Source organism: Tenrec ecaudatus, chromosome 2 (genome assembly GCF_050624435.1).
Source record: "Tenrec ecaudatus isolate mTenEca1 chromosome 2, mTenEca1.hap1, whole genome shotgun sequence".
NCBI classification, from domain to species: domain Eukaryota; kingdom Metazoa; phylum Chordata; class Mammalia; order Afrosoricida; family Tenrecidae; genus Tenrec; species Tenrec ecaudatus.
The window spans coordinates 96,043,982-96,116,070 of NC_134531.1; the positions used below are offsets into that span (position 1 = coordinate 96,043,982).

The 72,089-nt window shown below is 43.7% G+C and overlaps 1 protein-coding gene across 1 annotated transcript; it reads right to left on the reverse strand.

Annotated features, from left to right (window-relative positions):
- Positions 1-3,615: 3,615 nt before the first annotated feature.
- On the reverse strand, positions 3,616-56,246 carry PCSK1 (proprotein convertase subtilisin/kexin type 1). Its single transcript, XM_075541300.1, has 14 exons — positions 55,651-56,246; positions 52,433-52,537; positions 48,174-48,284; positions 42,795-42,941; positions 41,328-41,404; positions 35,287-35,375; positions 31,683-31,855; positions 28,981-29,193; positions 24,727-24,827; positions 14,811-15,044; positions 12,945-13,102; positions 10,801-10,934; positions 8,947-9,108; positions 3,616-6,990 (listed from the first exon to the last, which is right to left on the reverse strand). The coding sequence occupies exons 1-14, from the start codon at positions 55,828-55,830 to the stop codon at positions 6,613-6,615; spliced, it is 2,262 nt and encodes a 753-aa protein (XP_075397415.1). The 5' UTR covers positions 55,831-56,246; the 3' UTR covers positions 3,616-6,612.
- Between the last annotated feature and the right edge of the window lie 15,843 nt (positions 56,247-72,089).

Genomic DNA, 72,089 nt, shown 5'->3' on the forward strand with positions numbered 1-72,089 from the left:
CCCCTCGCAGACCCATAGCTCTACAGAGGACAACACCAGAGACACAGTGTGAGAACTGCACCCCATCTGATCCCGCCACACCAAGGCAAAGCACTAACAGCAGGGGTTTGGAGCAACAAGGTCCCCAAGGAATGCTGAAGGTAGACTTTGGGACCAGAGCATGGTGCTCCAACAGACTGGAGTGGAAAACACTCCTACAGGTCAACAAATGATCCTTGAACTAACTACAAGCTTTTCTTTCTTATTTTGTTTTTGTCATTGCTTTGTTGTTGTTGTTTTGTTGTATATTGTTGCTTGGTTTTGCTCTGTTTTGTTTTTGTGCATGTCATTATCTTCGCACGTCTGTCTAAATAAGATAGGCAGGATGAACAATCTGGAGGAGAAAACAATGGGACTGACATGGGAGGGGGGGGGGAAGGAAGTGGTGTTAACAAACCCAGGGACAAGGGAACAACAAGTGATCCATATTGGTGGTGAGGAGGGTGTGGGAGGTCTGGTAGGACATGATCATGGGTAATGTAACAACGAGGAATTGCTGAAACCCGGGTGGGGACTAAGGATGATAGTGGGACAGGAGGAAAGTCAAGGGAAATAGAGGAAAAAGCTGGGAGGCAAAGGGCATTTATAGAGGTCTAGATAAAGTCATATATTATTTGCAAATATATTTATATATGAGGATGGGGAAATAGATCTATGTGCATATATTTATAGGTTTAGTATTAAGGTAGCAGAAGGACATTTGGCCCCACTCAAGTACTCCCTCAATGCAAGAATACTTTCTTCTATTAAATTGGCATTCTATGATGCTCACCTTCCTGACACAACCGCTGAAGGCAAATCAGGTGAATAAGCAAATGCGGTGAAGAAAGCTGATGGTGCCCGGCTATCAAAAGGTATATTATCTGGGGTCTTAAAGGCTTGAAGGTAAACAAGCAGCCATCTAGCTCAGAAGCAACAAAGCCCACATGGAAGAATCACACTAGCCTCTGTGATCATGAGGTGTTGAAGGGATCAGGTATCAGGCATCATCAGAACAAAAAAATTGTACCATAGTGAATGAGGGGGGAGTGCAGAATGGAGACCCAAAGCCAATTTGTAGGCCACTGGAGATCTCCTTGCAGAGTAGTCTCGGGGAGGAGATGAGTCAGACAGGGTGCAATGTAACAACGATGAAAAATACAACTTTCCTCTAGTTCCTAAATGCTTCCTCTACCCCCCAACTATCATGATCTCAATTCTACCTTTCAAGGCTGGCCAGACCAGAGGATGTACACTGGTACAGATAGGAACCTGAAACACAGGGAATTCAGGGAGGATGATCCCTTCAGGACCAGTGGTGTGAGTGGCGATATAAATTATCAAGGGTTCACGAGGTGAGCAGGGAGGGAGGGGTAAAATGAGGACCTGATGCCAGGGGCTTAAGTGGAGAGCAAATCTTTTAAGAATGATGAGGGGAAAAATGAATGTACAAATGTTCTTTACACAATACATGTGTGTATGGATTGTGAGAAGAGATGTATGAGCCCCTAATAAGACAATTTTTAAAAAGTATTAAATTTGGAAAACTTAGCCTATCCACCCTACAGCCCTCTTTTTGTCCCTTTAGACTTCCTTTTATCCCCTGAGCTAAAAAAAAGAAAACATTTAAAGGAACACAATTTGGGCCTCTGAAAATGTCAAAACTTCTGTAAATAAAATTATCCCTTTTACTTGATTCCTTTTTTTTTAAAGAAAGTGTAATTCTTTGGGGGGAAATGTTAGAGATATGGAAACTTGGCTTCAAAGTGTATACACCTAAAAAGTTAAACATAGTGAAAAGATGAAGTCAGGTAGACCAGAGTACTATTGACCTAGCCATCTGCAAACTTCTATTTTGGAAAAATACGGTCAGATTGTTCCTTAGAAGCAAAGATGATGAGTTTGGACTTTCTGAATGTACTTTGAACATATTATCAAGAAGGAACCTGTCTCTGGAGAAGGCTATCATGCTTAGCAAAGTAAAGGGCCAGCAAAAAAATGAGGAAGGCCTTCAATGAGATGTCCTGGTATAGTGGTTGCAGCAATTCACTCAAATATGCCTAGTATTGTGAGGCTAGCAGAGGACTCAGCAGCTTGGTGTTATCTTGTACAAAGACTTGCTATGAGCTGCAACCAACTCCACAGCATCTACCCACAGCAAACCAGACACAGCATCTTTGGGATAAACCTAAATACCAAATATATGTGTGTATAAGCCGAGTTTCTCAACACATTTTTTAGGCGGTTTTTGTGGTAAAATTAGGTGCCTCTGCTGATATTCAGGTCGACTTAAACTTGAGTACATATGACAAGAAGAATCAATCCATCTGATTTATGGTGCCGACAAAGAATATTGAAAGTACCAGTTGTTCCCAAAAAAGAAAACAACAATAACAACCAAATCTATCTCGGAGAAAGTAGAACCAGAATGCACCTTAGAAGCAAGGATGATGAGACTTTGTCTCACGTAGCTCAGACATGTTTTTAGAAGAGACCAATCACCAACAAAAGACGCCTTGCTTGGCAAAGCAAAGGGGCAGCAAGATGGATTGACTCAGTAGCTGCAATAATGAGCTCAAACATAAGAACAATTGTGAGGACGGCCCAGACTGAGCCATGTTTTCTTCTGGTGTACATAGGGTTGCTGTAAGTCAGAACCAAGTCAGTGGTACTTAACGGCAATCTTTGAGACATAAACATGCGTTTGCGTATGCTTATGGGATGTGCATCATTAATCCATAGTTATCAAATTCATAAAGAAACAGAGACCTGTCTTAAACGCATCCTGGTGGATAGACTTTGAAGGCAGTTGGGCTTGGGGAACAGAATCTGTTAGATCAGCCCTTCTAGGATTCATGGAAGACTATACTAGTTTCATCAAAACTTAGGAAAAGTAAATGGAATGAATCAGAAGAAATCCAATTGTCATGAGGAGGAAGGTCATGTACTGAGATTGTGGTCAGTGACTCCAGAGATGGAGTGTTAGTTAGAAGCACAGAGAAAAGTGGGTGTGGAAAGGGGGCAGATGAGAAGAATTTAGTGCTTATCTACTTTACCCTGCCATATAAATAAAGTCAAGTTTAGTCAACTGTTGTAAATAACTTCTTTTACAAGAACTAATTTCCTTTAGTTCTTTTTGCCCCTTCAGTTAAAGCTTAGCCATTGGGTATTGCCAAGAAAGTGAAAGCCTGACCTATAAAGAAAAAATGGAATATCCCTTTTCAAACAGATTTTTAAATTGCCACCTACAAAGAGCATTTTTGTAAAAAGAATTAATTTCTTAATGTAAACCAGTTTTTCTATTTTATAGCACATTTGGAGAGAGCAAATTGGGTAATAGGGAGGTTGTGTTTTTGTTGGAAACATGAGCGTTTTTTTCTTTTTGATTTAGTGAGAAATCATTTATTCTTCTGATTTGTAAGCATATTTTACATATTCCAGTTAATACATCAAAAGTATAATGTGAGATTTCTCTTAAGAATGCTAAGACCACACATGTTAAACTCAGCTAGCATACTGTATTAGGCTATTAGACAGACGTCACTTTTAATATCATGACACATACATATTATATATTTTTTCATTGACAGAAGAGCATGCTTTTCAAAAATATTTTATTGGATGAAACTTTCTTATTCTCATGAAAACTTAATTCTTTAATATAATTTATTATGCCTTTTAAAATTTCTGTTTGATAAAAGCATTGGTACATTATAAATACCTGTAAAGAAAATAGAGTTTAAAATTTGAGGGAAATACTTTATAAGATTCCTCTTTTACACTGGACAAAAGAAAATCCACACACAGGCACTAAGAAAGACTGACAATAAAAATATTTTTATGTCTGAACAATATATTCCAGTTGAAGACATTCAAACAATGACTTTGTTTAAATATTAAAGCTTCCATAGAGTGAACCTTTGGCTACAACCCAATAAATTGGTTGGGGATTTAACCGGGAAAAGATTCTACTAGAAAGGTTTAAGGTGGGAGCATTAGAAGTAGATGACCTCATCTTCCTCCCCTTAGTAGCCCAGTGCTGAACCACTGGTCCAGCAGGCACCAGCACTCATCTAGGAAAGGCAAAAGAAGGAAGTTTAGCTCCAGCTGTTTCATGTATACCCATTCACTGACCTCTCTGTCTCCATTTTTGTGTATTACTTGAAAATTGAGCCCATAACTCTCAGGTTCTTTTCAGTATTAACACCTTTTGATATTGCAGATATATTCAACTCTTCATATTAAGCAGCATGTGAAATGGTGAAGGGTAGGATGACACTGCGTTTCTTTTAGAAGCACATCGCTCATGTAGCCTGGGTGCTGCTCTGAAAATAACCTGGGTCTGCACAAATTCCAGTGCTAGAGTCTAGGGCGAAAGCTGGCTCTACCAGCCACACTCTAAGGCCATACGGGACACACTCCAATACGCTCATCCTAGACCAGTTCAATGTCTCTTGTGGCCTTATGAAGTTCAGACGTTGTGGGAAAATTGCTAATGACAAATTAAATAAGGGAACAGCAGTATGGTAAGTGATAGAGCTGATAGAGCTAGAAGTTAAGAAGATGGCAACACATGGATTAATAGAAATGAGCATCCAACTGAGGTGAGATTAAAAATATATAAAACTAGATTTCAAAGCGATTTTTAAGGGTCTAACCTACTTTTTTCTTTTTCCCTGTAAATGCAACATAGCCCAACTAGAGATCATGACATATTCTCATTCTTATTAATCATTTCAAAATCCGATTGAAAAGAAGTTGAAAGTAGTTTGGAGGTTGTTTGCCCCTCCTCCCCCCGACATACATGTGCACTTTGGACCCATTCATGTAAATTCAGATGCCTATATAATCCTGACAAGTTGGTGCGTTAAGTGCCACTGCAGGTGGCCTGGAACAGAACACTCTGAGTGTTCTTAAGTCTAACCGAGCAGTGGCTACTCAGCTATGGTCAAGGAAATATGGGTTCAAAAATTAAATTGTTATATGAAATCTCCTACTTTCAATATTCCCTAACATTTTTAAAGCATTGTACAAGTCAAAGCATGAATCTACCTAAGGGACAAATGGGGCCTAGGGGTCAAATGAATGGACATTCAGTTTCAAACATTCAAAACATCCTGTTCTAATGCAAATGGCTTTAAAAACCCAAACCAAATGAAATCTCCCATTGCTTCTGATTATGAATAATCTGTGACCACATTGACTCTCCTCCTTATAAATTATCTCCTGTTCATTGTTATCTTAAAAGACATGACTAGGAATGGCCAAGTCCGAAGTGTACATTTGTATGGAGAAAATGGTTCCACATTAGTTCTCTCAATTGTGTGGCTGAGGGAGGAGTCTGGTTCAGAAAATCGGACAGAAGAGAAAGACCAGAGCACAGAGCATGACTCCACTGTGTCTGTCCCTGGGAACTGTCTACGGGGCACGCCCATGGAGAAGGAACATGCTACAAGCGCTCGAGCAGATCATATCAGAGTCTACGTTCTGGTCTAATCTAGCTTTCCCATCAGGTTGTCTTTGGAGTAGGAAGGCGTGGGGTACAACTCTATGAGGAACTGTGAGTCTTACTTTTCTGACTGCTCCCTGGGCATCAGATTTGCAGAGCACTATGGCAAGGCGTTCTTGCGGTGCAACAGTAAGCATTTTTCTGCTAACAGAAAGGTTGGCGGTTCAAAACCACCCAGGGGTTCTGTGGGAGAAAGAGCTGGCGATTTGCTTCCTTAAAGATTACAGCCAAGAAAACCCTGTCGGACTTCTCTGGTCCTCACATGGGGCTGATCAGCGGCAAAGATAGGAGTCTGTGGGTTGTACAAACAGTTAACATGCTCGGTGGCTAACCGAAAGTTTCCAGAGGTGCCTTGGAAGAAAGGCCTAGAAATTTCGAAACAACTGCCAGGAAGTTGATTCTGATTCCTAGTGACCCTTGAGGGCAGAGAAGAACTGCTCTGGGTGGGAATCCCCAGACTGTAGCTCTTGATGGGAAAAGAAAACTTCCTCCTCCTCCCGCAGATTGGCTGCTGGTTTCTCACTGACCACTTTGATGTTAACAGCCCAGCACAACCCAATGCGGCTCCCATAAAAGCCACCGAAAAACCCGTGGAACACCCTCAACTCCTGACAGGCAGGGGATGATCATGAGCCAGCATTGGGAAATCACGACCATAACCAGTCAACGTGAGATGTAAGCTATTAGGACAAATATTCTTTCCCTCCGTCTGTACACTTTCATTTTTCAAATAAATCTGTTGTCAGGGCTCTGCTTCCGTTCTTTCTTTGGAGAAATGAGTGGGCTTAAGGAGGCCTTCTCATAAGGTGTGGCAACGTCGTGGGGATTGCTCTCCACAAAGAGCAAAACGCTAGGTGCTCGCAGGGAGCACAGACACGTGTGGACAGAGCTACAGTCATGTCAGAAAGCTGGGTCTCCTACTCGCGCTCGTTCTCTGCAAATGTACAGTTGGGGAGGAAACGGAAAATGATCACAAAGGATATTAGAACCGTACGGATCAATGACAAAACAACCACATCAGATGCAGGCGGAATCTAAGAGGGAGGAAGAAGCGTGAGGATTTGCACCCCAGGAGGACGCCCGCTTTAGTTTTCCTCGTTGAGAATGGTCACCAGGGCTTGCAGGAGCCGGTCGTCTCGGTGCTTGTAGGGTCTCGTGTTGTAGAAAACGTCCACGTAGTCGTGGTAGAGACTGTCCTCGGAGTCTCGCAGCTGGGAAGGCTGGGTCAGCTTTTCCAGGGCTGCGTAGAAGTTTGCGTAAGGGATGTCGGGCTTCACACTGGGAGACTTCTTTGGTGATTGCTTGGGGGGCGAGTTTTGGCTGAAAGCGCTTTGCAGGAGCCGCAGCATGGCCTGGGAAGGGGCTCCCTCGGCCATCTCCTCGGGTCTGTCCCCCACACTGCTGCGGCTGGGGCTTTGGGCCCCTAGGGGCTTCTCCTTCCTGCTCTCTGGTGGGGGCTGCGCCTAGAACACAGAATGGCACCGACAGGGGGGAGAAGGTGCATTAGTGACAGAAAGACACGCGAGCTGTCGTTTGGGTAGACGTTCACAGAGGCAGTGGGTGCAGGTGGGTGTGAGTGTGGGTGCGGGGTAGGGGTAGGGGCGCTGAAATGGCACGAGGCTGGGAGTTCCACCTTCTCAAGGTCAAGCTCTCGTCCTTCCCCTTCCTGCGGTACCAGGACACTGTTCAAAATAGCTCCGCTCCTCACAGGTCAAGTGGAACCAGAATGACCCCGCGTCCTGGTGCTGAAGCGTGAATGTCACGGTGCACGCCGGTATTTACTAAGGTGGTACCAAATGGCCAACGACTCGTGCAATAGGCGCTGCCCGGATGTGTGGCTGCCCCAGGGGGTCTGTGTCCCGTTGCAGCCACGTTTGCCGCTGGCTTGTATGAAGGGGACGTGCAGAGAAAGTGGGGTGGTCGGCTGAGCCAAGGAGCTGGGCCGATCTGAGCAGATGCCCTTTGTGCCCTGATGGGAGTATGTCCAAAGGCTGACAACGCACGGGGGCCCCAGTTATACACCTTAAGGACACTGCGAGGGAGAAACGCCTGCAAAATGGCCCTGCTGCCGGGATGGCGAAGAGGTGGCCCCTGGAGCTGGGATCCCGGAGAAAACACCCCCATTTTGCAGAAGGTCAGTGGGGTCCAATTCTGCACTGCAGTCTTCCTGCAGCAAATTCATGTTTCTAAGCAGCCGCGGCCGGGAGCGGGACCCGCTAAGGGCGAGGCTGTAGGGAAACTCAGGGGAGAAACACGAGGCTCATCTGCCCGGAGTCAGCATCGTGTTTGGGTTTTAGACCAGGGACATCGGCGGCACTAGAGGGCAAGGTTTACAGAGTGAAAAAGACACGGATTGAGCAGAAGCCAGCGACCTCAGGACGGTCAGGTTTAGGAACTGGTCTCTTAAATGTGCAGAGAGAAATTGAGAATGCGTAATTCCCTTTGGTGCTGCCCTGGGATATTAGCGGAGGGATCAATAGAGAGAAGCTGAACGATTCGGCCACATAGAGCTGCGTGTGTGTGTGTGTGTGTGTGTGTGTGTGTGTGTGTGTGTTTGTTTCCTGGAAGGTGGACATAGTAGCCTCTGTCCTCCCGAGGTTGCAGGGATTATAAATTTTAGAAATGGAGTAGTATCCCCCAAACCGGTGCGTTGTGTAACCTCTATGCCTGTGGTTATAAATATAATCCCATGGGTTTATAAATGGGTTGTCTTTGCTGTGTTAGGGAGGCGGGCTTAATGGAGGCTGTATTTGGAGTCTATTTCGTTTGAGACATAAAAGTGAATCAACAAATACACTGCGAGGCACAGCAGAGAAAAGTAAGAGTCCAGACCAAGAGGTGGGGGGGGGCGGGGGGGGGGGGGGGGAGCAGACGCTCTGAGAGACACGTTCTTTCTTCAGAAGCAACAGAGGAAGAAAACTTGTCCCCCAAAGTGGAGACCCTGAATCCAGGCTTCTGGCCCCCCAAACCAGGAGACAGGAAGCTTCTGTCTGAATGCTAATTCCATCTACTGTGGTCTTTCTGTTATAGAGGTACCAGACAAGACACTACACCTATGCGACTCCGTGATAATGTCTAAAAACTAGGTACTGTGCACACGTTAGGTAGATATGATTCTGCATAGACAACGTCCTGGACAATTTGAGCCCTGTCATAATCAAAGAAAATCCATGTTAAGAAATATAATAATTGTGAGCCGTTCATTTTCATGTCTAAGTTCTGGATTGAAGAGGGGAAAAAATGAGAAGAAAACAGTGATATCATCCTCTGGGAAATTAACAGTTTATTTCCAACTCCCCCTTCCTCGCTTACCCCCACGTCTAACTTTCTCCCTCCTTAAAAATGCCTGGGCAGCCCGCACTGCGCAGACTGCTGCGGTGAATAAGAGAGCATGCGGAGAAGCACAGAGCCTCACAGACCTCCCCGGAGTCGGCCTCCTTCTCCACGCCTCTCCGGTCATTCTGCACGGTGTTGTAGGATGTGTACACGCGGGGCTGTTTCATGTGCTCCGGCAGAGAGGAGGTCCCATGCAAAATCAGCTTCCAATTCACGATCCTGCCTTCATTTTGCATTCTTCCAGACTAATGGAAAAGCACACGAATGGTTTAGTGTGTGTTGTGAAGAATAAAAAGCAAACACGCTCATGGCACCCAGATAGGATTTTCTAAGTAAATCCCAGTTTCCAAATTCTGTGTATTCCATTCATAGGGCTCTATGTAAAGAAAGGTTAATTACAGCATTCATTTTGGCTCTGAAAGCTGAAACTCGACAGGCTCAAGGATTTTAAAACTGATTGATTTCTGACTAATCAAATATTTCATGCAAAAGGCAGAATTCTCTAGATGAGCCGACTTTTCCACATTAGATGTGTCCGAGGAAAGGCAACTATTTCATCTATAACTAGAATTCTATTTTCCAATGTTCAACTTGTTGCACCATTCCAGTTGGAAAAAGTCTAATCACCCTTCAACATTAATAAGACCTTAAAATAATGTACTTGTGGGAATAGTAATAATTCTCAGATGAAACTATTGTGTCCCAAATAAAATGCTGAACTTGAAAACACCTAAAACACATCTGAAAGCATAGAATCAGACGTTGCAGACTTAATATAAAATAGTCACATCCTGAAAAACACAGTTTTTTGGTTTCCTGGTGGGGAAATTAAATTAAAGACTAAATCTTGGCCAAGGTCAAAACAGAACCATCTACGAGTAACATGTTCTAGTTCTCCCCAGGGAGCAGGGATTTTCCCAACTTTCACTTCTGAATCACAGGCTCCGTGACCTTTAAGGCAAAAGCTATTTCCAGACAATAGAAGCGACAGTGCCTACTGAATTTATATTTCTTTACGACATCTCCAGAAATTCAGAATCCTCTCTTTTTTCAAAAGTGATCTAGAAGCTGCAATCCCGTGCTGCCGATTCCCGCTCCTTTTTCCTCTTGGGAGAACCAGCGGAAGCATCGTTCAATTATTTCCTCATCTACAGAGAACTCTGGAGGCATCATGCAAAAACAAATCACTCAGCCGCATTTGGGCCTCTTGCTCCTCCACTGCTCCACTTTCATTTTTGTGGCTGTGTTACAATCGCAGTGGGATAGCAAAGAGGCTTAGCAAATCAAATGAGGTAAGCTCCTCCATTTGTTGCATGATAGAAACAAACAAAATAAGCCCTCCCAAGTAACGTGGTTTGCCTAACAAATACCTGCTTCTACACAGCTACTGGAATAGACCATTAGAAGGGCGTCTCCGGGTGACTCCAGCAGAATGCCGGACAAAACTGGTGTGAGCAATTCACTGGGAATTCAGCTGCTTCTGGTGGCTGAGTAGATCATCTATCTGGCTACTTTCAAAGCGTCTGACATGCTGTTTGCCAGTGGATCTTTTCGTCTTGCTCTGTGGACATTGCTTCTTCTTCTTTTTTGATTATCATCTTTAAGATCAGGAGAGCAGGGCTTGAAATACTACACGTTTTCCTTACTTCTAATTAGTGTCAAGTTCTTTAGACAATGATTAACGAAGACAGCAGCCTTGAACGTGTTTAAAAGTGAGATCGCGGTCCTCCTCCATGCTCCCCCTTAGACATACGAGTACCAGTTGCCTCTGAGTCTTTCCCTATCAGAGCGACCCCAGGCGGGTTCAACTAGAATAGAGCTCTATAGGGATTTCCGTGACTAATTTTTCAGAGGTAGGTGGAGCTGAACTACCAACCTTTCCATTAGCATCTGAATAAATTGACCATTGGTACCACTGAGGGAACATTCATACATACCATGTCTGTAATTCGCAAGGTCCAGGTGCCTACTGGATTCTCTCCCCATGTGTGAACAGACATGAAATCCCAGTTTTTAAAACCATTAGGAGATGTGTCCCGCTCTCGTTCGGCCAACAAGACAGTGCTGGTTCCTGTTTTCATGCAATAGACACAAGATAATGAATGGCATGGTCGTCCTCATAGTGGAATGCACACTGGCATCTAATAACTGAAAATGAAATCTGGGAGGGCATAGTCCTCCTAATTTCTTCTTTCAGTATAAAAATAGGAGAGATATGTTCATAAGAACACAATGTTTTTGTCCACAGCACATCACCTGGCATATAATAATTTCCAACAAAGAATCTTTGGGCATATAAAAATTAGTGCTAAGAGTAATTCTAATTTCTGAAGCCCAAACTTCCTATAAATTAAAAGAAAATAATAATTATTATTTCTAAATGAAAGGTCAAATTATGAGGTCTGTTCATTTATATTTTAAAAGATCTCACCAATATTTCTGTTTATAAGAAATCACAGAGGCATGGCTTCAAAGTGAACAGAGTCCATCTCAGATGTTAAGACTAGCTGGGCTGGGTCAGTGGTTCACCTGTTTAGCTACTAAAACTACATGTGCAACCAGTGCAAGTGGTGGCAGGTTCAGGCCCACCCACAGCTGTCTTGGGTGAAAGGCCTGACAATCTACTTCTGAAAAACCATCCATTGAAAGTTTGACTCTGGCACACATAGGATTGCCTGGCGTTAGGATCGACTCAATGACAACTGGTTACTTCAAATGTCTAGGAAGTTCATACACTGGAAGGACAGATAGACAAGAGAGATTCAAAACATTCATGGGAAGATGGAATTAAAAGGTCATGGTATATTTTCTCATCAACTTTTGGAAACCCCTCATATATAGATCCCTTAATGAGATCTATATCAGTATCCCTTGAAAATGGCTAACTGACTTACAGGTAACTCAGACTTAACTACCACCATCAAGTCAAAATTTGCCCTTACTTTGCAGAGCTGTAGTGCTGCAGTGTGTTACACGTTACACATCGGGAGGTTACAAGGTTACATTTCAAAACCACTCTCTGCTCCTGGGGGGAGATGAGGCTTTCTACTTTCATAAAGAGTTATAGTCTCACCACAAGGGCCATTCCACCTCCCCTACCACTGAGTAGGGTCACTTTGAATAAGAATTGACTTGATGGCAGGGAGTTTGTTTTGAAGTAATTTAACCAATCCCTACTCACAAGAAATCCTTCATCGCAATCCCTTTCACTTGTTGCACATGCAGTTTTAAATCTTTGGAAAACCTTTGAGCCTTTTCTTACACCAAGGCTAAGTGAGAACTGTACGTACCTGTTCTACCTTACTGACAAATTCGCCTGAAAGGCACATTTAGGGATGGATCCCATTTCTAACCACTAGGGCAGCCTGTTTACAACCTATAAATCTAGATATAGAAAGAGTATTCACACATACGTACAGCTCCTCTGTAGAAAATGAATCTAGTCAGTTGTGCCTGAAAGTGTGTTGTGATAGGTCCTCCTGGTGGTTCCACAAGAATTTGCACATTTTCCAGGAAGGGCAAATCCCACATAGCCAGGTCTTGGCCACAACCATGTCAGTAGGGAAAGGGTATTAGTCTACTTGGCCTTCTTTCATGAAGCAGAGTTGCAGTTTCCATTGTTTGGATGTGTTAGTTATATCTGTAAGTTTCAATGACTATTTTAAGTATTAGAGTACCATTCCCATTTGTGTGCCCTAAAAATAATGAGTGAGGTGCCAGGTACCTGGGGAAGTTAAGACAGGAGGGAAACATGTCTCACTGATTGCAGAAAAGTGTATCAACTGGAACTATATGACTCCACAAAAGTGTATCAACTGGAACTATATGACTCCACATAATTTACTGCTTACTGAGGTTCATTGGGAACCGGCAGGACAAAGGAAGATTTGACACAATAAAACAAAAAATGAACAAAAAGCAAACAAATAAAAATACCACAAAAGCCTATTTTTGTTTAAGTCCATGAAGAAACTTAGGCTTGTGGACAGACAAGTATCATCACTAATTCAAAATCTTGCACTGGACGCTTAAAAAGTACACAAGGTGCTTAGGAGTACGTTTTGGACAGTTTCCACTTTACCAGCAGCAGACGTGAGTGTGACGTGCAGGTCTCCTCGGCGGGAGTATTCGATGGTCACCTCAAATTGCACGTGCTCGAGGGACTTGATGGCATTTTCTTGTCCTTCACAAGCTCTTGTTGGAATTTCAACGATAACTTCTCCATTCGCTTTCAGGGCTCTAAAGACATTAAAGAAACATTAAAGAAAGTGGATCTCGTCTTCCTTGCATTTCCTGTGCACACATCACTTTTAACTTGATGTTTGATGAGGGATGCTGTCTCTCCCTGCTATGGATAGGACCCAATTTGGGGTTAGCTCTAAATAAATTTTATCAGGTAATCAAGTAGTAAGGAGTACAGATACCTGAATACAATGTTATCTGCTACGAAGCGAAATTCAGGCAAGTTTGCCTTTGATCCATCAAAAAAAATGTTGCATTATCACAACATCCAAAGACTTTCTTAACAAATACATTTGTTCTGTAAAGCCTTCCCAATACATGCCCTTCAATCCATCTGCTCTTGCATATTTCCTGTTAAGTGGGTGTTCAGTATGATCATGGGGTTTTTTTTGATGGAAACAATGCATTGGCTTTACCAGACTCTGCTTCTAAGGTAACATATGGTGGGTAGAGAAACAATTTATATGTAAAAACGGTATCATAAATTGTCCTTATGAATCACATAACATTTGGAAAATAGGTTTAGAGTACTTTGGATTGGAAAGTTATGTACTTGATCAAATGTTATATGTCTTAAAATGTTACCATCTTTGAATTTACAACAAATCTCTTTGAAAGCCTGCTCATGAATGGGGTCATGATGCACAGCACAGAGCATCAGTTTTACGTTCACCCGTTCACCCACGTTTTGTTTCATCTCATTTGGTGTAATCTCAGTGCAGGACCACTTATCCCACTTCCTCCCTGCGTTTCCTGTTTCCGTTCCTCCTTCCTTCCTTACCCTCTGAACTTACTCCGCAGGTAAATGCTGTCCTTTTAATCTCAAATTATTTGATTCCTCTAAGATGTGCATAACTCACTAGTATTATTGTTCCCCTTATAGGCAAGTCTGCTTTTCGACTGAAAAGTGAGACACAGGGCTGGTTCAGTTCCAGATCTAATGGGCGCCTAAGGGCTGCTTTCAGAGCCCCCACTAGGCTTCTCCCACCAGTCAGCCAGGTCTCCTGTGTGGCGTTGAGTTGTGTTCCACATTTTCCTCACACTCTCTCTAGGGCCTTCACATGTGAGCACTTGGTAGGAGTGGCCAGGCACCGTCTATTCTTCTGGTGTTGGAGTCAAACAGATTGATGTGTGCCTTCGCCCCCCCGTCCCCCCCATCCATTTGGACTAAAAGGGTCCATGTGTCTTCCACTTTCATCACAAATCTTTCCTCTAGACAGAGAGAGACCAACAGTTGCACCTTAGATGGCTACTCAAAGCGTTTAAGACCCAGTTGTTTGAAAAGCAGGATGTAAAACATTGTCTTTGTGGACTATTCTCCACCAATTGACTGAGGTGCCCCTCCAGACCATGGACCTGAATCCTCCAACCCAGTAATGAACCTTAAAATTGATATTTAGTCGCCCTTTAATTGGCAATGGTTTTTCTTAGTGCTATATAACACAGTAGTTCCCCTTAGATGCAATGGAAATACAGGATCTTCAAAAATTCATGAACAAGGTTTTTGTTTTGTTTTGTTTTGTTTTCCTAGCATGATTTACAAATCTGTGCTCTCTACACGGTTCCCCATGGAGACACACAGAGTGCACTGGTAAACTCCATCTTCCTCTACCTCAGAAGCACAGCTTGTAAAACAAACAAGTAGAGTGTCAAGCATGGTGAGTCGTGTCATGGACATATATTTGTTTAAGAGATCTTTACTTACCTGGGCTCAAAGTCATTGTCCTTTACAACACATTCTTTCTTTTCAGGCACGTTGCTCCAGGTCTTAGGATCAGCTAAATCTACCAGTGCTTTGGCATTGAGCAACCCAAATCCAAATCGACTATTAACCATCAAGCCTGCGCCATTCTTTTTCCATCCAGGGTTATTGGCCAGTGGGTCATACTCAGAGGTCCAGACAACCAAGTGCTGCATGTCTCGCCAGGTAAGATTTGGGCTGGAGGGGAAATACCCAAAGTATATTTCAGGGTTGTCATAAGGTTTCCTTGCAAAATCAAGGGTTAAAGACAAGCACCTCTCTACAGGATTATTTGTGTTTGGCAATTGTACAGAGATAATTTTAATGTGCATTACTAGTGATGTCTGTTTTCACTCAGAATTGAAAACACAGTACTGAAAACTTCTCTCCACAGGAAGTCCAGTAAATAATATTTTGTCTTCAACATGGTAGAAGAAGCAAAGGACTATAATGCCTGCCCATGGTTTCTAATGATTTCAACTTGACTGGAACAAAAATGAAATCATGAAACACGCTTTGTTTCCCTGTCTCCTCTCTGCAGTATTAGGAACACAGCGTTGACCCCTGTACTTCCTCGGAAGAAACAGTTACATTTCAAAAACACAGGTTGGCTTCCTGCTCTTAAAGGCCTTTGGTCTTTTTCCTCTATCTATCCAAAGTGTTGAGGAATTTAGCTACTTGTAATGGCTCTAAGCGCTATGGGGGATAGTCAAGGAGGCAATTCTTTTCTTTACTAAAGTTACAACCCATTAAAAAAACAAATTATAGTGTGTCTGTTGGTATGGTCTTCGTGGCACAATATGTTGTGGACGTTTGGAGTAGCAAGAATTCTTGGGGTTGAGGACACCAACCAAGAAAGTTTTCTTTAATTGGGAAGAATATTTAAGCTGAACTTTGATAATGGGCAAATATCCCGAGGTAGAGATCGAGAAGAAAGAAGGGACTGATGGGAGCAAGGTCACGGAGATGGGCACCTTGATTATAGTAAACACTCATGTTTTCTGGGTCAGCGAGGAGGCAATTGGAAGTAAAGGCCATGATGGTGAGGACTTTGGATGCCAGGATCAGGGGCTTATACTTCACCTGGGCAACAGAGAGTCATCGAGGATGCACAAGCAAGGAGATTATAACAAAAAATCCTGGTAAGGGTAATTCAGCAACAACATAAAGATCAATAAGAGATGGGAGGATATGTTGAGTGTTTAGTAATGTAGATGAGGTCTTCCTGATCATGGTATTTAAAATTTGAACTCTGCCCCCATGCTTCCAACCCCTCTTTTCCTGCTCCGCGGGTCCTCCCATAGCGCTTTTCACCTAACATATCACGCAGATCATTTATTTTGTGTATTATTGATTATCTATCTTTCTTCTTAAAGTGCATCACAGGAAGTGCTGAGATTTTTATCTGCCTTGTCTCTTATGTGTACCAAGATCCCGGCACCGTGCCAGGCACAGGGTAAATGCAAAGTAAACACTGAATGGTGCATTGCTTGGTTGCACCTAAGTATTACCTAGCCCCAAATATAATTTTAAATGTTCTGCATTTAGTCATTAGTCAGCTTCTTTCAATATCTCAAGTTTTCCCCTGGTTTTGAGACCTACATTATTCCATCAAGTGCATAAGGTAATTTTTAATAAATACATGTCCTAGTAATTGCTCCTTACAGTACCTATCTGATCATTAGATTATGGAACTGCCATCTAGGAAGTCTGGCTCAATTTGCCGTCCCTTCCCCACAGCTCCCAATGTGCTGCTTAAAACCTTAAACAGACTCCTGTTGGTAAAAAAGAGGCAACAGGCATTCTGAAGTGTACCACTCAACCCCCAGGGAGCAACTAATGGAGGCCTTGAAAAGACTGGCTCAGTGAGTCTCAGCAGGTCCTGGACCCTTGGCCTCATAATCACTTGGTCCACTTGCCTCATAAATAGCTGGTACACCTATATTGTAATCCCCTGATTACAAGCCATAATCTCCTGCTGCCCTCTTATTGGAATCACTTAGTTCACTGAGAAGGAGGCCTGGCAGGCAATGTCTAAGTGCTCAGCTGTTAGCCGAAGTGTCGATTGTTTGAACCAGCAGCTCTGAGGGAGAAAAGATCACGCCATCTACTCCTGCACAGATTACAGCCGAAGAAAGGTTATGGCAAGGGTGTGTTCCCCAGGAAACAAGGCAAGCAGGTTCTTCCTTGCACTTATGTATTCACCACGGCTGTTAGATTAGTAGGTAAGCATAAGTAAGCCCATGTTTACATTGTTTACTAAGTCCCCATCCCTGTCAGGGATTATACCTTTGAAAAGAGGTTTTGATTCTTTAGGAAACTGCTGTGGGATTGGGAGAGAGACAGACTCCAGCAATATGTAGAAACAAAATCTCCGATGTTGTGGAAACATAAGAAATGATTCACTACAGACTAGTAAATAAGCTTATGCAAGCCGTGCCTACCTGGTTCGTTGGGTGACCTGACCCTGCTCTATGGAACAATTGTCTCAATCATAGAGGGATCGCTACAACTCATTGCCAACTACATGGCACACAATGACAAATCGTGACATCTCCCAAGTCCCAAACCTAAACCTATTAAATCAAAATATCTGATACTGAGGGATACTTTTAATACAGATTAAGTTTGAGAAAGACTGCCTTACCTGTCCTTCGTTACAGCTAAAATAATAGGAGTTAGTGGGGAAAAATGTAAGCATATAATCAATTAAGACCGTCATTGGGTCTGGAGAGGAAACAATGTTGTTGTTCGGTGCCAGAAAGTTGGTTCTGCCTCAAAATGGCCAGATGTACAGCAGAACCCAGCCCTGCCCAGTCCTGTGTCAGCCTGATAGGCACTGGCGTATTTGAGCCCATTGCTGCAGCCACTGTGTTAATCCATCTCACAGAGGTTTCGCATTTTTTTCAGGGATCCTCCGCTTTACGAAGCATGATACCCTTTTCCAGGGAGTGGTTTCTCCTGATAACATGTCAAAATATGTGAGGTGAAGCACTGCCACCTTTGTTTCTAAGGAGCATTCTGGCTGTACTTCTTCCCAGACAAATATTTCTTCTTCTGGCGGTGCATGGTACACTCAGTGTAACAGTACGAAGCAAAATAAACTGTACCCAGCCACCAAAGAACTATGTGACCTTAAGCAAGTCAAGTGTATCTCTCTGCATCTGAGTCAACTCATCGATAAGTGTTACATAAGACTATTTGAAAACTTCATATTACTTATAGCTTCTAGATGCCTAATCAGGAGCCCTGGTGATGCAGTGGTTAAATGCTCAGTTGAGATTTGAAACTACCAGAACCTTCATCGGAGAAAGATGTGGCAATTGGTTTTGTAACTATTACAGTCCTAGAAACCCTCTGGGGGCTGTTCTACTCTGTTCTGTAGGATTGCTATGAATCAGAATCAATCCAGTGGCGACAGGTTTATAATGCGTGCGAGTAACAAGGAAGCTGGTGGCACAAGAGTTAAGCACTCATCTGCTTGTACACTCCCCAGGGGAAAGAACTGGGAATCTCCATTCATAACAACCACCACCTGGAATCGCCTATAAGGCAGTTCTGCGCGGTCATGTAGATCACATTTACATGGACCTACTATTATAAATACTTTTGTAGATCTGTTTCCTTGTTGACCAACCTTATTAATGGAAGCTCTGAAGGAAAGTAAGAAACAAAACGTACTGCCTGACAAGTTGATTCAACTCATAAAGGTCCTATAGGATAGAGCAGGACCACCCCCACCCCACCTCACCCCCGCCACCCCATAGATTTATCAGGTTGTCACTCTTTACAAGGGTAGAAAACCGCATCTTTCTCATGCACAGCAGCTGTTGGTTTGGAATCACTGACCCACAATGCCACCAAAGCTCCTTTAAAAAATTAAGTAGTCAAACAAAAATGGCTGTTTTCTTAATGTAGATCTGATTCTATCCTATAAAGTATTTCATTGTCATGTTTGCCTTCCAGTTGTTTTTAAAGGGGTTTTAGGTAAACATCTCTAATCAAGGTCATCAATGGGACCACACACCAGGTTTTCCTAGGGCTCCTCAGTGTGTGCATGTCTGTCTGTCTGTGGACATGGAAGTGAGACCGGCATCATCCTTTACATCCTTGTATGTAGCTCAATATCGATGAGCTCCAGGATGCTAAGCACCAGGGTGCTGAGACGCATCACGATCACACAGAGAGCATTCTGCACTTGTACAGCCCAGCATTTCTTTTCTCTTGAGTTACAGGCTTCATTATTTTTCATTTTCTTGGATCTATTCTTTGTAAAATATTCAAGGGGACTTTATTATCATGCAATTAAGAAAATTAAGCTTATTTTTCTAACAGCTATTCGTCACCGGTAATTGCATTTCATAAATAAAAAGAGCTGCTAACAATAGTACATCGCATTCCTGATAGACTTTGTTAATTAGTGTTCACCAGCATTCACAATAATTAAAGTAAAAAAAAAAACCTACATTGGGTTTCTAATCAACGATGTGTTTATAAAAACAAGGGCAGGTGAATTAAACACTGAAACATTGCTTCTAATGAGAAAAAACATAGGTAAAGAAATCTGGAGACAAATTTCCAGAGTTCAAAAAGGCTTAGGGGTCACCTGGCTTCACCTCTAATGGTACCTAGGGTTGTCAGAAGTTGGAGAAGTTTAACCTGGATAATCCACTGAGTCAAAGGATGTCTCTGACAAGGTTTAGCCCAAAGTTTCTTGCAGCGCTCAAAGTCCGTTTCCCTTTCCCCAGACCTCAGCTCAGCTCTTTTCATCTCATCATTGGTTTGGAGGGAGGCCACGCTCTGCCTTGGTCCTTGGAGAAGAGCACCGTGTGGTAAAGCAGAGGGCTGGCGAGCAAGAGGATAGATGAACAGAGTGACTGCCGCAATGGGCGCCAAGCTAAGAGCCATTGTGAATAGGGCCCAGGCCGTAAGTCAGAGCCACCTGGACAACACCTAACGACGTGGGATTTCCTATGATTCTTTGCTCTCTCCAAAGAATTCCAAAGTTATTATCTTCTGTGTTTCTCAGATATACTTACTATACAATAATAATGGTTCCAGGTTGTCAGCATGTTTTTCTCTACAACGGTGTTTCACAAAGTGGGCAGTCCTGCCCCACTGGGGAGGGGGGTGCTAGAACAATCCAAGGGGAGAAAAGCTGAAAAAGCAGATACCTAGACTTTGTCCTGGATTATAAGTACATCTTCAATTGTCTGGAGGGTCCCTGAGTAATTTCTTTTTCTGAAGAGGGGATGGTAGGCCAAATAAGTTCGGAGCCTATGCTCTAGAACATGCCTATTCAGTGCGCTGGGGACCCCTTACCATCCTTGCCGCTGTGGAAAACACAGTTGTCTCAGGAATTCTTGGTAGCAAATATTCCTCAAGGTTTGACTATTTCTCAAAGCAGGCATTCCAGCTGAAAACTACCCACGATGCTTCCACAGAGAGAGGTTCTTGGGCCACACTGTGCTTGGTAGAGTAGAGGTCAGCCCGAGAGGAAGCTCCTCAGCTAGATGGACTGGCTCAGGCATCGCAAAGGCTGTGGGGCTGCAGCAGGAGAGGCAGTGTTTCCTTCTGGGGTGCGCAGGGTCACTACGGTTTGGGACCAGCACCTCACAACAACGTAACAGGCAGCACCCTAGAATTTCTGGGTGAGAGTTACTGACAATGGGTGTGTTGAATGAAGTCCCAGGTGAGTTGTCTGGATGATAGTGGTTGAGAACACTCTTCTAAAGAAGGCAAGTCTTCCTCTGGACATGTTTTGGACACCATCCTTTTCCCTTCCCTTTCCTCTTCCCACTGCCCAACATCACCCCTGCACGGCATTTACACAGGACAGCGAGTCGTCTGCGTGAATAGAAACGTCGCACAAGGGAATTATCAAACATAAGAAATGACTGTCCCTTTATCAGCCTCAACCTTCTAGGCCCTTCCTTTGAGGGGAGGATTGACCAGCATTCAGCATTCTTCTTCCCTACAGGGTGATCAGGGGCAGAGTGCTGGTGGCGCAGTGGATTAAGTGTTGGGTTGTTAAAGGAAAAATCAACAATTTGCATCTACCAGCTACTCCAGGGAAGACAGGCCAGGCTGTTCTCTGCCATAAAGAGTTCCAGGGTCTCAAAGCCTAGAGAGCGCTTCTGCTCGGTACATGGTCACGAGGAGTTAGAATGGACTCCCTGACACTGGTGGTCGACGGGGCTGTGAGAGGCAGCATAGTGAAGTTGCTGGTAGCTCAGTTTAGCCAGGAGTTCTTCAACCTTTATCGCTATTCCTTGAGGTAAGGAACATGGATGTAAGATTCTTCCAATCCTCCTTGTCTAGGGAGAAGCTTCTGGTCACATTTCTAGCAACTCTGGCATTCAGATTTCCTGAAATGATCATCTTTGGTATAGCCAATCGGAATGGAGTTCAGAGAACTGTCCGATTGACAATGGCTATATCCCAGTAATGTTTATGAACTTTGGAAGGAAGGATATACATGTTAAGGCAAATCAAGTCCGCCTTACTTATTGTTTAATCAACATTAGGTGAAAAAGTCACATAATATGGAGCAGGGATATCACATACACTTAAAATCTCTGAAATTATGGGCAGTGTGAGAATCTGGTGGAACCTATAAACTATTCGCCATAAAAATACTGTGCACACTCCAAAAATCCTGCGTAGAGTTTGAGGCGGGTTCGTGGTCCCCTCAAAACCCATGCGTGTGCTCCATGGTAACCTATGGATTCCCTGCTTTAGAGATAGTCCATCAGAGATTAAACTAAAATTTAAAAGGCCAGTTCATTCTTAGATATTTTTCTCTTTGTACATTTTTTGAAGCTTTAGAAATCAGGGATTACAATTTGTTTGCTTTTTTTTTGTTTGTTTGTTTTTTGTGTGTGTTTTTTATAGTTGTGGCCACGGGCTGACTACTGGATTTTATGTGAAATAAATTCTATGTTAAATAAACAAACCTTGTGGTTAGCAGTCAACATGTAACCCACCATCCACCAGAGTGTCGGGTGAAGAAGAAAGACTTGAGCTTACACATCTAGGGGTAGTTTCCGTCTAGCACAGTGGTTCCCAACCTTCCTAACACCGCAGCCCTTTCACACAGTTCCTCATGTTGTGGTGACCCCCAACCATAAAATTATTTTCATTGCTACTTCATCTCTGTAATTTTGCTACTGCTATGAATTGAGCAACCCCTGTGAAAGGGTTGTTTGGCCCCCAAAGGGGTCGCGGCCCATAGTTGTTCCAGCAGCTACCTGGGGCTACACGTCTGTAGGCTGAAACCATGGCCTTTGTAAGCCGATTTCACTGCCTGTAGGTAACTACTCACCTCCACCACAGCCCATTTTCTTCTCTCCCATTCCCCGTCACCAAGTACAACAATTTAGGTTGGATGTCTTATTTTTGCTGATATCTTCTATTTCATATCTGAGAATCTTATGAAGTGAAGAGGTTTTTTAAAAGGGAGGTGGGGGAACATTTTTTTAAAGGGGGTAAGTGGAGGGCCTTTTCTGACTCATTCAGTCATCTAGTACAGCAGTTCTCAACCTGTGGGCCGCAACCCCTGTGGGGGTGAACAACCTTTTTACAGGGGTCTCCTGATAACAGTAGCAAAATTGCAGTGATGAAGCAGCAATGAAAATAATTTTATGGTTGGGGGGTCACCACAACATGAACTGTATTAAAGGTCATGGCACTAGGAAGGCTGAGAACCACGGAGCTAGTGGATGATAAAGTTGGGGCCCCAGCATGAAATCAACTTGTCTAAGGTCCCACTGTGCCTGGCAGAGCTAGAGCTTGAAGCCAACTGCTCCTGGCACTCATTTTCCTCAAAGCTGGTCTGGAAATGCTGGTGCCAGCCTTAGCTCACACTTCTAGAGTTTGACCTCTCTCCATCCCCTGCCTGTCATGTGTGAACTCACATTCGAAGCCCCGATTTTCTGATGCTCCCAAGAGCTTCATATTTTTCTCTACTTCTGATTGAGCACCTGGGTTTGCTTATTCCCTTACCAGACATCTTTCAACCCCCTGAAGGAAGGTAGACTCTGTCCTGCCCCCTCATTGTGGCATCCCATAGCTGAGATGTCCTCAGATACCCTGGGTCCATAGGAAGTCCCAGACTTCAAGGAGCTAAGCTGGACTCTTTGGGAGAAAAGCTTGACACCTTGACAATGTTTCCAGTTGGGTTACTGGTCAAGATGTTCTGGTTGTGCACTTGGTCTATTGAATATGACCCAGGGGACTGCTTCCTCCCCTCTATAGAAAGTATGCGCATTCTCTGATAGATGGCTGATCTCTTTATAGGGAAAGCTAATAATAGTTAACATGTCCTAACCACTTCCTCTAAAAACAACCATAGCGCTTTGAGGCACTTGAGAATATTCTGTTGCCACACAGTGTCTATCACAGATAAGACTGACTGTGGGGGGGGGGGTGGAGAATATTTTAAGCTACACTAAATATTGTGTTGGCTAAAATATGGGGGATGCTGCTGTCTTCCTTGTTAATGCTATATGCTCAAGAAAATCTAAAGGGGACTCGGGACTTACACAGAGTAAAGCAACCTTAAAAATGGGTAAATAAATGTGCACCCAATTTCAACTTGTGAAAGGCTTTTTGTGACCACAAAAGTAAAGGAAAAACCTAAAATTCACAGGGGAGAGAAACAGCTAGACACAGAGAAGCCAAAGGACAAGGCAAATGTCAGCCAGGCAAAGCACTGATAGCTTTCTAAACCAAACCTAGAAAGCAAAATTAAGGACATTAAGAAGCAATCACAGAGGATGAACAGACAAAGGTTATAAAACAGTGAGCTTCATTAGCGATGAGATAAAAGCATATTATAATGGGATACCATTTTCACCTATCAAAATAGCAAATATTTAAAATGATAAAAACAGCCATGTCACGGGTTTAGGACACTCTATGTTTCAGACACACTGTGCAGAGGCAAATCTAAAATGGAGCTGTCTTTCTAGACAGCCATTTGTCGCTACCTAGCAGACTCATTTGAGCATGCCTGCCATTTGACCAGAAATTCCAATTCCGAGTGCTTTTACTGAGGAAATGATCAGAGATGACAACCAATATTTATGAATGAGGGTGCTTATCTGAGCATGATTAGATGATCTCAGTACAATTTGCATTTATACAATGGAAAGCTATCAAAAGAGAGCATTTCTGGGTTTCATTTTCATGTCCCCTGACATGAGCTTATCAGTCCCAATATGAGGTTTATATAATCTGTAAAAGGGTGGGTTTTTTAATAAGTGTGCTCTAAAACCTACCCATGGGACGTGACATTGGGCACAGTCTCCTTGTCTGTCGAGTGTAAGTATGAGGAGAACTTGAACGCAAGAAAGACCAGTGTGGGCTGGGAGGACAGGGAGAGAGCAAGAGAGAGAACACTGATTTAGGCATGAGAAAATGCTATTCATATGTGAGCGTAGATTTTTTTTCACCTTGGTGCTGCAACAGTTAAGCATTGGGCTGTTAATCAAAAGGGTGGCAGTTCAAATCCATGGCAAGGCTCCCTGAGAGGAAGTTATTCTCTGTTTCAGTAAAAACGCCCGCCAAAAAACCCTGTAGGGGCAGGTCCGCCTGGTCACATTGGGTCAACAGGACCCCAGTAGATGCCAAGGCTTTGAATAACACCCGTTTTTTAAAGGGACTCTAAAATAACAGATGTATTATGGCCCTGATTTTGTAAGATCGCTGTGGGTATCTAACAATAATTATCTGAAGGTGACAAGAGGACATGTTAGGGGAATCCTCGTCCTAAGTGAGTCCCATTTTCTCCTGTAATCACAGAAACAGAACACAATACACATTCCTGGAAAAGAGAGGACAGAGAAGCAGCCTTCGTGATGAAGCTCTCTGGTCTTACTTTGCTTCCAGAGCCAGAGCAAAGATGCCCGCAGCCAGGGGTGCCGAGGCCGAGGTGCCCGTGTGGGTCTCTGTGCAGTCATTGTGCAGGTCGGCGCTCATCTGCATGGCATCGGGAGGAGAGAAAGGCAGGGAGAACGTGAGGAGGAAGCTCTGGCCCCCCGGGGTTCACTACACCCAGCCTCGCATCTGCTGCCACCAGGCAGCGCAGCTGATCCGTCCCTACTTCCTCCTCTCAACCACCGGGTGGATATTTGCCATCTGCCACTATTTTCATTCAGTCTCCTCTCTGTGCAGCTTGTCTATAATTCTGGCATCAAGATGCCTTTTCTGGGGATGAAACACTCCCACCATGAATATTTTCTCTTCTGAGATTCCCAAATGAAAACGCTATTAAAAAAAAAAAAAGGTGGGGGTGCTGTTTCAAAATCACTGTGAATCACACCAGCCCACTAATCATCGGGCCCATTGTGTTTCGTCTGGCGTCTCTAGAGATTCTGCCTCATGCCAGTGGCGTCACTGGGGGCTGTGGGGTTGGCATGGGGGTGCGGGCCACACCTGGTGACACTGTCAGAGGGGTGACGTCAAAATGACTAAACGTTTTGTTTAGAAACTCATCGTCGTTTATTTTTTAACATCTCTATGGTTGGTGATGGCGTCCTGGTGGCGCTGTCAGGTCAGCGTTGGAATGATAAACACAAGCTCAGTGGTTCTACGCCACCCGCTGCTCCACGAGGAAAAGATGGGCTATCTACTCCTGTTAACATGTGCACACTCTCCAGAACCCTCTGTAGGGGCTCTAGGAGTTGGGGTGGCCTCGATGACCAGGGTGGGGTGGGGGGGGTTAGTTATGGTGGGACCGGTGGTGGCACAGTAGTGAAGTACTGGACTACGAATGGGAAGTTAGAGGCTCCACCCAACAGCTACTGTGAGGAGGAAGACGTGAGAGTTGGCTCCCCCCACCTCCCAAAAAATACAGCCTGTGAAACCCTGTGGGTCAGTTCGCCCATCCAGTAGGGTGGCTGCGAGTTGGAATTTGAGTCCAGGGCAATGGGTTTCCTTAGTTATAGAAACACAAACAGTTTTTGTACCCCAGATTATATGTTGCAATCTACCTACCTAGCTAAAATGCTATGCGAATTGGCTTTTTGAGCCTTCTAGGGAGCGCTGATGGGGTCCATGTAGAGGACTGTGTTGGGCTAACTGTTAGTCAACAGATGAACCCACCAGCTGCTTCTCAGGGAAAGACAAGGTTGGCGACTCCCATAGATAGTTACATTCCTGGACTCCCACTCAAGCAGTTCCGCCCTGCGTTATAGGATCTTGGTGAGTCAGACTTGGCTGGCTGGCAGTGAATTTGGTTTGGTTTGGTAGGATGCTCTGGTCTGATCTGCCATTATTACCCCTGTCATTGACCCTTCAAATTGCGTGGCTTCATCTGCATGCACTACAAGCGTGTGCTACAGGCATGTTGCTTTTGTTGCTCCCTGCAGGCTACACACGAGACTACTAACTCCAAGATCCACGGTCTCAAAGACCCCACAGTGACCGTTCTACCCTGTCCTAGAGGATTGCTTTGAGTTGGAATACGCTCGATGGCAGTGAGATTGATTTTGATTTGGTGATTTTATAGCCACCTCTTTTGTCTATTTTTCTGCTGTTTTAGCTCCAATAAAGTGATGAGTAGAATTTCAACGGAGTAATTAAATGAAGGAGAAAAAGAGAATAGCTTCCAGTCTGTTCCTAAGAATGTTGTAAGTAGTAAAGATATTTTCAATGTCAAATATTTTGTGAGACAATTTTATTATTTCTATGAGCTGAGCAATATTACATTTAAGCAATTGACAACTAGATCGCATTGGATTCTATGATTGACAGTGATAAAAAGCATCATTAAAGATTCTATAAGGTTTATTACCACTTTCAATCACAGAATCCAATGAGATCTAGTTGTCAATTGCCCGTAAGAGCCCTGGTGGTCCAGTGGTTAAGTGTTGGGCTGCTAATCTCAAGGTCTGCGGTTTGAAACCACCAGCTGTTCCGTGAGAGAAAGAGGAAGCCTCTACTCTGGTCCAAGAGTTACAGTCTTGGAAACGCCCAGGGACATGGCATCCTGCCAGAATCGACTGGGCGGCCATGAGCGAGTGAAGGAGTCCGCACAGGCACACCACCCGTGATGGCACTGCCCTGCTAAAGACCGTGAAGCCGCCAGGGCTCTGCTTCTCCTCCACTGGCCGACCGTTTGCTCTGTAGCTGGATGGCAGGCACTCTGACTGCACTGGAGGCGCCCGGGTGAATGCTGCCACTCGCAGGTGCCAGGAAAGCCACCGGGCTTTCAAATGAAACTTGCCCTGCACTGAAATCCCACTGTGTCTTAGAACTGCTGTGTCTTAGATGGGTACCATGGGCCAGTCGCTTGGTTCCCCATCGGTAAAGCGAGGTTGGCATGTCCTGGCACATATTCTCAGCACTAAATTAGTTCGTGTCTGCAAAGGCATTTTTTAAAAAATATTTTAAAATATGAGAAAGTACCCCGGGCTAACTTTAGAGCAACGAAGAGACATGGGGAAGAGAAAAAAAATTTTTTTCCAGACTGCTTTTAAAATCTGCCATGTGGCAGGGTTGACAAGCAGTTGGACCAATGGATTGGTTACTAACAAGACACCCACCTGGCCCCCAGCATGAGGATTTTTGAGCTAGAGGTTTCAACGTGTGAGAGGCAGGTGTAAAAAAATAATTTGTTCTTTTATCACCTCTTTTGGTTTCCCACTTGGAGTCGCTGGATTTCTCAAGTTACAGAGGGCTGCAGAAGCACTCCTGCCCCGGTTACCTCCAGACGTAAGAAGGCCCCCAGAGATGGACGTGCGGGGGCAGAGGTTGAGGTACGAAGAGGGGGTGGTACTCCAGCTGTCTCAGACGGAATTCGCTCTGTCTCCCCCATGGCCGATCATGGCCGGGTCTTTACTGAGGCACTTCCTCCTGCTTCATTGTAGGGCAGCCCCAAGGCGGGATAGTCTAGGGCAGTCACGTGGAAATGCCTAGCAAGCCATTTTAGGAAAGGCAGCCCTGGATATCCCGGAGGACAAATTGGACAAAAGAACAAATTTGGGGAGTCAGAACACAGGTGGGCCAGATGCCTAAAGTGTCCTTTCAGCGACCTCTCTAATCAAGCCTGCCCTCAAGAATTCTTGGGCAGAATGTCGCTGTCTATTGTTGGAGGAATGAAGACAGAGGCAGGGGCTTGGGGCGGGGCAGTGCTCTTAAATCGAGACTGTGGTTTTCCTGCCTAAACGAGTGGGCATTGCAGAGACAGGCAGCGTTCCAGAATAGCTACCTGCGTGAAGAAGAGAGTAGTGCCCACGATTTTTGTTGAGACGCCCTTAAGAGGTTTACATATATATCCTAATTGAATTATCCGGGGCTCCATCACCAACCTGGTTGGCTGGTGACCTGTCATTTCACTGAGATGAGGCTCATCTGGGTCTGGGCTTCAGGGAATGGGGGTCCGCATGTTGAGCAACTTGGTTCTTTTCCTGCCAGGTGTTAAATTGGGGGCTTTAAATGTTTAACTGTAAAGCATCTCTCTCTAGTCTCAATGCTTCGGAATGGCCCTTCATCATCGTGCCCTTGAAGGGAAATCCAGTAATTGCCCTTGGCAGCTGACTCACGGAAGCAGAGCCACAGCCAAGCATGGGCTGCAGGAGTTCTCTAAGCACGGCCCGCCCCTCAAAGCTGCTTCTCTGGATGCTGAGAAGCTCACCTCAGGGGAAATCCAGACTGCTGTCTTCCTGCAGGCCATCCACTCGAAGGAGGCAGAACTCTGTCTGCTCTGTATTTTTATCACCCGCTAAAGGGCAAGTGAGACGAATTCCTGCTATTAGAGGAGCAACACGTGTGAGGCTGATACAGCCCCCCACGGCCCTGAGATCTCCTGGAGGCCTGTTTTCAGGGAGACGCCACACAAGCAGCGGGGCCCGGGCGACGCCACAGTATGTAATGACTGGTTGGGTGGCTTCTCGGGTTAAGTTTAAAAATGTCAAGGAAACCAGATCATCTCGACAGAGTGTCATTATCCCCGCGAGAGAAAATTTTCCAAGAGATGGCAGCCTTTCAAGTAAGTCAGCATTAAGTCTCCCCAACTGAGACATCAAGCTTAAGCAAATCAATTTTTACCAAAGGTCGGTTTGGAGGATCATTCTGGATGCAAGCCATGCTTTCCCACCTCAGCAGAGAGAAGTAGACAAAAGCCACATACGATTCGCTGGTCAGTGTAATCTCCGCTGCTGTAAGAGGTGGCCAGCGTGGAGGAGCACTTCTCGGCATACCAGGGGGAGAGGCCTTGCTGGGAGGCGCTGCTGATGGAGATGGTGTAGATGCTGTCTGTGTAACCATCGCAGTCACAGTTGTCTCCTTGCCGGCCCCCATTCCCTGAAGCCCAGACGAAGATGGAGCCCTTGCCTTGTCTTCCCTAAAGAAAAAGCCATAAGACAGGTACCACATTGACAATCGGCTTATTGAACCCACCCCTTGACAGCACAAAAGAAAGGCCTGGCAATTTGCTTTTCCAGATTAACAAAAGGTTTTATATTCCCTGCCAGCAGTCGACGTTGACTCTTTGTGTGACCCTACAGAACATGGCAGAGCCGGCTCTGTGAGTTTCTAACACTGTAACTCGCGATTACCACCGTGTCAATCCTACTGAGCTATACAGGGGGTGACCAGCAGTCAAATATGATGTTGCTTGTTTGCTCTTTGATAAAATTTGTTATCATCTGTGGATTTGCTCTGGAACCCTGCTGGGACTATGAGTTAAGCATTGGACTGTAAACTGAAAGGTTCTTGGTTCAAAACCACCGGCTGCTCTCTCTGAGAGAAAGATGAGTCTGTCTGTTCCCATTAGGATTTACAGTCTCAGAAACCTAAATATGGTCGCTAGGTGTGAGAATGGACTTGGCGACAGTTAGTTTGGGTTTTGTGGGTCTGGGGAGCTCCTGGGCAGTGCAAACAGTAAACAGGCTCAGCTGCTAACTGAATATTTGGCGGCTCAAGGTCACCTGGAGGAACTATCAAGTGGCCTGATGATCTACTTTTGAAAACTCAGCCACTGAAAGCTCTGTGCAGCTCGGTTTCTACCCTGACACACAGGAGGGAACCATGAGTCACAGTCAGCTCTCAGGGAACTGTCTGTTGTCATATTCCAATAAAATCCTCAACAAGAAAATGCAGGCAGGATGTTTTCGGTGAGTGTCTTAGGGCCTATTTTTGACTCTAGTTTCCCCAACATCAATGATGAATATCGCACAAGACTGCAAAAGCCATCTGACTCTGACCAGAATGCACCAGAACAAGTGAGCTGTGTCTCACCCACTTTGGACTTGCTCTCAGGAAAGACCGGTCCCTGGCAAAGGACACCATGCTTGCAGGGGGTCAGTGACAAGAGTAAGACCCCAAAACAAGGTGGATTACCAGAATGTCCGTCACAGTGGGTTCAACTTGAACAACAATGTGAGGATGGCCCAGGACTGGGCAGTATGGCACCTAGGGTGACTATGAGTTGGAATTGATTTGATGGCACAGAACAACGACAACAAGAAACAGGAGCCCTGGGTGGGACTGGTGGTGAAGAACTAGACTAACAAGCACTAGACTGAGGTCGGTGGCCTGAAGACCCCAGCGGCACCGCAGGAGGCAGGTCAGGCAATTTCCTACCCAGTGGTCACACCTTGCATGCTCTACGGAGCTCAGTTCTATTCTGCACACACGGAGTCCCCTGAAGTTGCATCAGTTTGACAGGAACTAACAATAGCAGCAGGGCTTGCTCATATGTCTTCACTTTTCTCTAGGCTATGTCACGATGTTTGGATCTCTGAGCTTCCTCTCAGGCTTTCTGCTTGAGTCTTCTGGCTGACTGACCGAGGGACACAAGTAGGCATTACTCAGACCTGCTTGCAGCTGTCAGTTCAATGGAATTCATCAAGGCCACCCTTTTGTGCGTTTCTAATTTGTGCTCACCAAAGCTTCTGTTTGTTCTGTGCTGTGGAAAACAAGCCTCGGAATCAGTGCATCCACACAGCAAGCCCGCGTGACTGCAATGGCATCACAAGGGAGACACGCGTGCACCGGGAGCACGCATAGCAGAAGGCAGCTCGCTCTCATCATTAAGAGCTTACTTTCAAGTGGATGAAGGGAGGCAGCGGACAGTGGAAGACATGACAAAATAATAATAATGTACAAATTATCAAAGGTCCATGGGGTGGGGAGGAAGGGAAATAATGAGGAGCTGATACCCAGGGCTCAAGTAGAAAATGTTTTGAGAATGATGATGGCAACAAATGTACAAATGTGCTTGACACAATGGATGGATGCATGGATTAGGATAAGACCCTAAAGAATTCTGGACAGTCCCTTACCTGACGTCATGGCAAAGGTGAAAGAAAGTATCCAGAAGGGTGTGACCATATTTTTAAGTGACCTTGGTGGCATGGCGGGACTTATACATGGGACTGGTAACTGCAAGGGCAGAAGTTCAAAGCCATCAGCAGCTCCATGGAGAAAGAGGAGGCTTTCTACTCCCACCAACAACGACAGTCTCAGAAGCTCACAGGGCCATTCTTCCCTGCCCTATAGGGTCGCTGTGAGTCCGCCTTCACTCAATGGCTGTGAATTTGAGTTTTGAATTTGATCCTAAACCCTATCCATTTGATCCTAAACTCTATCCAAATGGGTGAAACTCTATCCATTTCCAACTCCAAGCAGGGAAAATGCTCTTAACCCTGAACATCCATCTCTGTGAAGAATGGTTTGGCTCTCTACATGCATTTAAAGTTGTGAAGCACTTGGACAAGAAATCCACAGTCCCCATTTCCTTCCTCCCATTATAATGCTAGTGTTCCTCCTTCCCCTTAGTATGGAAGGATTCAATTTCATACCCGGTTAAGTCTCCGTTAAGCATCTCACCTGTTTGACACCATACTCAAAAGCCTTCTGGGCTAGTCTGCCAGGCCCCTCCACAGTTTTTCCATCATCATTAGGGCCCCAGCTGGCACTGTAAATATCCACATGTCCGGGGTTGAAGCCTATGGAACTGGCCTCAATAGCATCGGTCACAATGCCATCCAACATTCTGATGCCTGTGCAGTGAAAAACAAGCACACATATGCTGAGGTCCGTGTGTACCTGTCTTAATAGGCACCTTGTGAATGGGCTCTCAAAAGCGTCACAAAGATAATAGCCATTGGGTGTCCTAAATGCCCACAGAGCCTGCTACTAGGAACACAAAAAGAGGGCACCAGCCACTGCCCCCAAGGCTTCCTTCCTGTCCAGTGGCAAAGAACTAAGACCACCATGCAGGTTGTCCTGACTATTTGTCCCATGAAAGACTCTGTTCCCAGGCATCCTCCTGAGGTTGAGAGGGTCTGGCATTGTTGGACAAGAGGAAGTGGCGATGGTGTTGCTGGTTATAGAATGGCTCAGCTTTGCCTTTCTTCCACCACCCCATGACAGCACAGCTTTCATAAAAGCCCATTAAAGAGCTGTTTTTCGGGGCCACATCATCAATGGCTGTTGTCCGGCCTGCACGACACGCAAGACCCTCCTCTACTGAAACCTTGACGCTTGAAAGCTGCCTGCACAAGAGGAAACTGACAAATAAGGCAGGAACCCTTGTTCTAAGCAGTGATTAAAAATAACCTGCAGGCCATGCTTTATGTGTTTCCTAAGAAACATTCTCAAGGAGCAAGCTTCCTTTTCTTCTAAACAATCTCAAGGATGGAATCATTGCCAGAGATGTTACTCCGGAGGGGAATCATCTTTCGTCAGGAGCAGGCAGAACTGGAGCTTTCCAGCAGGCCCACCACCAGCAGCAGACTCGTGAATTTCAGGGCCAGGGAGGCGAACACAAGATACAAGCAGTTACCTAGCTAGTCTTGGCTTCTGAGTAAAGTGCGATGGAGTACGCACTCATATTTCTCACACTAGTACTCATATGTGTTGTGTAACAAAGGTAAAAAAAACCTATGTGGTTGGCACCATGAGTTATAGTCGTTATTTTTAAAAGATATTGTTTTAAATTTCATTTGAGGGCTAGAGCAACGAAGGAAAAATAATGCACCGTGCATGGAATCAGTATCTTCCCTTCTACGCGGCCTCCAACTGGCTCTTGTCATCTTGAGTGCCTTCCTTGCTTCTGATCCCTTGTCTAAAAAATGACGGAATCAGAGGACGATGCTCACAATCGGTAGCTATCGTACCTGGAAAAGTGAATTCCTTCTGCAGGTAATTGCATGACTGTGCTCCTGTCTTTCTTTAGCAGGTGGCACTTTGAAGACGCCAGCATCAAAGGGTCAGCATGACATTCAAAATCTGAATGCTGCATGGGGGAGGGGGGAATGGGATGCATTATCTGTGCCATGATATACGTTTGTTTGGTTTCTCAAAAAGAACACACTATCAAACACAAGGTGTTTCACTTGATGGGCGGGTTTTACTGTTCTTTTCGTGTAACTGACAATCGGCCTTTTGTTGTTGTTATAGTTTGGGGGACTAAAAGTCTGTAGTATAACTAAGAAGCCTGAGGGGAAGTTAGTGTAAAGAGGTGAGACAAGTAGTGTGTTCCCTGTCGCCCCCCCCCCCCCCCCCCCCGCAGAACCACATTCTGCCCATCTCCATTGGAACAGGAACCACATCAAAGGGCTCCCTTGACCTCCAGCTTTCCATTGAATTCAGCCGCCTGAATACACCTGCCAGAAGTTAGTAGGTGGGAGGGGAGCGAAGCATCCCTCATGACCTAGAAGATCCTGGCTTCTGCGGTGTGGTTTTCCTATGACACCCCCACCCCCAGCACCCCGCTCTCTCTGGAGCTCACTTGCTAGCTGTCTTCCTGACTCCTTTAGGCCTAAGGAGAGTGACATCTGACTAGACTTGCTAGCCTCTTGTTGGCTTCTTTTAGTCTTTGTGAACAATTCGTTCAGTAAATTGTTCTCAATTACTCTGGTGGAGTGCACCAGTGCAGAGTATGTTTTCTGTAAGGGCTCTGGCTGAGACAACTAAAAATGCTATCAAATAGCATCTTCAGTTTCTTAATTTAACACTCTGCGTTCCTTTTCATTTTCTAAACTGTTTTTCTATGAAGTGCAGGACTACAGAACTGAGAGTCAGGGGAAGAAGTCTTTGCCTAAATTTGCCTCCTTCATTTCCCTTTGTGAGAAACATGAGGCTCTGATCCTGGAAAGATGTACAGACTTGGAAGCACAGAAGGCAGTTCTGCCCTGTCCTTTAGACTTGAAAGGACTCAGAATCAGCCTGATTGCATGAGTTTGTTTTAGTTTTTTTGTTTGTTTTATAATGTTCCCTTTAAAAGCCCTGGTGTCACAGAGCGTAAAGTGTTTGGCTGCTAAGGGAAATATCGGTGAGTCTAAATCACAGCCACTCCAATGGGAGAAAGATAAGCAATCTGCTTCCAAAGCCTTGGAAATCCTCAGTGCAATTTCCCTCTGCCTTACAGGATCGTTGTGAGTTGGAATAGTCTCAGTGGCAATATTTTTTTTCCTTCTTCAGATTTTCTATTCCCTTAGCAAGAGCTCAATCAATAAGGAACCCATCTAAATCAGAACAAACAGAAATTAGATTTGGTGAAAAATGATCCAACATTTCCATGTGTTCTTTTTTTGTGGTCTCTACTAAGGTGTATGAGCTATACCCAGCTATCCATGTTCTAGGCCAATGTAAAGAAAACAAAAATCCTCCGACTAGAACAGTATCAATGTCAAACTAAACAGAAAAACTTGAGGTTGCTAGATTAAGCATTCCATTTTATTTGGCTGCACAATAAACACTCGTAGAAAAAGCAGTTAAGAAACCAAATAACATATTTCATTGAGCAAACAGGTGTGTAAAACCTATTTAAGGTGTTGAAAAAAGAGGCGTTACTTTAATGACTCCGGTGCACCTGAGCGGAGCCATGGTATTTTCAATCGCTTCATATGCATGCAGGGGAAAGCTGGACAAGGAATTCCTATGACCATAGAAGAATGGATGTGCTTGAACTGTGATGCTGGTGAAGAATATTGACAGTACCGTGGCTGTCAGAAGGAAACACAAGTCTGGACTGAAAGAAGTACAGCCAGAAGGCTCACTGGGAGTGAGATGAGGAGACTGAACTGCCCATGCTTTGGACATGTGATGAAAAGAGACCAGTCACTGGACAAAGGACATCCTGCTTAGTAAAGTCAGTGAACAAAAGGGAGAGCGTTCACACAATGGATTGACACCGTGGCTATCCCACCCAAAGTTCAAGCTTAACAATTGTGTGGCTGCTGCAGGCCTGGGCAACGTTCTTTTCTAGTGTACTTGGGGTCACTCTGGTTGGAGTCCACTCAACGGCCCTGAAAAACAGCAACGTGCTCTCGGAGTACAATTCCACTGATTTGCTTGCAAATCACCCTCAAGCCTTCCAGCTAGTTTTGCCTGAAGTATATTCTCTCCTCTGATGGCTGAAAACATAAGACCCACCACATCCACACTGGGTGACGCAAACCCATAGAACCAACAACCCTTGCTTTACCTCCAACTTTGGAATTGTATGCAACTCCGACCCCACACTTGTGATTATTGGCTTGCATGGCAATTTCTCCTGCACATCTGGTCCCATGTCTGAGGATTAAAAACAAGGATTATGCATTGTAAATATAGCAGCCAAACATTCATGTTGCATATGGATCCATGGAATAGCACATATTATTCTTTCATGCGTCTTGTTGCTGGCTTTCTTCATGCTGATATTAGATGAAGTGTTTCTTCAGATTAGGGTAGCAGAACCAGACTCTGAATTTAAATTACAGCTCCTGCCGCTGTAATCTTGGATAAATTACTTAATCTTCAAAAGTTGGTGATAAAGAGCACTTGATATTACACAGGTAAGACAGTGGCTAGTACATAGTAAGGACTTGGTCAGTGTTAGCAATTATAGGCAAACTTACTGTAGTCAGCCTAACTTTTGCCATGTTTTCCCTGTCTCCCATTTCACTTTCTCTGTAATTTTTATGATTTTCTATATTGGTCAGAGGCAGCCCGACTAAATGAGAATGTTTGTCTCTTGGGAAGGTAGTTCAGATAACTCTGAGGATCATCAGGATAATGAAGAAGACCATTCAACATCATAAATTCCTCTTACTTGCCTCACCTGACTTTTGGTGGCCAAAAAGCTAATTCTTGCTTTCTTTACTTATCAACAGAGATATATTGAAATTTCCCTCAGACCTCTTAGAATTCAAAATTCATTGGCATCAAGTTAATTCCAACTCAGTGTGACCTTTAGTACCCTACTTAAGGGACTTCGTTGTTTTGTTGGCTTGCTTTTGGATCCTGTGAGTATCCTGATACTTGAATTAATGTACACCCTATGGGAAGATCCATGCCTCTCCCAGGGTGTGAATTCCACAGTATTGTATATAATCTCTGTGTATTCTGTTTCGGGTAGGATTCCAGTAAGAAAGCCTGAGTGGCAGCTGGACTCCTTTCTGTGTCAATAATCTTCTCTTTTTCTTTCTAACGTACAGTTAGAGAATTTAGTGCTCTGGTAGCATAGTGGGTTACATGTTGGCCTGCTAACCATAAGGTTTGCAATTCAAAGCTAACACCCATTCTGTGGGAGAAAGATGAGCCTTTCTATTCCTGTTTAGATTTCCACTTCACACTCTTTCTTGGTGAAGGGACTCTTCACTTTGCTTCCCAGTGGTTGTGTCAAACTCGAGTACCTAGATTATTCTGCACCAATCCTAGTAGGATATGCCAGGATAGAGTTCCCATTCCAGTCCTCCTCTTCTTAATGATTCCATCCTCTATCCATGCAGCAGACTAAAACACCTGCAGATTCCCTGGTGCTAAACCAATAGACAGCCTCATGATAAACAGAGAAGAGATTGACGTTTTCAAGGATTTAATTTTTCTTGGATCCATATTCAATACTCAGCAACGAACTCAAGACATCAAATGATATGTGGCATTGGGCAATCCTGGCAATAAAAATAACTTTCTTTCTAATACCAGGAGAGCACAACAATGTGATCTGTTTGTTTGTTCCAAGCTTTTTCCACTGTGAGAGCATCTGGGAGCAACATAAGAGCTGTTGGTGGCTTACAGGAGCCATTGATCATACATGCTGACATCGAGGGAAAGGAGGGAGGGTCAATTCTGAGAAATGCTGTTGGACAGCTACTGTTAAGCATTACTGCACTACCCATCTATTAATTTAGCCTTGCATGAAATATTAAAATTCTAAATTGACTGAGCCATTCAAAATAATTGTGTTCACTTATCTTTTTTTTTTCCAGAAGTACGGAAGATGATTTCCTGGTTTACTTCCACTAAGTGACATTCCTACTCCTCATGTGATGACTAAAGTCCTACGTTAGATCAATACAATAATCATTAACTCAAGATCTTCCCTGATACAACTTGCTGCTTCTGCTGCTGCTGCTGCTCTGGCAGCTGGGCTTTTTCCCTGATGAGAAGTGACCCTCCTTCACTCCTTGTGATTCTCTGGTGCTAAAACTTCTCTTCAGAATCCTGTCAAAGATTGATGCAAATTCCAGAGAGAATTAAACTCTTTGTCATGCATCCTGAGCTTTAAAGTGTCACGTGAGCCTTGTGCATCAAGACACATGGCAAGATTCTATTGGAGAATCAAATTCAGTGGTGGGGGAGACACACTAGAAGGTGGCAAGAGAGTGGCAGGTGGACTGCCGACCTATTGTCTGAGTTCCTGGTCTGGTGATACCTGAAGCTAGAGCATGCTGTGAGAAAATTTAAAAGAAATACAGAAAAAAATTAAATCAAATCCTACTTCAACTCTAAGTCAGAATTCTATTACTTGCAAATGAAGCTTTCTCACCGGCATGCCACTCTATGAGAAAGGCATTCACATCTTTGTTCCCTTGATGGGTTGGCCCTTTGGGTCTTTTTAGACTCTCTACAGGGACCTTTGGTTATCATCCTCTGAGAAACGTGTCCTAGAAATCCACTGCCTATATTCCCACTTTCATCCAATGTGAGTCAGGACTCTGAATAGGCCAAAGATAAACATTTGAAAATCCAGTGCCGTCTCTATCCTGAACTAACACCTGAAGCAACCTGGTATCAGATGCCCTCAGCGTTATGCCCCTGTCCTCAAAATGGTTTGATGGGACACCACCTTTTTTTTAATCTCCTTTTTAATCTCTCTTGACAGATGACTGCTGTCTCCTAATAAAAGTTGTGGTAGTATCATGGTTCTTACTCCCACCTCTACACCTTGAGAGAATTTATCAAAGTGGTGCTGTGCCATTCTTTGTAGTCAATCCTGTGGTTCGTTTTCTTTCCTTAAGTCAGGCACTGAGATAACGGAGCCCTCTCTTATTGCAGAACAATGTTAGTCGTACCAAGCACTTAAACAAATTGGTGTTTTAACATTATCCCACATGAAAGTTTAAAGACCACTGTTATTAGGGTTGAAATATCCTTGTCACATAAGTTATTTTGCTGGAAACACAGCCACAACTGGTGTTACGATCCTGAATACAGATTCAAGCCTATTTAATAGTAAGAGTTTCCTGTGCTTTTCAGGTTTCAGTCTTCGGTGTTTCCACTTGGACTTGCAGAGGAGGATTGGAATGCGACTCATCGATCCCACTTACATGGTAATAAAGACAGCAGCAGCACAGATAGCTTGGAGTGATAGTGCCCTCCAAATTGGGGCTTAATGGGCCTCTAATTGCTATTAAAAGGCCAGTATAAAATGAAGTCATTCATGTTCCAAGCGCGAGGGATTTATTTCTTCTGACAATATACTAGAACAGTACCTCTGCTTTTCGTGATCCCTTCTGTTAAATAAAAGGGATGCTACCTTTTGGGTTGATAGTCAAGAGGGTACTAGGTGATAGTTGCTCTTTTGTCCATTTTTCAAACACTAGCTTCTGAATTGGCCTAGGGAATTGTCTCAGCTTCAGTTCCTACTGGGCGATATCATTCTTGTCACACCAATTTCTCACTGAAAGGAGGGTCTACCTCCTTTGCTAAATGAGAAATCTTTCTGGTTGTCTTTATAATCCTCAGCCTCATAGCAAACCTATAGGATACAATATGCCCCATCTACCGCCACTGCCCAAGTCATTTACACATGCAAACTCATGTCATCATCACAATCAACCAAAAAATAGATACTACTCCTCTCCCTCGTGCTAGATCTAAGATTTGCTTAACACCAGTTCTAAGAGTGTGTAGCTGTTCCTTGCTAATGGTACATTCTGCGACTTTCCACGGCAGGTTACATTTTGAAACTCAGAATTTTCCAAAATGAAATGCATTTCATCAGATGGGCTGCTTTCTGCAGCGTGTCAGCGCTCCCTACATGGGGAGAAATGCACCTATTATAAACGTTATGAGATCCTGTCTGCATCCAAATTGGAAACGGAGGCCTGAGGCTCGGGTAAGTGGAGAGACTCCACAGAGCCTCCGTGGCAGACTCGATCCTTCCATGACGCAATCACCGATTGCACAGCCACCGCACGGCTGAGCACCCTGGGCACACTCTCAGGAGGAGACGCTCACCCCCAGCTGACCATTCCCTCCTCTGCTCCCATGAGAATGAGAGCAAATGATCTTCTCAGCCTTGACCAAGGGGATAGAATGGAAGTAGTGTTTGGGGGGTTTTGTTTTATCTCTATTCTCAGAAGGGCGCTTATTTCTCTCTACATCTTCCCTACTTCCTGAAGAAGTGTCTTTCATAAAAATAGGGCGCAGGCAGTCCCCAGACTGTGAACCTCCTATGAGAACCTTGCACAGCCTACCATCTTGCAAATCTGAAGTGTGCACAGCGGTTCCTAGCAACTAACAGGTACTCTTTTGTGCCCCACATCTAAATATCTTCATTAGTATTGTAGTATGTTAAAGGTGGTTTGGTCCTCTGGAAGTGTTTTGTTAATGCTTCCTAGGCAAACAAAATTACCCTGTGTACTCAATACTAAGATTAACAGTTGATGAACTGACTTTAGAAACCAACTGTACCTCGCTGCTCTGATTTGCATATAAATTCAATTTAAAGACAGATTGAGGAGTGGAAGTTATTTGTCATGTATGTACTGCCTGTACAAGAGGTGACTTCCCCAGTTCACCCTTGATCACCCTATTTGGCAGCGCCCTGACAATAGCCAGGCTAAAATTATAAGTCTGTGTTCTAAAAGAGCAGATGTTCCTTCAGGTTTTGCACTGCCCTGAGTCAGAAATATGCCTAGAGCGGGGATAAAATCTCCTGAGTCACTCCTACTTTCCATGGGGCCCATCTACTGTTCTTCTGCAGCATGGTTACTGGAAAGTTCCAGCCCCAGTGAAATGCTTAAGGCTAGCCTCTTACAACCTAGAAGAAATAAATGGTACTGAAACAAAAAGGCTTTCTTCGAACTGTCCACTAACTCTCTCTTTTCCCCAAGGAAAAATGATACACTCAGAAGGTGGGGGACCCAGCCTCCCTTCCTGACTTCTGCTTGGCTCTCTGGAAAGGAGACCCTCCAGAGAAAGACGCAATCCTCTACAGGTCACATCCGAGCTCTGAGAGCCAGAGAGCACTTGGTTGACCCAAGTTGGCTGGCTAGTAAGTAGACCGCATGCTAGAGCTACCCACACTTCCTGTGAGATTTTAGCTGTCGTGCGCTTTCAATTCCTATCCCTAAACACCACACCTTCATTTTGAGCTTCACTTGGATCTGTTTGCTGCAAGTCTCTTCCGGGTGGAGCAAAGGAAGAGGAAAGTTCGAATGTCTTCCTGAAATCTGTAAGAAATTTCACTATAAACAGAGATGAATTTTTGTATGGGCTTGACCAATGTGAGACCAACGGCTTGGCGAGTGACATTTCCTTGGGACTTGCATAGAGCATTCACATTTACAAGAGTCTTTAGTGTCCAAGACCTTTGGAAGATCTGGCTCTTGGCCTCCCTCATCTGCTGTGACCGCTAGAGAGAGAGCTAACTCAGGAGTCAGATACTGACACCTGCCTCTTCGCTTGGACCTTGTAGTACTCCGTAGGCACTCTGGAGCATTTAGCTAACCAGTCCAAAGCCTGGAAGGCTTCTTAGATTTGCGGGGAGATCACAGGGTGTGTTTCCCTTGTCTGGTGACAACACACTCTTCTGGGAGTACCACGGAGGATGCTGGTGGGCCCCATAGCAAGTCGTGGCAGATTTGTAATCTGGGTAATCTCCATTTCTTTTCATGACTCACATCAAGCACATTGCTAACACTGTAAAGGCCATGGGGGGATCAGTGGAGATGGGGAGGGGGATAAAGGTTTTCATTCTTTCTGTTCCTTTCTTTCTTCCATTGCAACTATTTGGGTAACACCTGACGAGAGAATTTCGTGACATAAGAAGACTGTTTAATTAAAATATGGCTTTATAAACAAAGGGAGTATAAAAATGGAAGCTTTTGTTTCTGTTTCAAAACAACAAAATATTGTGATAGGGATGCTGACATTTTCTGAAGGCCGAATGCACATCACGTTTACAGTATAATTTTCTCAAATCAGCAGAAGCATTTTAAAGTCCTTTGTTTCCAAAAACACACATTTACTCACTTGTTCTCGTTTGTGGGATCATATCGGGGAAATGGGTCATGGTCATTGTCATTGAAATCATAGCTCGCCTCTGGATCCTAGAGAGACAACAGAAACAACACTGGCACACCACAATAGAAGCAGCACTCCCCGAGCCCCCAACCCTGCCCTCTCCCATGCTGGGCCAGAGCTCGTACTTCAGCGTGGCTAGCCATACACCAAGCACAGTAGATGCTGCTGAACTTAGCGCTCAGAGTCACGTGGGATTCAAGCTGAAAGGAATGAGAATGGCTTTACTTCAACTACCTCCTGTTTAAGATGAGAAAATTGAGGCCCAGTGCAGTGAAAACTTCAAAGGCATGCCGTTAGCAGCACACCGACTCTCACTTTCTTATTAACATTCGTATAAAAAGTTGGTTGAGGCTTGAGCTTAGGTTTACCATGATCTCCTTTAGTCCCATCATGAACTCTGGTAGCAACATATAGTTTTAGTAGAGAATGTGTTTGAAACTCAAGGCAGGCCTCCAGGTCGACCCCCTTTTCCAAGCAGGCTGCTGTATTTACAGATCTCTCACAGATGGATTCTGCCTCTGACCATGACTGCTATTGCTCAAGATTTCCCTTATCTTTCAGTAATGAGACCTGCCTACTCTTTTTCACCCTTTCTTCCCCTCCTGCTTACCTGGTTTCTTAGTTTTGTGTATGCTGGTGTATGCTGCCTGGGCAGAAAGGGTGAGCAAGCGAGCAAGAAAGAGCGAGAGAGAGAGAGAGAGAGAGCAATCTTAAAGAAGGAATAACCCTCCCTAAGATATGTTATGGGGAACTCCATAAACAATTATACAAATACTTTTCATTTATTTATTTTCGATTCTCCTTTAGGCATGTTTATACCGTGTGATGTACACTCGCAGGTTGCCTGAGAGAATCATATGTATACAATGTTTCAATGTCAGAGATACTGACCTATAAAGAGAGCAAGAAGTGAGACTGCAAACAAACAAACAAAACAACCTCCGGCCTTGGACTTGATTGGCTTGCCTAAGGTAGACTGGCTCAGAGTCTGAATCGCCCCAATCATCTAGAAGACTTTGTGCCTGGAGTCTCAAAACCCACATGTGCTTATACAGCCCTTGGTTCCCTGGAGCTCTTCCCATGCTCCAAAAGAGGAAGGGTGAAGGAAGGGATGAAGCTTTGGCCAAGGTCAGAGAGGTCCTGTCAGCAAGGGAAAAACTAACCCTCTGCCATGGACTCAATGTCAATGCATAGCAACTCAACCGGACAGATTAGAACCATCTCTTCGAGCTGCAAATCTTTAGGGGAGCTGAAATCCGTACCTTTCTTCTGGGGGACAGCTGGTGGAATCAACTGCTGGACTTGTGTTCATAACCCAGTCCAGCACGGAACCCACTACAACACCAGAGAGCTGGCCCTCGTTTTGTGCCTGGAGAGAGCTCCCCACATTGAGGTCCTGGGGAGGGCCACACTCACATAATTGGCATAGATGTCCGTGTGGTTCCACTCCAGGCCATCGTCCAGCACAGTGATGACCACTCCTTTGCCAGTGATGCCTTTTTGCCACACGGGGATCACGTGGAGGTCCAGCTTGGGCAGAGCTGCGGTCACCCTGGTATCTTGCTGGGGAAGAAAAGCAAAGCAACGTTGCTGACATCCCAGTTTGCCTGCTGTAAAATGAGAATGTAAACGCTGACCTGGAGACTCACGCTTCTTCTTCCTGGGACCACACTACAATTGCGAGGAGCGCGGTCAGATGAAATTAGAAATCAAGACAAAGCAAAGTTGAGGGCAGTAGGGCCGAGGGAATCGTGACTCTGTCTGTCCCCACTGAACCCATGGACAATCACCTTCTTCTTGAGCTACATAGCTTCAAAGAAGCTTCTGTATACTTTTCTCGCCTTCCTAATGAAATGCTCAGACTCTCTGCTGAAGTTTTCTTGGATGTCTCATGTTTCTATCTACCCCGAAAGCCTGAGCCGCCGTCACCACACTGATCTTCCTTTCTATCATATTATGCAGTCCTTCCCATATATTTCTTTTAAAATATGGCTCGAAAAAGAGCACCAACCCTGGAATGTCTAGGATATCCTGGTGTCACCAGAACTGTTGCCATATAATCACCTATTTCCAATTATGAGTGCTGTGGGGAGTAAGTCCCCATCCGAAGACACTGGGATTTTCTTTTCCAGATAGTCTTGTCTAAGTTTATAGTGGGTAGGACTGTAGGGGAGCAAGGGAACACAGAAACCTGCCTAGGATGCGAGACACAAAAGGGGTTTGGAATCAGTCTTAAACAACCATCATCAAAACTGTCAATTAGTCTACTGACCTATTGTTGATGTCTCTGAAAACGAAAGATGGAACTTGGTAGGCCACTATGAAACTTAATCATAAGAACCAGGAAACCACACACATTATTGGCCAAGGCCAGAGAAGAAGACTTTAGTATTAATCACAAGAAAAAGTGTAGATTATTCTTCTATGGGTAATTGGTTTCCTTTTTTTGTTGTCATTGCTGTGTTCTCACTCATCGCCTATCTTGCTATGGCTTGATTTTTGGTGCATATTATTATCTCTACAGATCTATCAAGATAAGATAGACTGGATGAATAGTCTGGAAGAGAAAACAATGGGACCAATGGTTCAGGGGGACACGGGAGAGGGGAGGCAGGGATAAGGAGGTGGTGCTGACCAACCCAGGGACACGGGAGCAATAAGTGACGCAAAATCCATGGCAAGGAGGGTGTGAGAGGCCTGGCAGGGATTCAGCAAGGGTAATGTAACCGAGAGAAATTAGTGAAACCCAAATGAAGGCTGAGCATGATAGTGGGACAAGAGGAAAGTAAAAGGAAATAGAAGAAAGAATAGTCTAAAGACTGGAATGTACATATGTAAAAGTGTGGGGAAACATATCTATGTGCATATATATACAGGTTTAGTATTAAGGCAGCAGATGGACATTGGGCCTCCACTCAAGCATTTATTCAATGCAAGAACACGTTGTTCTATTAAATTGGGATTCCAGGATGCACACCTTTCCGACATGATTGCTGAAGAAAAATATGTGCAGAAGCAAATGTGGTGAAGAAAGCTGATGGTGCCCAGCTATCAAAAGATATATCATCTGGGGTCTCAAAGGCTTGAAGAAGCGACCATCTGGCTGAAAACCATCAAAGCCCACATGGAAGAAGCACACCAGCCTGTGTGACCACGAGCTGTCTAAGGGATCAGGTATCAAGCATCAAGGAATAAAAAATCATATCATTGTAAATGTGGGTGAGTACAGAGTGGACACTCAAAGCCCATCGGTAGCTAACCAGACAACCCCTTACTGAAGGGTTGTAGGGAGGAGATGAGCCAGTTAGAGTGCAGGGTAGCAACGATGAACCATATAACTTTCCTCTAGTTCTTAAATGTTCCTTAACCCCACCCCCACACTATCATGATCTCAATTCTACCTCACAAATCTGGCTAGACTACAGGATGTACATTGGTATAGATAGCAACCGGAAACACAGAATTCAGGACAGATGACTCTTTCAGGACCAGTGGTGAGAGTGGTGATGCCTGGAGGGTGGAGGGAATGTGTGGGAGAAGGGGAACTAATTACAATAATCTACTTATACCCTCCTCTCTGGGGGATGGACAGCAGAGAAGAGGGTGAGGGGAGATGTTGGACAGTGTGACATATGACAAAATAATGATAATTTATGGATTATGAAGGGTTCATGAGGTAGGGGGAAGTGGGGAGGGAGGGAGGAAATCAGCAGCCGATATTAAAGGGATCAAGTAGGAGGCAAGTAATTTGAGAATGATGATGGCAACAAAAGTACATAAGTGCTTGACACAATGGATGGATGTATGGATTGTGACAGGGATTGTACAAGCCCCAATAAAATGATTTTTAAAAAAAGAAAAATTCTAGAATGTGATTTTAAGAGCATGGCCACTAGATCCATGAATATGGTCCCATCGCGAATAGTCCTGGGATCTTGGCAAGTTCTTTGACTTGTTGATGCCTCTCTTTCTTCACCTGTTAAATGGGTGGGATTATTGTAGCTACAACATACGATTGTTTGTTGTGAGGAACACTTGGAATACTATTTGACACATAGGATTCGAAGCAAATGCACAAAATGTATGAGCTAATGAGTCTGTGCTGCTGCAGTGAGCAAGTACCACTTGGATTAAAAGAATATCAAGAAAAACTGGTTCCCTTCCTAGCCATTCTGTAACAAGAGCCCATGAGTCTCATGAAAAATATCTTTTTAATATTCTCAACAACAAACACTTCTATTAACTCATTTATTGCAACAGAGCCTTGGCTATAAAGGAGAAAGGAAAATAACCTGCAGGCCAGCAGCAACACCTAGAATTTCTCCTCTTTACACCCACACAACAAGGAAAATGTGGCCACTGCTTCCAAGGCAGAGAGGTTTCTAAGCTATGAGGGCAATGAATGTACAAATGTGCTTTACACAATTGATGTATGTATGGATTGTGATAAGAGTTGTATGAGCCCCTAATAAAATGATTTTAAAAATCAGTTTAAAAAAGTTTCTAAGCTGATCTGTCTGCAAATAGATTTTATTTCTGCTCTTTCCTTTAGTTTAGTTCAGAGATTCTCAACATGTAAGAATTGACAAATGGGGCTGTGGACACTGAGGCATGTACACTGGACTCTGTGATCGATTTGAAGAGTTCTCAAAAGAGTCAAACATAATTCTTATGGTGAACAAAAGAGTCACTGACCAAATGTAATTTTTATGATGAGTCCTCTTTTGGGTACCCCTAACCTGAAGCATGTACTCCAGCTTCTCAGATGATTTGCTTAGCATCCGGACTGTTCCTTGGCACGGTGAAAGGATACAGTGCTGACACACACCTTTCCTGAAGTCTTTCCTTGTTTTGTTCAAATGACCGTCGTTAGTCTGTGTACAAGTTCCCCCTGAGCACAATGAAGTGCTCCAAAATTTCCATTCCTCACAATGTTATTCGTAATTTGTCATGGTTCACACAGCCGAATGAATGACTGCGTAACCAATAAAACACAGGGAAGTATCCTCTTGGAGTTCTTTACTTTCAGCCAAGATCTAGCTGACTTCTAAAATTTGATCCCTCCTGCATGTCCTTTTCTGAATCTAGCTGGAGTTTCTGTCAATTCTGTTGACATTTAAAAATTATCGCCAGCAAAGTGTGGCTTGTGTTCTATATTAATAATACTGTTCAATAATTTTCATATTCTTTTTCACCATATTTCTTTGGGATAGGCACAAATATGAACCTTTTCTAGCCTCTTGGCCAGATAGCTATTTCCTGGCATTTGATAAATGGGTGCTTCCACCATTGCATCCTTTGGCCAGATCATTTTGCTTTTGTATTCCTTCATTTTGGGGAGGCTTCTTTTTTGGCACTGCCTTCAGTAAAGCTTGTATTTCTTCCTTTAATACTGTTGGTTTTTGATCACGTCTTCCCTCTTGAAAATGTTGAGCATTGGCGACTTCTCTTTGGTACAGTGACTGTATACTCCTCCTTTCTTCTTTTGATGTTTACTAATTTCCCCCCATATTTTTTCACAAAATCCTTCCTTGTTGCAATATGAGGTTTGAGTTCCCGCTTCAGTTCTTTCACCTTGAGAAATGCGGAATGTCATCTTTCCTTTTGGCTTTCTAGCTTTAGGTCACTACACTTTTCGTGACGATATTCTATTCTGTCTTCTTCAGTCACTTCTAGAAAGCTTCCACTGAGCTCTTTTACTTCATTATTTCTAGATTCTAGAAATAAGAAGTTGGCATCAGGATTGGATGAAGACGTATAAGCAGCCTGTGAAATACAAATGATACAACTGTGCTTGCTGAAAGGGAAGAAGACTGGAAGCATTTACTGATGAAGATAAAAGACTACAGTTTTTGGTATAGAGTATACCGCAACATAAACAAAACAAAATGCTCGCTGGACCAATAAAAACAATGCCATGAAAAAGTGGAAAGAGAAAATTGACTTTCTTAAGGACTTCATTTGGATCCACATCATTGCCTATGAAATAGCAGCCAAGAATTCAAATAACATACTGAATTGAACAAATCTACCCAAGACTCCTTTAAAATATTAAAGAAACAGTGGAATTACGTGGAAGACTAAGGTGCACCTTATTTTTCCATTGCTCCCTATGCTGGACAATGAGTAATGAAGATCAAAAATTTGATGTGCTTGAATTAGGGTGTCAGGGAAAGCTAAACAATGCACCACGGACTGCCACGAGAATGAGCAAACCCTTCTGGAACAAATACAGTCAACGCTCTCTGGAAATGAAGTTAGCAAGACTTCGTCTCACATACTTTGGGTATATTTTCAGGTAAGATCGGTCCCAGAAGATGAGAGTCGGGGGAAATGAGGAAGACCTTCATTGAGATGGATTGACAGTAGCCGCAACACTGGGCTTAAACACAGCGATGCTTGGGAGGACTGGGCAGCGTTTTGTTCCATTGTACCTAAGGCTGCAAGTAAAGATGGACCTGAGCCAACGCGCAGTATTTCCATTGATTCCTGTGTGTGTGAAGGTTGGGAAATGACTACCCCTCTGTGGGTTCTGTTCCTAGACAGCCTCTTCTAACAGCAGCAACCTGCACCGTAAGATATGCACTTAAAACAGATATGCTTGAAAGAATAAAGAGGCAGCAATCCTTTCGCTCCGAATAGCTCAAGATCTGTGGTTCAGACACCTCTATCAGAAACACAAGCTTCCCATCAGCCCTCAACTCCAGATCACATGACTTCTGGGGAATGTTCCATGTTAAGCATCCACCATGCAGATGAAATCATATAAAACCCCCGCCTTCCGTAGGTACTTACCAAATACCACTGCTGGCTCCACATCGGGTCATTGAAGAGATTTAATGCGGACTCTCGCAGAATGGTTCGTTTACTCCTCTCTTTTTCATATTGCTGCTCAGCCCATAGCACCTACAAGCATTTTACAAATAAGAAAGCCAAGAGTCAAATATCCGCCTCTATGGAACCACTTTTACCTACTTCAGGTACTCTCCCCATCAGACATCAAGCAGCTCAACATGGTTTTGTTGAAGTACAAATCAAGACTGGCAGGTCAGAGAGGACAAGGGATTGTCCACTGGGATGATGACCATTTCTTCTATTACAGCAAAATGTCCCTTTATGAGGAGAGGAAGCAGTCGGTGAAGCGATGGTTCTCTCAAACTATTTACCCCAAGGCTACAGTAAAGTAAAATTTTAGCCTGCCTTCATGAGCAAATGGACTGCAAGACCCATTTTTACATTGAACTTCCAAGACTTGATAGCTAAAAATTTGTCACTTTTCACAGAATGAGTCAACAAGATGAGGGAACCCAGGAACTGCTGCTAAGGTGCTTCCACAGCTTAATTTGTTTTTCTTTAGAAGGAAGTCAGGGCTGGGGGGTGGGGGGGCGGAGAGGAAATGTTCCACAAACTGAGAGAAGTGTTATATCTTTGCAGATTCAAAACTCTGGCTCCTCTGTGCATCAGAATCTCCTGCTTAAGAGTATTTAATATGAGAAACAGTTCTGGGGTGATGAATGAGCACAACTGACCACGAGCACTTACCATTAATTCAGCCTCATGTATTATGCAAGGAAATCTGACACTACAAGTATTACCTGCCTTATATTTATGGAATAGTGCTATTATACTTGAGGCTCTGAGAGGGTGAAGGGCTGCCTTGTCGGTATAGTCACTCTGAGGGACAGTCACATCATCTGATTTTGTAGGGCGGCACGGCCATTTCCTACCCCAAGCACATCCTCTCTGCTGTATTATTTGTGAGAGAGTTTTTGTGAGTCACATCCAAAAGAAGCAAACAAATTAAAAACCCTGAAATATAACTTGTAATGAAATCATAAAACCATCCAGCAAGCCCTGAATTTTCCATCTTCAATTAAAAAACCTGCTGAAAACCTATCGTAAACGTTGGGATGGACTTATGCCCTAGACATTAGTCACTATCATTTAATGTTAAAGTGCCGACATTTTCAAGCTTAATTATTTTTGGCCTAAAATAGTTCAGTGCTTAGAATACGCTGTCTTTAAGATGGGTTGATATTGGGGAGACTGCTATATGGAAATAAGCACTAACCATTGGGGAGAAGATCACTTACATTTGAAGATTTCATTAACAAATTAATGAAGATAGCCTATCACAGCATTTCAGGGGGGATAATTTAGCTGATTATTACGCCTGACCAAAAAGGAGAGCAATAAAATTAAAATCAAGGGCAATGTTTAAAAAATGGAACATTAGAAGAGGCACTCTGCCACTGATCAGATAAACAACCAATTGTATGAAACAGTGTTTTGATTGATGTCATTAACTCAGAAGCCCGTATTAATCTCTAGGCAAGAAGACCTAATGGAACAGAAAAAATGATGGTACCTTTCTATTATGTATGCAATAAGCATTATGTGCTTAATTGGAAATGATCTTTTTAATCAGAAAAGTACATTAAAGTTTATCCTGTACAGCCTTACACTGAAAGTTTCTATGGATTCCAGGGTTTTTCCCCCTAAAATAAAATTTTCTCTTAGGATTATAATACACTGATTTGGTAGCAGGCTATGTTAGACAGTAATTTCTTAACTGCTCTTCATTGTAATTTCCTCCAAAATCTATTAATTATCAAGGAGCCCTATAGGGAATAGAGCTGGGCCCTTTGTTCATCCTAGGAAGCTACTTTGAATAAGGACAGCAGGCATGCACCAGTTCATCCAATGTTCTCTTTCAGAGAGGAGAAGGGAGGCCCCTCTGATTTCTTGGTTTATCAATGTCTGCCATGCATTGAGACAGAGAAGAAAATCTTTCTCCTGCCTTTTCTCAAGGATTAAGCCTAAGTACAACGTTGAAAGTTGCTCTGATTTTTAGATCTCACGTCCAAAACTCATCTATCTTGACAGGGGCAAAGAGGACCTCATTTGGACAAAAAACATTTAATGTAACTTTCAGGACTTCTGCTTTGGTCTCTGACTTCACAGCCATAGACTTGATTCCAATCCATAGAGACCCTATAGGACCGAGTAGAAGTACTCTGTGGGTTCCGAAGACTGTAGCTCTTTATAGGAATAGAGCCTCATCTTTCTCCCAAGGAGCAGCTGGTTGTTTCAAACCACTGGCCTTGAGGTTAACAGCCCAATGCTTAACCACTACTAGAGTCCGCACATCTAATTGACTAGGACCTAGCAATTAATGTATAAGAGCCGCCGGTCGCTGTCCATGGTCTTATGAGGCATTCTTTATCCAGATGTGGTTGTTCTTCTGTATTTTTAGACACTGGTTATCCAGGCCCAGTATTTCCCTCATAATTTAAGTTTAAAACTAAATTTCAATTATGAACAATAACAGGAAAAAACTCCACCTCTCCTAGATAGTGTTTTGCAGAGCTCATAAATTTCATGTAATGGTAGCATTTCTGTCGCTTTACTGTAACTTACTTTTTTTCCTCCCTGGAAAGTTGAGAGGGTACATTCTCTCTCTGATTGTTCCACAAGTTCAGGCAGAGATTTTCATTAGTATGAAAGTCGCATTGTGTATGCAAATAACACTCTCAGCATAATCAAAATGTCCTATTGATATGTAAGCTGGTTTGAAAACAGATCTCAATATCAATAGATGCACTAAGAATATACTCAAATAGTCCCATCCTATGTATATCTATTCATCCTAGGCATTTCCTGCTTTTGCCTAATCACGGATTCTGCATGCAAACTAAGATAAAAAAGGATAAAATATTTTGAATCAAATAATATAATGATTATTTCAAAGACAGTTGCTTATTATAGGCATAAGCTTAGAACATTAATTGCTTCTGTAGCCAAGTAGAACAAAAATAGCAGAATTTTTTCCCACTCTACTGAAATGGCATTGAAAGCAAAATTAATAAATGTCTATGACATCCCCCTATTGGTCATTGTGGTATACTATAAAACCCAAACAAAATCTACACTCACTGAGTTGATTCCAACTCAGTGACCCTATTAACAGAGAAGAATTGCTTCATCTGGCTCTCAAGACTGTAAGCCTTTATAAGAGAAGACAGTCTCATCTTTCTCCTTCAAAACATCTGGGGGGTTTCAGCTACCCGTCTTGTGAAGAGCAGTCTGAAGCTTAACTCTCACCACCCCCCTGGCTCCTTTAACACATGATAAAACTTTGATTGTATTCTCAACATTTATGTAATTAGTGAACCTGACTTTCAAAATTCACTTTCATCCTCTTACACTGAATTTGTATACCAGAAACCAAACTGGCATGGTGGCTAAAGCACTTGACTGAAAACCTGAAGGTCAGCAGTTCAAACCCACCAGCTGCTTCTGTAAAGATTCACAGCCTTGGAAAGATTATAGGCAGTTATACGCTGTCCTATGAGGTCTTTGTGAGTCTATATCAACTCAATAGCAGTGGGCTTAGTTTATGCATATACATTTATGGATACACACAGATAAACACAGGTAGGTAGTCCTGACTTACAATAAGGGTTTGCTTTGACAACTCAGTTCTAACATAATTTGAATATTTATTTTGATTATTATTGCATTTAGTAATGGGTATTCTTATAAATCCAGTGGGGGTTGATAACATTACATAGAAAGATGTGCAAGGGAACATCTGAGAATACAACATTAGTGAGTTTTGCACTTCGACACTGTGTGTAACACACAATACTGATAGTAAGATGTGCAAAAACAAGCCAACAAATGAAACCAGATGGCTGTAAATGCAGCTCCTTGTAACTCAATTATGCCATTATTTGGGGACTTTGTAGGAGATCTGTTATAATATAAGGAGACTTAAAATATAAAGGACTTATAAAGGTGCGTGGAAACATAGAGTTAAAAGACCAAGCAATTTTTCCAAAAATGTGTGCGTGTACACACACACACAAACATGTTTAGTTAGTTCAACAAATGTAGCCCAACATTGTAATCATTATCTGTGGAAGTGATCCTATGACCAGTAGTCATTCTATAAGAAAAAGCATATGTACAAACTGCTATTGCTCTTGGTGGAAATCATCATGAAAGCAAGTCAATCGGGTACTGATTCGGAAACAGAGGCCCGCACTTACTCGATCATCATCAGACAACCTCTTAGTGAGATGAAGGGCGCTCCTCCGAGACCTTCGGGGATGGTTTTTATGTTTGAATAAGTAGTGATTTTCAAGAGATCCAATCTATAAGAGAAAGTTATAAAATAAACATCCACTTTCCAGAAGAAGTATCACTTCTACGTACTCATTCCTGAACCCGAAGTTACCATTTTTCTTCCTGAGAAGGATCGAGAAAGACGCCAACCTGATTCTGCCGGTGTTGAGTGCAGTAGATCATCACTTGGGCTCACAGTATGTTTGAGAAGCAGGTGGCTCTTCTGTTGGAGGCTTTTAGAGGAATTGCATGGGATTTATTTTTTTACCTAACAATATTGAGTACATGGGAACTTCTCAAAAAAAAAACTAAACAAGAAAAAAACATTGATTTAAGGAAATGTATCCTCTCAAACAATAATAACTTGGAGAAACCAATGAAACTTAAAAAATATTATATGTGATCTGTACCACCAGATCACATTCAGCTAAAACCATTCATTGTTGCTATAAAATGGAATTATTGAATCCATGAGGACGACTATTATCAGCTCTGAATGCTGACCATTTGAATTTTCTCTCATGCAAGGATTTGGGGGAGAGATGTGACACTTCTAGGAGAAGCACCCATACCTGTCTGGGAGACTACCCATACCTTTGACTCATCTTAACCATTTCATTATGATTTTAAGCTACTGTCCTTTTACTTAAAAGAGTACTTAGCTGGAGTCTACCACTTACTTTAAATGCCTTATATGTCTTTAATAAGGAAACTAACAGCTGACAGTAGGTTTAAGAAGTGCATTCTTAAAATTGGTGGTTCTCATCCTATAGAGAAATGTTTAATAGGGATGCTTAGGCTCTACCCTAAACCAACTGAATTTTATGGAGTGAATCTGTGATAAGTTCTTGATAAAGCTAGTGAGAGAGATCAATTGCCATAGGAAACAATCACCAATGTATAGCTCTCTGTTCTCACCTGGTTTTGTATCTGGTCCTTTAATTAACCTTGTTTGTCCATAAGAGATTCTGGAATAGTGAGGCTAAGTTAGTGTGAAAAGGGGAGACAATGAGCTGAACCAGGAAAGAAAGCAGTTAGTCTTTCCAAAAGAAGAAAAATATTTTTAAAACATCTGGTATAGAAGTGACTAGAGAAGATATAGCATACACAGGTCGTGTGAAAATAGAGATCCCAGGACACATTTTTCAAAGTTCTTTTGGCCACGCCATCTTTTTTCTGAAAAAATTCCTACCACAGATATGGATGTGTTGTTTTTTGTTGGTTTTCTTTTAGTTTTAGGGTGTGGGTTTGTTTTGAAAAGCAGTTCTCATATGGAGGAGCCTCGTTGTGGCGGTGTATCTGTGACTAATAGGTGAAAAAAGGACAAAGGATTGCTTTTTCTTTCTCCCCTAATCTTCTTCCACACAGTTACTAGTGCCTTTGAGCCTTTCGGTAGGAATAAAGGATTAAATTTCCACTTCTTTTTTCACAATAGAACACACGAGGTTTCCATAATGCCCACACTCCCCACTGATGGAGCTCCCTCCACCTGCTCACTCTCCCTTTGACTCCAACAATTCCCAACAGTCCTGACGGGGAGCAGGCTTACGTGATACTCCTGCCTTTCACACAAGCTGGTCCTTGTGGCTTCAGTGTGGTCCCCTGGCCAACTATGTCGCCCTTTTTCCTAAAACCATGTAAGCATTCCCTTCTTTAAGCGATCTTACTTACACCTCTCTCCAACCCCCCTTTCATCTTCATTCCTCCAATCAACAAATACTGAAGTACACCTTCTATTACTGCCTGAATTACATTCTATGCTTCTAAGACAGCCCTGTCCTCTGGAACCCTAGTTCCTCAATGGTGTTTGTTTTCCTTTCCCGGTTACTTAGCCCCTAACAGTAAGCCCTTCACAGATGGAGAACCGGGCAAAACCACCTGCTAGGTCTGCCACCTGGAACCTGGAAAGTCCGTCTGCACTGGCTTTGCTGCTGGGCATTTCAAAGACAGCTTGGCTCATGAAGTTGGAGAATGGAGCCTCTGGCAAGTGCAGGCGTATTCCCTGGTGGATTCCATCTATGGAGTCGCCCACGCCCACGCGGATTACTCATACTTCAGCAACATCTCTGTCACCACCTCCAGGAAAAGGGGGGGAAAAACCCAAAAAGGCGCCAAAATGTTTTACAACTCCCTCCTCCCCCGCTTGGACACACAGCGTCTTTGAAGGCAATGGGTAAGGGCTCTGAGCTAAGAAAAAGAAAAGATCTGCCTTAGATCTTCCACCCTCTGGGGTGCCCAGGTGTTGCCCCAAACAGCCCAGTCGAATGACTTCATAACCACCACTTCAAACACACACACACACACACACACACACACACACACACACACACACACTTCTTATTAACCCAGCCCATGCTTGGACAGACAACAGTTTCCAACACAAGCTTGAAAACCCCAGGGGGAAACGATCGAGGGGCGCTCGACCCCTGGAGGGATATTGGTCCAGCAAAGTTGGGCCGCTGGGAACTTGCCAAGTTCCCTGGGAAACGCCTGAGCCCCCAGGACAGGTGTGGCTAGTTCGTCTGCCCCCTCCTCTTCGGCTGGCTTCGCAGCCCGCCCAGGGCACCCACAATCTAGGGCCCCTGGGGCTGGCGACCTCTGACCGCCCTGAGCTTGCCCCGGGGCTGCCCACCGACAGGCCGAAGGCTGCCTCCTCCCCCGGCCTCGGACTCGGAGCTGCTGCTGCTGCCATGTTGAAAAGCAGGGCTCTGCGGGCTCCTGACGCAGACCCGGGAGTGCCGGGCTCCGAGCGCACCGCCCCTCCCGGGGTGCAGGGATGCTGACGGCTGGGTGCACTGCAAGTTCCCGGCCGAGCGAGCGTGGCGGAATCTCTCGCTCTCTCTTTTATTCCCTGCCCTGTATCGCGCGGGAACAAATTTAAATTCCCGAGCGGACCGTAGGAAGAATTAGGCAGACCGAGCTGCAGCGGCTGCCTTCTGCCGAGTGCTCCTCCGCAAACTGTGAAAAATGCCAGCTGGCTCTCCCGGCTCCGCTGGGGGGCTCGAGCGGGACCAGCCGCTGCCCTTTGCCACACGGGGCGTCCTCGGGGGAGGGCCACCTGGAGCTGCCACCAGGGGGACCGCGCCCCAGCCCCACCAGTCCCTGGGGCCCCAGAAAGTTTCTGGAAAGTGCAAACTCTTACCTGGCCCAGAAGATCATAGCCCAGCTCCTCCGCGATGGCCGAGGCTGCCTCGGGTCCCCCGGCGATCTCCGCTGCCCATTCATTGACAAATTGCCTCTTGGCTCCCACACCCGTCAGTGCACACCAAGCGCACAGGAGGGCGAAAGCCGCTCCGTGCAGAGACCAGGCTCTCGGGTCCATGGCTCCCCCGCTGGCTGGGTCACAAAGTGGGAAGGAAAATCCGCACGGAGGCCAGAGAAGCCAGAAAGGCTCGCCCTTCGCACCCCGGGGCTCCGGCCCGCTGCCGCGGCCGCTCGCTCGGCTCGGAGCTAGGAGGCGCGCGAGGAGAGCGAGCGGGCGGCGGCGAGGGCTCAGTTCCGCGCTCCGGTCTCCAGGCGGAGTGGAGCCCCAGCCCTTGCCAGCCGGAATGGAAATGAGTGTTTACACGTCAAATCGACGAAAGCCATCGCTTGACGTCAGATCTACCTGGTTCTAAGATCTGGATGGTATTCCCGGCGGGGTGGAGAAGTGGCTAAAATAAGCAGGGAGGGATTAAGAAAAGGAAGGAACCGTTTTCTGGGATCAGTTCAGTGGGCTCCTTGTATAAGCTTAAAATCTGTAGCTGGGAAGCGTCTTCACTTCTCAAAGAGAAGTGCCCCGCTTGAATATAATTACCGTGTGCCCAGGCGACAACACCCCGCTCCCTCCCTCCAAACCGTTTTCTTGATCTTTAGTTGATTCTCTCTCTCTCTCTCTCTCTCTCTCTCTCTCTCTCTCTCTCTCTCTCTCTCTCTCTCTCTCTCTCTCTCTCTCTCTCTCTCTCTCTCTCTCTCTCTCTCTCTCTCTCTCTCTCTCTCTCTCTCACACACACACACACACACACACACTGGACGTCTCTTAGATCTCACAGTCGGGCAGAGGCTGACAGGGTACAGAGAAGGAAGGAGAACCCAGGGGCACCCCTCCAAGACAGTGTTTAAAGAAATTATTTTAATTCGGGTTTTTTTGGGGGGGGCTTTAAACCACTACAGTTCACAATTTTACTTCTTTTGCTCCTCTGTTCGTCACCTAAAAACAATATTTAAAATTCAATCCCCCAGCATAGTGCCACGACCTTGTTTATAGTGCTTCTCGGGTAAAAATGAGGAGCCCTTAAAATTTATTTTGTCCTCAAATTTTTTAATCAGACAAGTACTCATTTATTTATCAACAAGAGGTCTAAGGCTCCAAATCGGTGGTGATCCCAAGGTTGACTTTGGGTTGGGGGACGGTGATGGGGGTGGGGGGTGGCGGGCACAGAGCAGACTCCTGAACTTTCCTTCCCCTCCAGAGCCCCCTCCCCCTCTGTGGGGCTTTTCACGTTTACGCTGAACCAAAGCTGTGCCATTGTTTTCCCTATGAGACGCACACGCTTCTTTGTGGAAGAATCTCATGCTGTGGAAAGAGACGAAGTAAACCTGTATATAAAACCCCAGAGGAAAATGGGTTCAGTCTATCGTCATCACTAAGAAGCACTGTCACCGCGTCCTTTCCGATTCACAGAGACACTCTAGGAGGTTTCCGAGACTGTACAGTTTTATGGGGACAGACTGCCTCTTCTTTCTCCCGCGAAGCAGCTGGTAGCTCTGAACTGCAGTCCTTGTGTTTAGTGGCCCAATGGGGTTCCTAGCCTCTCCTGCGGAGCCTGGAGCTTAGTTAGGTGCGGAGCCCTGGCCGTCTAGAATTCAGCACACAGGATTGGACAGCGACATGCGCGCAGCTACTGCCTAAGCCTCCCTTCCCCAAAGGACCGCCCTTCTGCTGCCGGTCAAAAAGAAGCTGCTTCTCTTTGGGCCCTCGTCTTCCTTTTTGCGCTATATTGACCGTGGAAGGAGGGGCGAGCGTGTGTCGGCTCATGATCTTGACTGCTTGCGTCCAGTCGCGGGAACGCGTTGGACTCAGCGCAGAAGTAAAATTGCATAGATATCGAAAGAGAGGGAAGGTTTAAAGTGGTTTTTGTTTTGTTTCCTCTTTTGTTTAAGCTCCCGACCGCCGGAGGGCGCAATCCGTTCTAGAGAGACTAGAGGGAAGGCTGGGAAGAAAACATGTTGAGAGGTCACAGCAACAAACCATGGGATGCTCTTCACAAGAAGTGAAAGTCACAAGATTTGGAGGAGAATGGGACAATGGAGTTCAGCGGTCATAATTCTTCACTGGGAAAATATGATTTAGATGGATCATTTATTCACGCATAAGACTTCATAACAACAGCAAGCAATGCCAATGTGAATAGGCCACGTGATGCTGTGAAATGTTTGTACAATAATGAGCAAATTTTCCATGGTGTGTTGTAAGATGGGCTCTGGTTGATTGCTCCCTAGTCACCTCTCTAAATCCACATGTGTGAATATTGACGACTTGGTGAACTCTCTTCTTATGCCTTCAGACCTTTTTTCTGTGTTACAGCTTCAAGTTCTCCCGGCAATGTCATTTTCACAGCAGACAGATGCAGACTGCGTGGTAACCAGGCAAGAAGCGGCATGGCAAATGCTCATTGGTGACAAGCGTCCTTGGAGCAAGAGTGTGTTTGCCCTTTTACCGCATTCTTCTAGAAAACCATTTTGAGTGTTGTCAATAAGGCTAGTGTCTCGTCGATGAGTTGTTTCTCTTAAATGGAATACCATACAGGTCTAGAGTAGATATTGGATGATATATGTAGTAGAGAAAAACTAAAGTATCAGTAAGAAAACAATATATTCCCACCCACCCACCCACCCACTGTATATATTAGTTCCTGGCTCTGCTATTGTCTGACTTTTATCCTCTAGACCTTTTCTGTCACAACTTACAGGATGCAGAAGAACTGGATAGTTGCCATTGATAGGAATGAGAATGGATCTAGAATCCATTTTGACGTTTCCATGTCAGGGCTAGTGTCACCCTGTTGTGTGGATCATAGTGATGAATACAGTGCTCATCGGAGTCATGTGTTATATCATGAATTGGAAGAGTCAATTATTGTGTTTACACTCATTTAGTAGCACCTACTTTATCTGGTTAATTTATATGGAAAAAACGGATGTTTCAAAAAGCCAAGGGGGACTGAATTACCATTCTGAATTACCAAGTAGGTCCCTGCCTTCCCAGCTGCGCAGTGACAATTAATTATTTATTAAGTTCGCTTGGAGATTAGTAAGAGCAAATGTAAACAGGAAGCAAGCCTATGTTTAGAGAAGATCTAGAGACTGTAATACCTCTCAGAAAATCAATTTTTAAAACTTTTTGTTACTGTAAAAAAAAACCATGTACCCTCAAGTGCACAGAACAATGTGGTCAATGGTTTATCACAAAGTGAACGTGTCACTACACTGCTCACAAAGGCATACTGCTGGCCTTCCAGAATAGTGTTTCAAGATCCTCCAAAGGTGCGAAGGAAGGAGCCAGGAAAGGGCACAAGCCTAACCGGTTTCAGCGTTCACACAGACCTCATTGTCCCATGGGAACACAACAAAAATTATGTTCAGTCTAAATTCGAATTAAACTAAAAGGAAATTGGTAGCAGGAAATATTATGGGGGCAAACCTACCTAGAATGTTTCTCAACATAGAAAAAATATTTATAGTAAACTTAAGGGGATGGGCGGAGGGCAGTTAAGAAAATCCATTTGAGACATGGTGAAGAATGCATGGTATTTTCTTTGTATAATATAATTGCAAGTAAAAAATTTTAAATATGGGGTAATAAATGAGGGTTTCCCAAAAAATAACCAGAACATTTTTTTCAAAGCTATGCATTTATTTATTTGTTTGTTTCTTACAAAACAACCTTATTACCTTCAAAATACTCTCCATTACACCTAATACATTTGTCAAATCTGCAATTCCATTCTTGGAAGTAATTTTCAAACTCATCTGTTTGGATGGAACCTCACTTGTTTTTTGTTCACCTCTTCTATCTGGTTACATCACTGTCCTTTCATGTCCCTCTGCTTTCATGGAAACAAAAAGCAGTAGAAAGGAGTGAGGTCAGGTGAGTAAGGTGTGTGGGCCAAGAGAGGCATGCTGTTTTGTTTTGCTTGTTTGTTTGCCAAAAACTGGCACACGGAGAAGGCTGTGTGAGCAGGTGCATTGTCATGGTGGCAAAACCAGTCCCCTGCCTGCCACAAATCAGGCCTTTTAAATTGAACACTGTTATACAATCTTCCAGAACCTCTAAATAGAAAGCTTCGTTAATAGTGTGACCTGGTGGAACAAACTCCAAATGCACTATGACTTGACATTTTCAACTGATCAGGAAGTTGAGGGACATCTAGAATGAGGTTTGTCATCAATCGACATTTTAGCTCTTTTGGTAGGAGAAAACCACTCGTACACTTGAGTTTTTCTCATAGCACTGTCCTGGTAAGTTGTGTCCAACATTACAACAATTTCTGTGGCATTTTTTTCCGAGCAGAAAACAAAATTTCACAGCCCTACACTGTCCTCTAAATCAGCCCTCACAACAAATGATGTTTTAGTGAAACTGCTTTTACGAAAATAAAATTCACTGTGACCAGAGAGAACCTTCCCAGGTGATGCCGCTAGGTGCACTAAATCAAAGCAAGTTGCTGGAAGCTCACCTAGGGGGGTGTGGGGGATGGGGGTGGGGAGGAAGTGCATACTGAAAAAGCTCCCTTCCCAGTTTTTGGGGGGTATCCCCATATTAAAGTTGAAACTGAGTAAACTAAGTAATGTGAACATGATTCCACCAACATAATTTTCACCTTATGTTCATGCTTGAAAGACTATTCTATTTCTTTTTTTCTTTATTATTTTCTTGGGGGGGGTCATAAAATTCTTATCACAAGCCATACATCCATCAATTGTGTCGAGCACTTGTGTACATTTTTTGCCATCATCATTCTCAAAACATTTGCTTTCTACTGGAGCCCTTGGTATCAGCAACTTATTTTCCCCTCCCTCCCAGTTCCCCTCTCCTTCATGAACCGTTGATCATTTATAAATTATTATTATTTTGTCTTGTCATGTCATACACTATCCGAAGTCTCCCTTCACCCACTTTTCTATTATCCATCTCCCAGGGAGGAGATTATATGTAGATCCTTATAATTGGTTCCCCCTTTCTACCCGACTCTCTCTCCACCCTCCCAATATTGCCAGTCTCAGCACTGGTCCTGAAGGGATCATCTGTCCTGGATTCCCTGTGTTTCCAGTTCCTATCTGTACCAGTGTACATCCTTTGGTCCAGCCAGATTTTTAAGGTAGGATTAGGATAATGATGGGGGGGGGGGGGGAGGAAGCATTTATGAACTAGAGAAAAGTTGTACCTCTCATTGTTACTATATTGCACTCTAACTGGCTCATCTCCTCCCTGAGACCCTTCTGTAAGAGCATGTTCAGTTGCTTACAGATGGGTTTTGGGTCCCCAATATTCACTCCCCCTCATTCACAATGATTTGCTTTTTAGTTCTTTGATTCCTGATACCAGATCTCTTCCACACCTCGTGATCACACAGGCTGGTGTGCTTCTTCCATGTGGGCTTGCTTTGTTGCTTCTGAGCTAGATGGCCGCTTGTTTACCTTCAAGTGTTTAAGACCCCAGACACTATATCTTTTGATAGTCGGGGACCATCAGGTTTCTTCACCACTTTTGCTTGTACACTCATTTAGAAAGATTATTCTATTTCTAATGAAGATATTTAATCATAATCTTCCAATCCTTGATAGTTTTTATCAGTGAGAAATTTTGCACATGTAGCCAAAATTATTTTGAAACCTCTTTACAACCATTGAATATTTGCAGCATTTGGTTTTAAGGGATCTAAGAACTCCTCTCTTTTATTTTCTTACCAAATTTTCCACTCATATTATATCTGATGATGCAGATAGAGTTAAAATTCACCTAAATTTTAAATGTCAAATATTAAAACATAATATTGAACTTCCAGATTATAGAATGAGCATAGTTACTTTCTCGAAAATATAAAAGCATCTTATATAAGAAAAAACAAACCCACAGGCATCAACTCTTCTCTGACTCATAGCACCCCTGTTATAGGGCAGGGTAGAACTGCCCCTTTGGGTTTCTGAAGTCGTAAATATTGATGGGAGCACAAGGCCTCACCTTACTCCCACGGAGCAGTTGGTGGATTCAAAATGCTGGTGTGGAGCTTAATAGGCCAATATGTCACCCTCGACACCAGGAGAAGATTAATACCTGGACCTCTATTCAAAATGTCAGGAGTTATCGACTGACTTTCTTATTATTCTTCCTCCCATGAGCATCCAAAGAAGATGTAAAGAATGCAGAGTAGCTGGCCCATAAATAACTAGTCGACATTCCACCATTTCAAGAGGCAGCCTGTGATCAAGAACCAATGCTCTTGAGCAAGAAGTCCAAGTTGCACTGAAAGCATAAGCCAAAACCAAGGCTCTAGGAATTGATGGGATACCAATTGAAATGTTTCAACAAACTGATGAGGCTCTGGAAACACTTTTCTATGCCAACAAATATGGAACTCAACTACTTGGGAAACTGATTGGAAGAGATCCTTATTTGTCACCCATTTCAAAGAAAAGCGATCCAACATAATTTGAAAATTATAAAACAATATCATGATATCATATGCAAGTAAAAGTTTACTGAAGACCATCCAACAATGGTTTTATCAATGATCTTGGCTGAAAGCAGAAAATGCCAGAAAGATGTTTACTTGTGTTTCATTTCCTATTTCAAGACCACTGTGTGGATCACCACAAACTAGATAGCCTTGAGCGTAATGGCTAGATTTTTAACCATAAGGTTTCATTAAGCTCATGCAGAATCTGAACGTGAATATAGAATCAGCTGTGCAAATAGAACAAGGGAATACCGCATGGTTTACAATGAAGAAAGATGCATGTTAGGGTTGTGTCTTCTCACCATACTGATTCAATCTGTACCTGAACATAAAATCTAAGCAAATAATCAGAGAAGCTGGATTATGTAGGGAATGTGGCATCAGGATTGGAGGAAGGCTTATCAACAACTTGCAATTTGCACATGATACAAACTTGCTTGCTGGAAGTGAGGAAGACATGAAGCATTTGCTCATGAAGGTCTGGGAGTGTAGTCTTCATTATAGACACAACTCAATGTAAAGAAAACCAAAATCCCCACAATTTGACCAATAGACCACATCATGACAAACGGAGAAAAAATTGAAGTTGTCCATTATTTCATCTTGTTTGGGTCTACAATCAGTCCTCACAGAAGCCACAGTAAGGGAGTTAAAGGGTGCATTGCACTGGTAAATCAGAAGAGCAAGGATTTCACCTTGAGGAGAAAACTGTGCCTTCCTCAAAACAAACAACACAAAACCACACCCATTGCCATAGAGTCATTACTGACTCACACAGTGGCCACTTGTGGGTTTCAGAGACAGTAACCATTTATGGGAGTAGAAAGCCCCATCTTTCTCCAAGGAGCTGCTGGTGGTTTTGAACTGCTGAGCATGTAGATCCCAGCGCAACTCATAACCACTACACGACCGGAGGTCCTGTGACTTACTCAAGCCATGGTAGTTCCAATGACCTCATATGCATGTGAAAATTGGTCATTAAATAACAAGAATGAATAAAAATCAATTCATTTGAATTACTGCGGTAGTTACATAATTTCGTGTCAACTTGTGGTTAGGAATGAAATCTACCCTGCCAATCAGGTCACAGCATGATGGTTCCTGCTTATGAACATGGCCTCTTCACAAGGAGGGGCCTGGGAACCTCCCTCTTTCTCTCTCCTGTCGAGCTCCCATGCTGAGATGTGTGAACATCGTCCATCGGATCCATCAGAGTTTGCACCCACTGATTAGTGATGTTCCTGCATCCTGCATCATTGTATGTGGGCTTCGTGAGTCTGAAGAGGAACTTAGGGACTAGTAGTAGCAGATTTATAGATGAGTAGGACTGGGCTGGGATGTTTTCCTGATATGTAATTACTTCTTGATAAAAGTTCTCTCGTACATATATGAGTCTATGGATTTGTTTCTCCAGGCAACCCAGCCTAACACAATTACAATGCTGGTTAAGAACACTGAAAGTACCACGAACTGCTCAAAGAACAAACAAATCTTTCTCAGAAGATGTACAGCTGGGATGCTCCTTTGATCTGAGGCTGGTGAGAATTGGTCTCATACTTTGGATATGCTATCAAGAGAGACAGACCCTGGAAAATGACATCATGCTGGGTAAAGCAGAGGATAGTGGGAAAGAGGAAGATTCTCCACAAGATGGATTGACACTGTGGCTGCAACTATCGACTCAAACCTTACAACAATGGGAGGATGAACTGTGTTTTATTCTGTTGTACATGGTGTTACTGAGTTACACCGAACCATTCATTTTTTGACATATTATAAATACTAACCACGAAGCCTGTGGTTATAATCCCATTTGGGAGGGAGTTCTCTGTCATGTGAATGGACAGGATTAAAGTGGGATAGATTCTGAATTTCCACTTTACCGCTTTACTTGAAGGTTTGAATCAAGCCACCCCACCCCCCACCCCCCCCCCCACACTACCACTACCAAAGCTCCATCAGAACCATTCCTCCGTGATTCAGAGAGTCATCGAGCCATCTTGGAAGCCGAGAGAGAATCTTCGGACCTTCAAGGAAGAAGAACCACCAGCAGAGCTCATTTGACATTACTGCCTCAAACACTGAGACAGAGAACAGAGACCTCAGAGCTACGACACAGAGCAAAAAGCAAAAGAGCCACACTGAGCCAGAGAAGAGTGACAAGTACCCTGAGACAGTGAGGTAGAGTGGCAGGCAAGCATCCTTGCTCACAGGCCCAGAAGCCAAGGAACCACATTGCCGAAAGGCTGAGGATCAGAGAGAGAAATCTGACTACTGGTTGTCGACCAAAGGTTCTCCTGTTAACTTCCCTCAAACTTCCCCATAATTTTGGTTGTGTCTGTGAGTTCTGTGTCTCTATTGCAACACATTATAGAGTCCACGCACACATACACACACAAAGGCCATAGGAGCAATGTTGGTTTCAAAATAAGATACAAACAGGCGGAGGGTGGAGGTTGGTCTGACCATGTGGCAAGAGCCTCAGGTTGGTGAAGAGTTGGATTCTTCTTCCCACTTTTGAAGCCACAGGAGGTCAGCTAAGGCTTCTGAGCCATTAACTCACTGAGAAAGAACACTCACTATCTTGAGGGAAATAGCAATCCCTTTAGTTGGGAAGCTCTGATCTATAGAATTATGGGGTAAGAGAATAACAAAGCAAAGACTGTGTTCACAGAAAGGCTCCTAAGTTGATGATTAATTATGAATAAATTTTGTTGAATGGACTAGAGATACATTTAAAACCTTTACTTCAACATAGGTGGAAATCAAATTATTAAAATGGAAACAATTAGTGCTACTTAGTCATACTGGCTGAAAACGATTGGTCATTACTAATGAGCATGTATAAGTAAACATAGTTACATCTAAATATATCATTTCTTTTCTTTCTTTAGAATAAGTTCTCTAAACATACATATTTACTAACTGAATTTCAGAATACTCGTACTTCTGCTTTCACAAGTTGTTCCTACTTCATCTTTGATCTAAAACACTACCATTTTTATATAAAAAATCATTATTATATAATTGCTTTCTCTGCACTTGAAGCGCATTTTTATATCAAAATTACACATTCTCAGTCCTGAAAACGGACCTTGACACCCATCTAGGTCCTTGCTTCTCAGAGTGACTCACACACCAGCACCACAGATATCATGTGGGGACTTATTAAACATTTAACTCTTACTTACTACACCAGAACCACTGAACTATTATGCATTACACCAGATCTACATTTTAAATATCAGTACCCAGAGATTTATATGCAACTAAAATTGTTTCTGAACCCCTCCATACATGTGCCACTCCTCTGCAATACTCCTGTCAAATGGTTGGGTAATTTGACCCTTGGATAAGCAGTTTATTTTTTGGTTTGGATTGACTCAAATGGTTACAGTGTTTTTTGTAATAATGACATAAATCTTCCCTCATTACCTGCTTCCAGTCAAGCATGTTAGCTTTTGTCCTACGGCACCACACGGGGCGATCTCAATCTCATTTATACCTGACAGCCCTTCAGACTTTGAAGACAGATTAATAAGTCTTGGTGTTTCCACTTCAGGCTAAGCATCCTCATTCTCTCCACCAACGCTTCATTTCTTAGTCTCCGTGCATCTGTCTTTCTGCTCTGCTGCAGGGGAAAGCACATGGCTATTGACACTTCTAGAATCACAGCTCTGCAGTCCCTGCTGCTGTGGTTGTTGTTACCTGCCCTCAAGGCAACCCCTAACTTATGTAGACCCCATATTCATAAGCATGAGATGCTGGCTGGCCTGGTGCCCGCCCCAAGATCAACTGAGGAGCAGACTATTGTTGTCTAGAGGGGTTTGTATTGGCTGGTTTCTGGAAGTAGATTTGCAGGTCATTCTTCTTAGTTCATGATAAGACATGGTTAGTATCGCAGCAACACTAAACACCCCACTCGCATAGTGGTGGTGGTAGCACAGGAGGTACCTTAGCTAGGAACAGGATACCAATGTCCTGCATGGACGGCGAGATTTCTAAAATGGAGCCCCCGATGCTCCCTAGAGTTTATGACACCAGGAGAAGAAAGAGGTCAGTCTTTCCATTCTCAGTGTGATGTGTTCCAGAGAAGCATTCCAGGTGCCAGGCTCAGGCCATATGCTCACCTGAATTAATCATTGTCACCAAGGGTTTTTAGTGTGCTGATTGGCCAGGCAGATCATGTCATCACACTTGTGAATGAAAGTGAGAGGAGGATATTACCTTTACTGGGACTTAGAGTCACGTCATTATTTCAATGAGGAAAGAGCAATTGCCCAAAAAAATAGCGGAGTGGATGTTTACTACAGCCAGAAAGGGGAAAAGGTGTTGCCAAGTAAAGAGTAATCACCATGCCCTTGCCTAGAAAACCAACAGATAATAGGCATTAAATTTTAGATTTTCCTCGCTCTGAACACAATTTGTCCTGTAGCTCAAAGTTTTACTCATCATTCAATAATCATAGAGAAATACCAATGCTGAACAGGTTAGTTTGGCAAAAATAAAATATAGCATGCAGTAAATTCAAATCCTGTCACATTGTTCCAAATAAATAAAGGTGTGGGATGGTTTTTCTAAAACATCATTTTCTTTAGTAATTTTTGTATTAAAATAACTTCAAACTTACAAAGATAAAAAATAAAAATTGTTAAAGCAGCACACAGAGTCCTTATATCGCTTGCTCAACTTCCCCGCTGTGTTTTCTGTCACTGTGGTTCAATTATTAGAGCCAGGACAGTGAGGTTGACGCAGTGCCCTCCATGAATCTACAGAACTTCAGATTTTCCACCTGTCTTGCTATGTCCTCATGGGCAAGGGCTCAGGTGAGACTCCTCCTTGATTCTCACTCTATCCACTTGACCTGCTCCAGTCTGGGAGATGGCTTTGGTTTTCCTTTCTCCTCACAACATTGACACTTTTGGAAATCACTGGCTGGCTATTTTGTGGCATTTCCCTTAAATATGATTGTTGTGATGTTTTCTAATGAATGCATTGAAGTTATGTGTGTTCCCAGCTCTAATATGATTCCATTTTCATTGTATTTTATCAAGAAGTACAGTATGCTGATATATTTAAGGACTAGTGAGACTATCTTAATCATTCAATCAAGGTGATATTGACCAGATTTCTCCACTATAAAGTTATTATTTTTAAAATATTTTAATACAAAATTAGTCATTGAAATCTGTGACAGCTCAAGGATGCCTGTCAACCAGATAGACTGACACTGGCTGCCAAAGGACTCAGCACAGGAACAATATTGAAAATGGTGCAGGACCAGACAGTGTTTCATTCTGTTGAGAATAGGGTCACTATGAGTCGGAACTGAGTAGATGGCCCCTAACTTCAACAAACCAGGGGAGAATACACTTGATAGTATATTCTTAATTGGGCACTTTTGACACATTTCCTGTCCAAACCTTGGTGACTCAGGCCATGTGTTATAGACTACTTGTATTTTAGATTCTGTCTTTTGGGGATGCACAACATCTTTCATAGGCCACAGTAGGAGGATTCTTTGCGGAAATTCCACTAAGTAAAATGAGATTTACCTTAAACTGACTTGTAGCAGATTTAAGGAACTGATGTATTTCCTTGGATGTTAGCCTGGAACACCTAGTGTGAGAACAAGCAGATGGCTGCTCTCCCAAGGTTATGGAATGGGTGGTGGCTGGACTTTGGTTTGGATGTCTTGCTTTGGCTCAATGAATGGTTGTGTGGGACTACCATATACTTATACTTTAACACCCTCCTTGCTTTCTTATGGCATGTACTTCACTGGTAGGCACAGTTCTGCCTTTGTGAATGAATATTATTGGAAATTCTGCCCTAACACCAAGCCCCATTGTTTGTTTATATGCTGTCCACTCACTGAAGAGTTTAACCTGGACAAGCCAACGATTCATGCATTGTGGTTCATAACAGTCCTATCATTCTCTCAACAATGTTCTAAGTTCTATACCATTAGATAAACCAATGACACTATCAATAGAATTAACTTATGCCCCAGGGGAATAATGTTCTCTTCATAAGATGATGATGATGCCTCTAAAGTGACCCAGAGACATATATAAAACATTGATATATGGATGAATCTCGGGCTCACACTCACTTGTGTCCCCAGTCTAAGAGCCATCAGTCCGTATGACATGACCCTGCTCAATCTGGATGCGATGGTAGAGTGCGGTGAGGGAACCACATGGTGCCTAGCAATCACAAAGAATAGAGTCCGGGGTCTCAAGGGTTTGTCTTCAAGCCAGCAGCCATCTAAGTGAGGCACCCCTAAATCCACGTGGAAGAAGCACCAGCCTGTGTGATATAAAGACTATAAATTATAACACCCCAATCCAAAGGTGGTGATTGTGGCAGAGCTTACGTTGTGAAAACCTGGTTTGCAGAAGGCTACCATTGGCAGTGGAAGCCCCAAATCCACGGCAGTGTCCTCATGTGCTTTATGCCTGAGGTGAATCCCCTCTGAACATGTTCCAGAGAGGTAAATGATCTTGCTATCAGACAGAGAGCAGTGTAAAGTCATTTATGACTGATGTACTTTGGTCAAAATGTAACGCCTTATCTTTTGCTCTCCCTTTTGAACCATTTTAAAGTTGTTTCAGTTTTTAATGTTTTCTGCTTTCTTTTTGATTGAGGTTTTTCTCTGGTTTGTCTATGAATTGGGTTTTTCCCCCTTTGTTTTTGTGTGATTTTTATATGAAATCCAGGGTAGGTAAATCTTTAGGGAAGATAACAGGATTAATAATTACCTAGAGGCATGTCAGGAGAGGATGGGGGGAAATGGGGAGTTAACAAAAATTAGCGTGAAAAGGAAGTATTCTAAAATTGCATGTGGTGATGATGACCTGATCCTCAATATGGCTGAATGATAAAATTGTATTATATGTGAAAAAAATTTAATTAACATTCTCTTATGCCTGACTTAGTTGATTCAATTATGTCATCTACATCTCTCTTCAGATATGTGTGTCTTCAGCACTTTCCCTAGAAGTTTCTTCAGATGTTTCCTTATATTTTCCAAACGTGGCCTCACAGAAGATGAAGCTGCTTTCTCTCAGCAAGAAAGAGAGGCAAAAACCATCGGGTCTGAAGACTCCAAAGCAAGGGAATACTAGTAGAAGCTAGAGTTCAATCCCAAGTCCATGAAATGGGAGAGGACACGGACTGGTGGGTGTTGGAGAGAGGGGGATGGAAATAGGGCTAGGGGGGTATTGGAGAGAGGGGGATGGCAGTAGGGCTGGGGTGTCAACGAGGACACATCTAAAGATGGGTAAATGTGGGCGTTTGATACTAGAAACACTGGGGGTAAACGAGTGAGCAAAGGTGTTTCAGAAGGGGAATGGCTGACAGTACAAGTTCTTCTTCTTCAGCACTTCCAGGGCTGCAAAGAAGCAGCGAGCAGCTTTAATTTTATCTGCAAGACTCATGGGAAACTGGCCAAAGACTGACACCATTCAACAAACTGGTACAAACATTAAGTGGACAGAAGGCAGTAAACAAAGAGCTCAGAGTACACTCTGGAGCCAGACTGCCTGGGTTTGAATACCATCTCACTTATTAGGAAATATAAAACAAACAGAGCCCAACAATGAACTTGATTTGATTCATAACGACTCCATAGAACAGAGTAGAATACGCCCTGGGGTTCCCGAGGCTGAAAGTCTTTACAGAAACACATAGCCACATCAAGCTCCTGTGGGTTGATGGGTCTGAAACATTCTTTAGTAGCTCAGAGAATAACTCACTGCACCACTGTAATTGTCAGGCGCCATCAAGCCAGTTCCAATTCGTAGTAACTGTGCGTACACCGGGACAAAACACTGACTGGTCCCTCACTGTCTCCCCAACTGTGATGCTTGAGCCCATTGTAGCAGCCACTGTGCCAATCCATTTCTTCGAGGGTCTTCTTGCTTACTGCCCCTCCACTTTACCAAGCATGACGGCCTTCTCTGTAGGGACTGGTATCTCCTGGTAACATATTCAAGGAGCATTTTGGCTGCACTTCTTCCAAGACAGATTTGTTAGTCTGGCAATCCATGGTACGTTCAGTTTTCTTTGTTGGAAACACAATTACAATGCAAAGGACTCTCCTATTAGCTGAGAATGTTGGTGGCATTTTTGATACTACTTTGCTTTAGTTTCCCCCGCTATAAAATGGGACTATAATGGTGACTTACTTCATGGTGCTATTATATGCAATATGCTTTCCACCCTGCCCAGTGCACATAAATTATATTTTTATTGAGAGACTAGCATTTGGTTGTTATAAAGATGTTTTTCAAGTTCTGGAGTTAGAGAACATGATGTGGTTGCCTGTGGAGGTCGGACAAGAGATAACTTCAGCGTCGAAAGCTGCGTAGCTCACACTCTCAAGTCACACATCTATTTCTCCTCTCTTCCTACTCACTGACTTCCATTCACCTTCCCTTACTCTCTTCCCCAACCAGCTTTAAATAGTTGTATAAATTCTTGATGGATTTTTCCTGTAAGCCTGTGGAGAGGGGAATGGAAGCTATGACTATTCTGTTCACTGAAATACAGAGTGGTGAGCTAAGTTACCAGTGAGTCACACAGCTTATTTCATGCATCTAACTGTGTACCAGAGACTTTGTGTTCCCAACACTTGACATTAGATTTCATAAAGGAGGAGAGGTCCCCATGGGGCTGATGGTAGTGGGGAGAGCCAGAGGGAAGCGCTCCTCAAACACGTTTTCTGAGGAACTGTGTTGATCTGATATTGTTATGAAACCAAGATCAAACTCACAGCAATGCTGACTCACAGTTACCCCCGGTGAGTTTCCAAGACCGTAACTGGTTACGGGGTTAGAAAGCCCAGTCTTTCTCCCTCAGAGAGGCTGATGCTTTTGAACTGCTGACCATGAGGATAGCATGACCACTGCTGTTGTAGACACTGGGAATGTATAAAGGTTGAAAGTAGTAACCAGTATGCTGAATATTCAACCTCAAGGGAAGTCCAACCACGAGGCACAGAGTCAAAGGCAGCATCTTTTTATTTGTTTACTTTTGCCCCTGGCTTCTCTGACGTTAGAATGAGATAGCAGTGTTATCTGTATGTGATTGAAAAGTAATGCGATGACTTCACCTCCACATTTTACCTTCTTGTGGGAAGATCTGGCTCATGTGAGCCATGGTTGTGGAAGTGTAACGATGATGAACAATGATGGGGTATTTAAACTTTTCACAAGGGTCCTACCTCCACTGGCACACCGAAATGTTACTACACCATTGCCATTGCCATTTCAGAGACAGGGAAACTACCGTATATCCTCCAGTATAAGTTGACCCGAATACCAGCCGAGGCACCTAACTTTACCACAAAAACTGCATTTAAAATGTGCCGAAGAACTTGGCTTATACACGAGTATATACAGTAAGTCAAAGTCATAGGTAGACAAGGCCACTAGAGCGTACACAGTCGGACAGAGCGGACACTAGTTAGATCTCTTCTCTGCAGGCCTTCGACCTTCCATGTTTGTAGACCTGTTCCGATGTTTCTTAGTTCAGACTCTTGAGAATTTGGATCCTCTTTGCTCCTTGCTAGCCTTGTGATCTTGAACAAATTATTGAACCTCCTAAAGTTCAGCTTCCTCATCTGTGAAGTGGGAAAAATGATGCCTGTTATTTATGAGAATGAATGTGACTAAACCTTGTCCAGTGGGCTTGGCACAAGCAAGCGCTCAGTAAAGATTGGTTCTCATGATTACTGAGTCATCTCCTCTCACCATTTTCTTGGCTTTGTTTCAACAAGAACTGTCTATCTTTGGAGAAAGACTTCAGCAGCATGATGCCCCTGACTTTCTAGGAGGCTCAAAATAGCATGACTCTA

Excerpts from the sequence above, each read along its gene's own strand:
- PCSK1 (XM_075541300.1), bottom strand. The coding sequence starts at position 55,830 with ATGGACCCGAGAGCCTGGTCTCTGCACGGAGCGGCTTTCGCCCTCCTG. Across the intron at positions 29,194-31,682 it reads TTGAGTATGGTGTCAAACAG|GGAAGACAAGGCAAGGGCTC; the intron begins GTGAGATGCTTA and ends CTTTTTCTTTAG. Across the intron at positions 9,109-10,800 it reads CCTTGCGAATTACAGACATG|TCTGGAAGAATGCAAAATGA; the intron begins GTATGTATGAAT and ends CTTTTCCATTAG.